Source organism: Pelophylax lessonae (assembly GCF_965119305.1).
Source record: "Pelophylax lessonae genome assembly, chromosome: 10".
NCBI lineage: Eukaryota > Metazoa > Chordata > Amphibia > Anura > Ranidae > Pelophylax > Pelophylax lessonae.
This window is the reverse complement of record NC_138777.1, coordinates 20964397-21036485: the sequence shown is the minus strand read 5'-3', so window position 1 is coordinate 21036485 and position 72089 is coordinate 20964397. Positions and strand designations below refer to the sequence as shown.

Sequence of the window (72089 nt, the reverse complement as noted above, 5' to 3'; positions counted from 1 at the left end):
AATGGGTTTAGCTTCACTAGCCTTAAACAAATATCCAGTGCAGGTATACCAGAGAATGGCAGCTTGCTTCTGATGCTTCTCATTCAGGAATCTGCTGTGTGACACATTTAAAAAAAAAAAAAAAGGGGGGGGGGGGCGGCGCTGATGTGAAACAGTCGCTCATCCCATTCACACTTAGCCATTCTTGTGTGTTGTGTTAAGGCAGCCAATTTATTTTGAATGAGCCGCCAATGCAGCACAACTGTTAAAGAAATGGACATGGAGTATTTTCTTCATTCAATGCATGGTAGTGTATTGCCTTGTGTTGTGAGTGTGCTGCAATGCATGTGCATCAGAGTTGCATTGCCTTACTGCATTAGGGTGCAATTCCACTCCAAATCCAGTCATCAAAAGCTTGTAGACTTCACCTCAGTAACATCTCTAAAATACGCCCTTTTTTAACAAATGAAACCACCAAGCTACTCATTCACTCCCTTGTTCTCTCTCGCCGTGACTATCGCAACTCCCTTCTCATTGGCTTACCTCTCTATAGGCTATCACTTCTTCAGTCTATCCTGAATGTTGCTGCTGGATTAACCCACCTTACCACCAACCGCTCAGTGTCTGCCTCCCCTCTCCGCCAATCCCTACACTGGCTCCCGATTGCCCAGCAAATTAAATTCAAAATACTAACCACAACATACAAAGCCATTCACAAGTCTGCCCCGAGCTACAGCACCAATCTTGTCTTCAAATATCACCCAAATGGTCCTCTCTGGACCTCCTACTCTCAAGCTCCCTTGTCTCCTCCTCCCATGTTCCTCTCCAGGATTTCTCCAGAGCCTCTCCCATCCTCTGGAACTCTCAATCTGTCCGGCTATCTCCTACTTTAGCTGGCTTCAGACAATCCCTGAAAACTCATCTCTTCAGGGAAGCCCATCATGACTCCAACTAATATTTTACCACTTCTATCAGCTAATTTCCCACAGTTACAACCTTTTGTACCACCTGCCCCAACCTATTAGATTGTAAGCTCTTCTGAGCAGAGCCCTCTTAATCCTCTTTTATCCTATTTTATTGTATTGTAACTGTATTGTCTCCCTTTTATATTGTAAAGGGCTGTCTAAAGTGTTGGCGCTACATAAATCCTGTATAATAATAATACAAATAATAATATTTCCAAATGAATTGCACTGCAGTGTGGTAAAACATGTATCATGTATTAGCACGTGTTGCAGTAATGCATACACTAACGCATATGTTACTGCAACCCACTACATCAAAGAGAAATAAACTGACTCTTATTGGGATGACTGTGCCAGCCATGAGTGAGGCCGAGTTCACACTATTGCGAATTGGAAGCAGGTCTCCCTGCATCCAATTCGCATGTCAGGAGAATGTGACTGGCTCTCTATGAAGCCGGTTCACATATCTCGGGAGCGGCTCCGGTGTGAATTGCACAGGAGTCCTGTCCGTTTTCCGGTGTATATTTCTGGTCCGAATTCAGCCAAAAATTCAAAAAGGAAATCGGATCTGGAACGGTGAGCAGGGATGCGCCGCTTCGTGCAGCAGTGTGAACCCAGCCTTAGAGTGGAGGTAAACTCCACCTGGGTGTATAATCCTAATACCATAGGTGTGAGCAGCCTATTGCATTAGGGTGTACACCCCAAAGCTTAAAAGCCCAAAGCTAATTTTAGAGGGTGTCTTGACTGAAAAAAGGTTTAACCTTTTTTCAGAAGGTCTAACATCTTACACTGGTCGAATTGGAGTAGCGGCATCCTGGATACTGTGTATCATTACAGAAGAAGCCAGAACTTTATTTGTTGGAAGTCACAGTATGGAGGATTATTCCCCCTGCTCCTAAAAATTTGTAGATAGTCCCCTGACTATAATTTTTTAAATCCCCTGTAGTGCATTTGCACATCTCTCCCAGCAAGGAGTGTTATCTCCAAGGGTTAGAAAGGCTGGATTCATCTCTTTTTCATGGATAGTGTAGGACCCACTGATAATGAGGTACTTTGACGCAGTAGTGGGCTTGAGCACGATATGGCCATATGGTGGGACCAAACCCCCATTTTTATTTATGGACTCTCTTCAGATTTGGTAGTAATTTCTTTTGCATTTGCGCGCTATTCTTTTTTAATATAATTTTTTAATCGCTGGGAGCCGCAGGCCGTGGGACTACTGTGCATGCGCCTAAATATATTTAACCACTTAAGGACCGCCGGCCGCAGATTGACTGCGGCAGGCAGCCCCTCCTGCGCGAACCAACGTAACTGTAGGTCAGTTGCGCGCCCGCAGCTAGGGGGAGAGCGTGCCCCGCCGGCAGCGCGCTCCCACCCCCACTTGGCAGTGGGGACTCCGATGCACGGGGCAGGCGGCTCTGATTGCTGCCAGGCACCCATGATCGTTCCCCACTGAGAGAGAACGGTCAGCTATTGTAAACACAGCTGACCGTTCTCTCTGGAATGATCACAGAGTGCCTGTGATCCTTCTATATAGGATCACACGTCTCTGTGATCATTTCAAAAGCCCAACCCCCATACAGTTAGAAACACTCCCCTAGGCTCACATTTAACCCCTTGATCACCCACTGTGTTAACCCCTTCCCTGCCAGTGTCATTATTACAGTAGCAGTGCATATTTTTAGCACTGATTACTGTAGTAATGTCACTGGTCCCCCCAAAAGTGTCAAAAATGTCAGTTAGGGGTCCGATCTGTCTGCCTCAATGTCACAGTCCCGCAAAAAATTGCAGATCGCCGCCATTACTAGTAAAAAAAAAAATAAATAAACATGACATAAATCTTTCCTGTAGTTAGTAGACGCGATAACTTTTGCGCAAACCAATCAAAATACGCTTATTGTGATTTTTTATACCAAAAACATGTAGCAGAAAACAAATTGGCCTAAAATTTAAAAAAAAAATTACATTTTTTTGGGAATGTTATATAGCAGAATGTGAATTTTTTTTTTTTTTCCAGAATTGTCGCTCTGTTTTTGTTTATAGAGCAAAAAAATAAAAATCGCACAGGTGATCAAACACCACCAAAAGAAAGCTCTATTTGTGGGAAAAAAAAGGACATCAATTTTACTTAGGTACAGTGTCGCACGACCACGCAATTGTCTGTTAAAGTAACGCAGTGCCGAATCACAAAAAATGGCCTGGTCTTTAGGAGGGCAAATCCTTACAGTCCAGAAGTGGTTAAAGAGTCCCTTTTCTGTTACCCAGCTCCCTGGTAAACTGACAGGGCCTGGGCCGACCACAGGAGGGACAGCTTTACTCACCTATTGGCTGCCTTGCACATTGGGTCCCAAGCTCCATAGATGCCGTGGTTTTCATACACTGCACTGATGATGACTAAAAAAACCTGAAACAGCTGTATGCAGTTTGGAAAAAAATGGACCTATAAGATTAGGCTGTATTTGTACTATACACCAGCTGTTCTGGATGTACATCTGGCTGATACAGCATAAAGCAGGGGTCTCAAACTGGCCGCCCTCCAACTGTTGCGGAACTACAAGTCCTATCATGCCTCTGCCTATAGGACTCATGCTTGTAACTGTCAACCTTGCAATGCCTCATAAGAATTGTAGTTCTGCAATAGCTGGAGGGCCACCAGTTTGAGAGCCCTGGCATAAAGGAATGATTTGCATGGCTCCACCCCCATCCTGAAAAAAGGAACAATTCTCTTATTTTTGGGACATATAATGGAATGAGACATGTGAATTCCTCCTGTTCTAAGAAGGCTTTACTGTGATATACTTTAACAGAAACAGCTTGCATCATGGGGGTTGGGATCACCTGGAGGACAGTATTAGGTTGATCGTTGAACCTCCCTTTGTGGTCAGGCTTGGCCGACTCTGAACAATGTTTCATTCAGAGCTGCCGCATCTTCACATACCGAACAATTATGCAGCACTCAGCTGCTGTGAGATCAAAGACAGAAGCCTTGGGCAAAGGTAAAGGTACTCTCCAGTCAAACATGACAATTGTGCATTTTAGATGACTTGGCCTCACAAGCTGAGCATGAGCTTGGTGTTCATCCTGCACAACCAAGAAAATCATACCAGACGAATCAACCGTCTAATTCAGGGATCCTCATACTACGGCCCTTCAACTGTTGTGGAACTCCACATCCCATGAGGCATTGTAAAACTCTGACATTCACAGACATGACTAGCCATGATGGGAATTGTAGTTCCTGAACACCTGGAGGGCCATAGTTTGAAGACCCCTGGTTTAACCACTTTACAACCGGAGGATTTTGCTGTCTTCCGTCCAGGCCACTTTTTGCGATTCGGCGCTGTGCGACTTCAACTGACAATTGCGCGGTCGTGCGACGCCGTACCCAAACGAAATTTACGTCCTTTTTCTCCCACAAACAGAGCTTTCTTTTGGTGGTATTTGATCACCTGTGCGATTTTTACTTTTTGCGCTATAAACAAAAAAAGAGCGTTTATTTTGAAAAAATAACAATATTTTCCACATTTTTTTATATGAAATTCCCCCCAAAAAAGATGTAAAAACCAATTTTTTTAAAAGTTTTTTGCCAATTTGTTTTATGCTACATATGTTTGGTAAAAAAAATCGCAATAAGCGTATTTTGATTGGTTTGCGCAAAAGTTATTGCGTTTACTAACAAAGGGAAAGATTTCTGTCATTTTTGGTGTTTTTTTTTTAACGCGTAATGGCGGCGATCTGCGATTTTTTTTGCGGGACTGCGACATTGCGGCGGACAGACCGGACCCCTGACTGACATTTTTGACACTTTTGGGGGTACCAGTGACATTACTGCAGTAATCAGTGCTATATATATGCACTGTTACTGTAAAAATGACACTGGCAGGGAAGGGGTTAATTTTATTGGAGAGGGAGGGGTTAATGTATGCCTGGTGCTTACTGACGTGTAGGGGGGGAGGTGACTATGTGATTCATGGACAGATCGGATGTCCAGCTATGCTGAACAGTCCGATCTGTCACTCCCTGTCACTATGGAGATCCGCCCGCTGTGTTTACACACAGCGGGCGGATCTCCAGACTCGATCCCCGACGATCGGGTAAGAGCAGCGGCGATCGCCGCTGCTCCTCCCCTGGCCCGACTCCCGCTGTGAATGAAAACAGCGGGAGCGAGCCTCCGGCGGCGCGCAAGCGCCGCCCAGAAGGGGAGGAGTCCAGTCACGTTAATACTACGTGACTGGACGGGAACGAGCCACTCTGCCGCAGTAGTATTCCCGTAAGCGGTAGTAAAGTGGTTAATATGTATAATGATGGGTCTGAGATTTCTGGTATAATTTATACAAAAGCAAGTCTCTGTGTGGCTGGAGGGCTCTGCTCCTTCTCCTATTTAACATGATATGGCCTTTAAATTATTTCTCTTACCCTTCCCACCTTGTTGCACTAATAAGCCAGATGTTCCCAGTAACCAACCACTGGAGATGATGACAGTGGTGAGCAGCAGTGGCCAATGGAGCTTGTGTTGGAGACTACAAGTGGATACACTGGATATACCAACCACTGTGCTGTCAACTAGCCAAGGTATTTTCACAGACAGTTTAGAATTTTTAGTGATGGCTGGTTTACAGTGCAGTGGATGGCATATCCTAGTCTCCAAAACAGGTTCTTTTGAAGGCTGCTGTCTGCCACTGCCATCAGCTCCAGTGGTTGGTTGCTAGAATAGTCTGGCATCAGTGCCACAAGGTGGGGAGGGTAAGAGAAATATAAGAGAGGCCACAAATTGCTAGAAGAGGGAACAGTGTCTGTGAAGATACAGACAGTTGGCAACCCTGGTCACCACCTCTATCTAGATAAGCTTTTGTCAAGCATTACCATGAAGGAAGCCATAAAATATTTTTTCAGATCTCACAGAACCCTCGATTAAATTATTTCTATAGCGCACAGTACAGTAATATGATTTCTAATTTGTAATAATGTTCTAAATATAGAGTGTGTATTTTGCCACCCACAGCGGAAACATTTTTACCACCTTCCCGACCCTATATGACAAAATGGTTTTCAGCAGTAATCATGAAATTGAACAAATAGTATTAATGGCCAGAAAAGAAATGCAGACAGTGGAACTTGTTGGGCCTCCATACATTAGTGGTCAGTTGAGAAGATCCTCTTTACATTGGTGGTAAGTGGAGAAAAGCTGGTGGCCAGTCGTGAAGTGCCCCATTACATTGGTGGTCAGAGAAGAAAGGCCCTGTTACATTGGTGGCCAGTGGAGAAGGGTCCCCATTGGGGGTTAGTGGTGAAGTGCCTCATTATATTGGTGGTCAGTGGAGAGTGACCTCCTTATATTGGTCCTCAGTAGAGAAATAGCCACTTACATTGGTGGTCATTGAAGAAAGGCTCCCCCAAATTGGTGATCCATGGTGTAGTACCCAATACATTGGCTATTTAGTGGTTAGGTACCCCATTGTATTTGTGGCCAGTGAGATAAGGGACCAAGACATTTTCAGTGAAAAAGTGTCACTTTAAATTAGTGATCAGTGGTGAAGGGCCCACTTACACTGGTGGTCAGTGTGGTGCCCCCTTACGTTGCTGATCTTTGGTGGAGTGTTTCCTAACATTGGTGGTAAATGGAGAAGTCTCCTATACATTTTTGATCAGTAAGACAAGGGCCCCCTTATATTGGTGGTCAGTAAAAGAAGGGCCTCTTTACACCTGTGGTCAATGAGGGAAGGTCCACTTACATTGGTGGCCAATGAGAGAAGGGCCTCAATCAGGTTCTTGAAGTTAGTGGTTCTTCTCATGGTTCTTCAGGCTATTTATTCTTTATTTTCACCTGGTAACCATCAGAATAACACACTTCCTGTCCCTGGGTTACACTTACTACACATTATCATTGGAAGGAGCCATGGCTGCCAACCAGGCTGGACTTCAATCATGTCTTCTCCTCATAATTATTACATGAGGAATGGGAGGATTAGTAGTAGTTTGTACTTGCTGAAACCATTCTTAGACTAAAAAAATAGAATTTTTGTAAGAAGTTACCGTAAAATTCTTTTCTCTGAGTCCTCTGACAGTCGCCGCCCACTCATACAATCTGCACGTCTGTGGATAAGGCCAATACCCAGACGTGCAGATTGTATGAGTGGGCGGCGACTGTCAGAGGACGTAAGAGAAAATAGAATTTTTGTAAGAACTTACCGTAAAATTATTTTCTCTGAGTCCTCTGACAGTCGCCGCCCACTCATACAATCTGCACGTCTGGGTATTGGCCTTATCCACAGACGTGCAGATTGTATGAGTGGGCGGCGACTGTCAGAGGCCGTAAGAGAAAAGGAAAACGAATGCAGCCATCACATCTAGGCACTGGTAAGCTGCAACATATTACAGTTTTGCTCTTGAGGTTGGTTATCCTTCAATGCCTGGGCACAGATTCACTGCAAAGGTTTTAAAATGCTCCAAACATTCTGTGCTAAAACTGTTTTGGAAGGAAATTCCACTTTAACAGGAGAAGGTGTATCTTTAAGACGTTTTTTCTGTGACTTATCTGCCGGTGACTGTATGCGCATTTTCCACAGTCCTGATATTTTTTAATTGTTCCCTCCACATAAATACACCCTTTAAATTAGAGCCAGTACATTACTTCCCCAAATCTCCCAAATGGCAGAGCAAACAGAAGTGGATGAATGGCCGGGCCGATAAGCCCGAAACAGACCGGTAACCGAACACGCTTTACATCTCTGTATAAACACCTCGAGGAAAGCACCTTGAGATAATGAGAAATGTAATTTAATTTACATGGCCACATAATGTTATCTTAACATTTATCCCAATCTTGGCAATGTTATTTCCGTTGTAATGCAGTCTATCTAATTTTGTAATCAGGTCTGGGAGAACAGCGGAAAGATTACATTCATAAAGTGAAAGGGGTGGTGCCACTGCCTGGCGCACAGAAGTCCATTTTGTCCTTTAAAATCTTTTATTTTATTATTTTATCTCGTCCAAATGTTACCCTGACAATATAAAATACACATTAATGCAGAACTCCAGCCAAAAATAACAAAATAAAAATGAATAGCCCATTAAAAGAACAAAACTAGCTTTTAAGTCATTATTCAATGCTTTCTCCTGAACAGGGCTTTTTTTCTAAGAAGAAAGGTGCAGGAACTCAAACACGACCCCCCCAAAACCCCCTCCCCAAACTGGTCAAAATTTCACTAACAGTACGAAGGTCTTAAAGGGGCATTAAATACCAGGAGTGCATTATGTACAGAGTGCAGAGTTTGGCAGGGTTACACACAGAGTGCAGAGTTCAGGGGTGTGCTACATGCAGAGTTTGGGAGTGTGCTACTTATACAATGCAGAGTTCAGGGGTGCGCTACACACAGAGTGCAGAGTTCAGGGGTGCGCTACACACAGAGTGCAGAGTTCAGGGGTGTGCTATGTGAAGAGTTCGGGAGTGTGCTACGTATACAATGCAGGGTTCAGGGGTGCGCTACACACAGAATGCAGAGTTCTGCAGGGTCACACACAGAGTGCAGAGTTCAGGGGTGTGCTACATGCAGAGTTCAGGAGTGTGCTATGTATACAGTGCAGGGTTCAGAGGTGCGCTACATGCAGAGTTGGGGAGTGTGCTATGTATACAGTGCAGGGTTCAGAGGTGCGCTACATGCAGAGTTGGGGAGTGTGCTATGTATGCAGTGAAGGGTTCAGAGGTGCGCTACATGCAGAGTTCGGGAGTGTGCTATGTATACAGTGCAGGGTTCAGAGGTGCGCTACATGCAGAGTTCGGGAGTGTGCTATGTATACAGTGCAGGGTTCAGAGGTGCGCTACATGCAGAGTTCGGGAGTGTGCTATGTATACAGTGCAGGGTTCAGTGGTGTACTACATGCAGAGTTCGGGAGTGTGCTATGTATACAGTACAGGGTTCAGGGGTGCGCTACACACAGAGTGCAGAGTTCGGAGAGTTACACACAGAGTGCAGAGTTCAGGAGTGTGCTGGTATGTATACAGTGCAGGGTTCAGGGGTGCGCTACACACAGAGTGCAGAGTTCAGACTTCTTCCACAGCTGCTTAGCTCGGCATCCCCCATCCACATCTCACTTTCCCCCCTCTTCTTCTCTAGTTCCTCCCCTCACACTGTAAATGGCTTCACCTCTTTCACTTGCAGGGAGATCATCCAGTGGGGGTGTCAGCATTTGCACTGCACCCCAGGCACCAGCATCTCCTTTGTCCCCATACTACACTTGGAAAACATAGGAAGGCAGACCTCTGTGTTTACAAGTGATAGTGATGAGCAGGGAGCAGAAGTACTGAGCCTAAGGTGGTGGAACTGAGCTCCACCAAGTTCTAGCTGAAACGAATCCCTGTTCCTAAAGTACGTTTGCTCTGAGATGTCCTCAGTTTGGTGGCCAGCATCATTCAACCCATCCCGGACGTGCCCCCAACCTGTGACAGGACAGTGAAAGGAGAAGCAGAACAGTGATAACTCATCTCTCCGTCATTCTACTCTTTCCTCCTACCAGCACGCATCTTGTTAGCACATAAACTAATTGGCTCCATGTGCTGCTTCTTTCTCTCACACGCCAGCCCTGCTGTAGGAGGATTGAAACCAGGTCTGTTGAAACCTGTGATATTTTATTGCTGTCTTTGTCCCCACTGGGTAGATTTGTATATTTGTCCCCTGTCTCTATTTGTCCTGGTCACCCCCGTCAAGGAGACAGAAGGTGATGGAAATACAAAATGTTACGGTTGTCACCAGAACAAAAGATAATGGTAAATGTTCTTGTGACAACTAAGAGGAAGTTTCCCCTCATTTTTTTATAGAATTGTTGGGGGATTGTAATAGGTCTTAGATCCAAGCAGCCTGCAGAGGGCTTGGCAGAGAACAGCACACGGGCAGGTACCTTTGCGGGTAATTCCAGATAACCATCTTCTCCCCATGTTCCCTGTGTTACTATTGCTGGTCCCTAGACTCTGCCGCCATATAGGGATATACGTTTTATGGTATACTGATGATCCTCCATATGTTCTATTCAATCCTTTCTGCAGGGGTTGTTTGGGCTGTGGCTTGACCACCATCTTTCTCTTGGGGACTACCTACTAATTTCTTCCTGTCAGGGCTTTTTTTCTCAGAGAATAGGTACAGGAACTGTCACCTTCTGAGTCACCCTTTGTCTTTGCCCCCTACCCATCTTTGAGCAGGGTCCCTAGGTTTCACCCCCTACCCACCTTCTAGTAGAGCCCCTTTTCGAGAATGCAGAACAAAGTATCATTTGTGCTACTAAGTATTTTGTATGGAATTTGATAGACCCCCTCCAGCAACAATAGACCCCCTCCAGCAACAATAGACCCTCCTACAGCAATAGACCCCCCCCCACAAAAAATACCACCCTAGAAACAATAGACCCCCCAACAACAGATCTCCCAGTAGCTAGCATCAATAGACCCTCCAACAGCCAGCAACAATAGATAGACCCCCCAACAACAGATCTCCCAGTAGCTAGCATCAATAGACCCTCCAACAGCCAGCAACAATAAACCTCTCCCAGCAACAATTTACCCCCTAGAAAAATAAGACCCCCCACCAGCCACAATAGACATACCTGGCAACAGTAGACTCCTACACAAAGATAGATCCCCACCAGTGACAATAGATCCCCCAGCAGCCAGCATCAATAGACCTTCAAGCACACCCCAGCACTCCTTGCTATAAAATACATTCAGTGCTAGAGGTGTCGGAACTGCGTTCCCCCGCGTTCCCACTGAAAAAAAGCCCTGCTTCCTGTGATGTCCTATTTCTCCAAGAGATATCCAATTATAAGTCTGTATGACATGTACTATTAAATGTATTTATGACGGTTAAATTTTTTTCCACGTATGGCCATGTTACAGCTGTTTTGAGGTTACTCGCTAATGCAGATTATTCTATAAATAGCATTGAAGTGCTGATGAAGCAGATTAATTCCATGAAACGCGTTGACTGTCCCTTATTAACTATGCAACAGAATATAAAAAATTAGATATGATCTATAGCATAGCTCTCAAGCCTCGAGCCATGGCCTACCTACTCCTGGGCCTCAACCTAGATGCAGATCCCATAACCTACCCTTGCCTACCAGCTCCCTTAGTGGCCCCGAACCATCCCATAGTGATCTGCACTGCACCTTAACCTCCCACATGGATCCCAAGCCCCCTGGGAGCCCTCATCCCCACAGTGCTTCCCCAACCCCCTTCAGTGCACACTATCTTACCGCAGAGCCTTCAACTCCCCATAGCTCCTCCACGCTCTAACAGTGTCCCACATTGCCCCCCCCAGTCACCACCTATCTCCCACAGTGGCCCTCCAAAGCACCCAGCCTTCTGGACAAACCCCCACCCCCCTCCAGAGATGCCATATCCCACAGTTGCTTCCTCCAGCTTTGTTATCCCTTACAACAGGGCTCAAAATTTCAAGTCCTGAGCTACTAGCCAGGCCTTAAGAGTTACTCGCCACTTGTTGCCCCACCCAAACCCTACCCTGCTCCGCCCCTAAACACGCCCTTATAAAATATCTCATAAAATTACACTGTTAAATATTTTTATTCAGAATTAAGTTACAAAAATAAATATTAACAACAACAACAACTTTAACAGTATCAATGTTAGCACACCTCCAAACTCCCCTCTCGAGCACACCTAGGCATCCAATCCTCCCCCCCTCCCAATGCAGTGCATTTATGCTTTCAATATTTCGCCAATCCATCATAAATATGCCTCCAATTCCACCCCCCAATCCACCATACCTATGCCTCCAATCCCACCCCCTCCCCCCTAATCCATCATACCTATGCCTCCAATTCCACCCACCTCCTCCCCAATATATCATACCTATGTCTCCAATTCCACCCCCCACGCCAATCAATGATTATACCTATGCCTCCAATTCCACCCCCGTCCAGCAAATGTATCATACTTAATTATGCCTCCATTTTGACCCCTCCCGCCAAATCTATCATACACATGGCTCCATTTTCATCCCTCCCACCAAATCCATAATACCTATGCCTCCATTTCCACCCCCTCCTCCCCAATCTATCATACCTATGCCTCCAATTCCACCCCTCCTCCCTTCCAACTATCATACAGTATGATAGATTGGGGGGCGGAATTGGGGGCATAGGTATGATGGATTTGGCAGGAGGGGGGTGGAATTGGAGGCATATATGTATGATAGTTTGGGGGAGGGGTGGAATTGGAGGCATAGGATCGATAGATTGGAGAGGGGGGGCAGAATTGGAGACATAGGTAAAATTTATTGGGGGGGGGGGTGGAATTGGAGGCAAAGGTATGATTCAGATCTTTGCCTCCAACTAACTCCCCCCCCCCAATCCAGCACATATATGTCCTCAGTCCCCCCACTCCCCCTTCTTCCTCACAGCACACTTCTTTATATATTTTACCAATGCCTCCACTGTAAATTAACAGAAACTCTTTCTGGGTCTGACATGCAATTTAAAAAGGAAAGAAAAAAAATAGTCGTTTAAAGCCTGATTGAACATCTTATACCTAATGTACTGAGGGTGCATATACAGTAATTTTCTTCAATATACCCTGCACCACTTAAATACACTGCTTTAAGTTTATTTATGTATATACACCTTGACAGCATTACAGTGCAAGAGGATTCCATTGGGCTTTAAGATGTTGAAAACTTGGTCCAGTTAGCCATTGTGGTATTTAACTATTGTTGAAATTACCTACCCTAGAAGATCTATACTTACATCTTTCCCCATGTAGTAGCCAACATCAGCAATGTCCACATTAGCTTGTTTCACTGAAGAATTCTGCTTTAGATCTATGTAGATAAAGTTGTCATCATGTCCACCGTTCTCCTGCAGCCAAGGAGGGGGGTGGGGGGGCTTGTCAGGCATCAGTGCACAGTGTGGACTGAGAAGGTTTGAGCCCGCCCACCAGAGGCATGCACCGCCCACCTCCTTGATTATGCAAGAAGAGGGAGGTGGAGAGGGTGGTCACAGGCATCCCTTGAAGCTGCGAGCCTGTGCGGGGCGGGGACATGCTTCAGGAGGTAAGTGGAAGGCAGGAGTCTTTTGTGGGGGGCGAGCATGTGTATCAGGTGGAGGGGTGGAGTGGGTAGGTCCCAGGGGCCCAGTAAGTGTAATGCGAGCCTGTGAGGGGCAGGGACATGTATCGGGTGGGAGTGGAGTGGGGAGGTCCCAGGCGCTCAGTTAAAGCGGAGTTCCGGGCACAAAATCGGTATTTTTTTTTTTGTGCCCTTCCGCTAGCTACACATAACCTGAAAAGGAATTGGATAGTTATTTTTTTTTTTTATGTACACTCACCTTGTAATCGAAGATCGTAAATACTCACCTCAGGGTACTTCCTCCTCCAGCGCCGAGGCTCACCCCGTCACTTCCTGCCTCGCGATGATTCCTGGGAGCTGAACGTCATCGCTCCCAGGAATCAATGCGATGGCACCGGCCCCGCACGTCACTTCCGGGCGACTCCGCATTCCCCTGCTAAACAGCTTCTGCGCATTCTGGGAGAAGAAGACACCGAAGAGGACCGCGCCGGCTTCAGCTGCCCACAAGAAAGATGGAAACGCTGTGGAAGAAATTTTCAAAGTAAGTATTTCTTCTTGCAGGTAAGTGCGAACCGGGACAGATCAGAGGCTAGCCATTGTGGAATGTGCTAGCCCTGACTGTCCCGGGGGTATGTTCATCAAAAAATTAGATCTGTGCCCGGAACTCCGCTTTAACTGAGTGCAATGCTCACGCTGCAAGCCTGTGAGGGGCGGGGACATTCAGCAGGCGGAGAGGGGCGGTCCCAGGTGCAGGAGGGGGAGAGGAGCTGTACACAGAGAATGCAGACACTGGGCTTTCACTACACTCCCCATACAGCACAGCCCTATTTCTTACTCGCCGTCCTCATAATCCTACTCGCAAAATGCTAGCAGGCGAGTGGAATTTTTGAGGGCTGCCTTACAAGACCACCAATTCGGAGACTCTTAACTCCATCCAGAACCCCCCAATCTCCCTACAGTGACACCCAAACCCATTCAGAGCCTTCCAGAGTTTCAATCCATTCTTTTATTGTGTTAGTGTAAACTACTTTTTTTTTATTTATTTTTTTTTTACTTTTGGGGCATAGAGGTTTTGGAAGAGTTTACCGGGCCTTGGTCACAATCGGGTTGAGAACCCCTGGCCTATTGGATGATGGTATTTGAACATACTAAATGAATTGGCTGTATCTTCTTTTTAACCATTTAAGATACAATGTGTAAAATGTGCTTTTATCCCTTTATAAATAATTATGTCCTTTTTGTGATTTAAATTGTTTTATTTTGTACCATATTTGTAGTGAATTTACTTGTCTTACCCATTCTTTAGCCCGTGGCACGTAGGTGAGGGTGGCGTCACCATCGTTCTGGCAAGATCCCAGGGAAAGGCTGAATAGGCCAAATTTCGCAAGAAGAGGATCCTACATTATGCTTGAGTATCTTTTCATGAGATTTGGACAACTCAGCATTTCCTGGGATCCTGCACTACTGAACCTGGGGGAAAGGTAAAAATAATAACTAACTTTGTTTTTTGACATTTCTTTTTTAATTTAATTTTAATGCATCATTTTATCAAGAGAGAGTCTTCAGTAAATTATTTACTGAAGACCCTCTCTTGATAAAATGATGCATTCAAATGATATATATATATATATATATATATATACACAGTGTATATATATATATATATATATATATATACGTAGACCATGCCTGTAGTTTAACCACTTGCCAACTGGGCCAATTATGACAATTCTTACATACATGTAAAAATCTAAATTGTTTTGCTAGAAAATTATTTAGAACCTCCAAACATTATGTATATATTTTAAGCAGAGACCCTATAGAATAAAATGATGGGTTTTTCAATTTTTTATGCCACACGGTATTTGCTCAGCATTTTTTAAAGGTGATTTTCTGGAAAACAAAATACACTTTAATGAATTTTATTGCATACAAACAGAATATAATACCCAATTTTTCAGTAAAATGTAAAAGATGATGTTACAGGGAGGTCTGGTGCTTGAATTAGTGCCCTCACTCTGACGTTTGTGAGGATACCTTATTTGTAGTGCGATCACGATTTACATATGCGCATGGAACTTACGTATGCGCGTGGAACTTACGTATGCATTTGCATTTGCGCACAAGCACGGGGGGAACTGGGGTGCTCTGAAATTTATTTTTATTATTTTTATTAAAACTATTTTGTTACACTGTGTCTTTTTTTTTTTTTGTAGTAACTTTATTGCTATCACATAGGATGAACAGCATCGCTTGCGACAGCATGGACTGTGACAGGTCCTCTTTATGGATCGATCTGGGGTCGATCGGACCCCAAACCACTCCTCTGGCCTCCAATGCAGCCGATCAGATGCAGTTTGGTCGGATCAGCTGCTTTGCTGGCTGCTAACGGCCGCTAAACAGAGAGGCTGAACAGTAAGTGACAAAATACTTGTTGCTCCGGGTTTTGGGGGTCACAGAAAGAGAGAAGCAAAGTCAAGGTGCAGTGCAGGCATTGCCACAGGCTGGAGTGCTCCTGGGCTCCGTGATTGGATGTGATAGCCCAGGAAAGGTGGCAGTGGCGGCGGGAGGGGGGACCCCCTACCACTGCCCGCAGAAGTGTTTGAGTGGCTGTTCATCATCCTGGTATAACCCCCTGCAAACCGAGGACCTCATATCACAGCCTACGGGTGGTAAGTGGTTAAGGAATATCTTTGACCCCCTCCCCAAATATATTCCAGCTTACCATTTAAAAAAAATATATATATATTGTATTCTCCTGCCAGTAACACACTTCCTGTCCTAGGATGCAAAAACTCACTATCAGGACAACAGAAATGGGAAAGGACTACAAGACTCCACCAATCTGTCCATAACAAAGACACCCCCTGACTGCCATAGAAGACATACATGTCACACTAGAAGAGGACCCACCATTGGTGTCAGTGGGAGTATTAGTGCCCCCATTATTGTGTCAGTGGGAGGAATAATGCCCCATCATTGGTGTCAGTGGGAGAAATAGTGCCCCATCATTGGTGTCAGTGGGAGAAATCGTGCCCCATCATTGGTATCAGTGGGCGGAATAGTGCCCCATCATTGGTGTCAGTGGGAGAAATCGTGCCCCATCATTGGTATCAGTGGGCGGAATAGTGCCCCATCATTGGTGTCAGTAGGAGGAATAGTGCCCCATCATTGGTATCAGTGGGAGGAATAGTGCCCCATCATTGGTGTCAGTGGGAGCAATAGTGTCACATCATTGGAATCAGTGGGAGGAAATGTGCCCCATCATTGGTTTCAGTTGGAGGAATAGTGCCCCATCATTGGTGTCAGTGGGAGCAATAGTGCCCCATCATTGGTGTCAGTGGGAACAATAGTGCCCCATCATTGGTGTCAGTGGGAGGAATAGTGTGATCCATCGATGTTGTCAGTGTGAGGAATAGTGCCCCATCATTGGTGTCAGTGGAAGGAATAGTGCCCCATCATTGCTGTCAGTATGAGGAATAGTGCCCCATCATTGGTATTAGTGGGAGGAATAGTGCCCCATCATTGGTGTCAGTGGGAGGAATAGTGCCCCATCATTGGTATCAGTGGGAGGAATAGTGCCCCATCATTGGTGTCAGTGGGAGGAATAGTGCCCCATCATTGGTGTCAGTGGAAGAAATAGTGCCCCATCATTGGTGTTAGTATGAGGAATAGTGCCCCATCATTGGTGTCAGTGGGAGGAATAGTGCCCCATCATTGGTGTCAGTAGGAGGAATAGTGCCCCATCATTGGTGTCAGTGGGAGGAATAGTGCCCCATCATTGGTGTCAGTGGAAGAAATAGTGCCCCATCATTGGTGTTAGTATGAGGAATAGTGCCCCATCATTGGTGTCAGTAGGAGGAATAGTGCCCCATCATTGGTGTCAGTGGAAGAAATAGTGCCCCATCATTGGTGTTAGTATGAGGAATAGTGCCCCATCATTGGTGTCAGTAGGAGGAATAAAGCTTCATCATTGATATCATCAGTGGGAGTAATAGAGCTCCATCAATGGTATCAATGTCCCATTGTTGCTAATTTCATAGAGAATAATACCCCAAGAGCTGCATAAAAGCAAGCAAAAGGACACATTCGGCCCCCATGTAACAGTTTTATAGATCACTGCTCTATACCATCTTTCTAGAAACACGTCCAATTGATTGGGATGTTTCGGTTTGTTAACAGCCCATTATTTTCAACATGCTTCTTTGATGCAACGCATGACATGACGTCTGTTGAAGCGTGTATGTTAATGCATCACCATAGTATAAATGGGCCCTGTATCGAATAAACTAAAAGCACACGCCACAAATAAATACAAAAAAAATAGATTTGAATTAAATTATGCCTAATCAACTCAACCAGTAATTTCCTGCAAATTAAATTTTTGCCGCAATCCCTCGGCCCATCCCTCATTCTATATACTTTTCCCACCGAGCCCATATAAGTCCATATTTTGGTCAGATCTCCAGATGTGAAATGCAGACGCCGTGCGTGGATGAAGAATGTCAACATGCAAAAAAAACTTCTGCAGAAATAAAATGATCTGTGTGGGAAGAATGAGTCATCCCCCCCCCCCCCCCATCAGGATGAAAGTGAAAATCCCCAAAAAGGTAATTAGCGGGGGTATCAATATTTATTACTGTCTGCGTTTTATTGCTGTGACATAGTCTAAAATCCCCATGATGTAATGGCTAACGCAACTGACTATCCGCCATCGCAAAAAAGTCAACCCAGCCATTTCCCAGCTATACCGAAAACCCGACAGGATCTACAGGATAACTGCGGGGCCATGCTTGGACTTATAGTTTTACGTCATCAGTAGATACAAAATGGTGCTTAACCCTTTCACTGCCGGTGCGTTTTTTTTGGGTTTTTTTGGATGTGTTTAACCACTTTAGGACCGGAGGATTTTCCTGCTTTACGTCCAGGCCACTTTTTGCAATTCGGCACTGTGCGAATTTAACTGACAATTGCGCGGCCATGCAACGCCGTACCCAAACAAAATTTACGTCCTTTTTTTCCCACAAACAGAGCTTTTTTTTGGTGGTATTTGATCACCTCTGCGCTTTTCATTTTTAGCGATATTAATAAAAAAAAGCGACAATTTTGAAAAAATAACAATATTTTTCTACTTTGACAGTTAAAAAATATCCAATATATTAAATTTTTGTCATATATTTAGGCCAAAATGTATTTAGCTACATGTCTTTGACAAAAAAATTCTCAATGAGGGTATTTTTAACCGCTTTAAGACCGGAAGATTTTACTCCATTCCTGACCAGGCCATAGTTTGCTATTCGGCACTGCGTTATTTTAACGGACAATTGCGCGGTTGTGCAATGCTGTAACCAAATTAAATTGATGTCCTTTTTTCCCCCACAAATAGAGCTTTCTTTTGGTGGTATTTGATCACCTCTGCGATTTTTACTTTTTGCGCTATAAACAAAAAAAGAGAGACAATTTTGAAAAAATAACAACATTTTTCAATTTTTTTTATATGAAATCCCCCCCCCCCCCCCAAAAAAAAAAAATGTAAAAATCTAAATTTTTTAACATTTTAGGCCAATTTGTTTTCTGCTACATATTTTTGGTAAAAAAAATCGCAATAAGCGTATTTTGATTGGTTTGCGCAAAAGTTATCGCAGCTACTAACTACGGGAAATTTATGTCATTTTTTTATTGTTTTTTTTTTAACTAGTAATGGCGGCGATCTGCGATTTTTTTTGCGACATTGCAGCGGACAGATCGGACCCTTGACTGACATTTTTGACACTTTTGGGGGTACCAGTGACATTACTATAGTAATCAGTGCTATAAATATGCACTGTTTCTGTAAAAATGACACTGGCAGGGAAGGGGTTAATTTTTATTGGTGATCAAGGGGTTAATGTATGCCTGGTGCTTACTGATGTGTGTGGGGGGAGGGGACTGAGTGACACAGGGACAGATCGTAGGTTCAGCTATGCTGAACCCTGCAATCTGTCCCTGCCTGTCACTTAGGAGATCCGCCCGCTTTGTTTACACAAGCGGGCGGATCTCCACACTCGATCCCCGACGATCGGGGAAGAGCGGCGGTGATCACCGCCGATCCTCCCCTGGCCCGACTCCCGCTGTGACTGAATACAGGGGTAGCGAGCCTCCGGCGGCGCGCGCGCGCCGCCCACAAGGGTGAGGAGTCCAGCGTAGACCTACGTCGCTGGACGATAACTAACCACTTTGCCGCAGTACGCTCCATGTGAGCGGTCGGCAAGTGGTTAAAAAAACATTTTAGGCCTGAAGATTAGGTAAAACCTCAAACATTCTATATTTTCTTATATCAGAGATCCTGGAGAGTAAAATATGTTTTTTTTTATGTCACACACGGGAATTAACACAATGGATTATTAGGTGTATAATTTCAGTAAAAAATACTCTAGAAATAAAAGATGCACTGTAAATGCTCACTATACTTTTCAGCAGGGACGGTTTTGAATTTTGATCCATGCATGGGCAGGCTGGTTGTACACAAGCCGATCTAATGAAAAAAAATAACTGGTGCATGGCCAGCATTAACCAATTCCTACCCGACCGACGGCGGAGCGGTGCATCGATTGTTCAGGGACGCCGTCATATGATGGCGCACCAGAAATGCCTCCCTCGCGCGCCCTGATTACACAAAAGTGAAATAAAAAGCCAATCAATGCCCACCATCAGTGCCCACCGTGCCCACCATCAGTGCCCATAGTGCTGGCAGTCAGTGCCTGCTCATCTAGGCACTGATGGGCACTGACTGGCAGCACTATGGGCACTGATTGTGGGCACTGATGGTGCTGCCCATCAGTGTCCATCAGTGCCACCCGTCAGTGCTCATCAGTGCCGCCCGTCAGTGCCCATCAGTGCCGCTCGTCAGTGCCCATCAGTACCACCTCTCAGTGCCCATCAGTGCCGCTTCTCAGTGCTCATCAGTGCCGCCTCTCAGTGCCACCTATCAGTGCCCATCAGTGCAGCAAATTAATACCTCCTCATCAGTGCCCTGATTATACAAAAGTGAAATAAAGTGCCAATCAATGCCCACCATCAGTGCCCACCAGTGCCCACCAGCAATGTCCAAAATCAGTGCCCATAGTGCTGCCAGTCAGTGCCCATCAGTGCCTGCTCATCTAGGCACTGATGGGAACTGACTGGCAGCACTATGGGCACTGGTTGTGGGAACTGATGGTGCTGCCCATCAGTGTCCATCAGTGCCGCCCGTCAGTGCTTATCAGTGGCGCCCGTTAGTGCCCATCAGTGCCGCTCGTCAGTGCCCATCAGTACCACCTCTCAGTGCCCATCAGTGCCACCTCTAAGTGCCCATCAGTGCCGCCTATCAGTGCCACCTATCAGTGCCCATCAGTGCAGCATATTAGTACCTCCTCATCAGTGCCCATAAATGCCACCTCATCAGTGCTCATCAGTGCCGCCTATCAGTGCCCATCAGTGCCGCCTTTATCAGCGCACATCAGTGAAGGAGAAAAATTATTTATTTTCAAAATTTACTCACAGAAAATAAGAAAAACTTTTTTTTTTTTTTCAAAATTTTGTGTCTATTTTATTTTCTAAGAAATAAAAAACCCAGCAGTGATTAAATACCACCGAAAGAAAGCTCTATTTGTGTGCAAAAAAATGATAAAAATTTCATATGGATACAGTGTAGCATGACCGCGCAATTGTCATTCAAATTGTGAAAGCGCTGAAAGCTGAAAATTGGTCTTGGCAGGAAGGGGGTAAAAGTGCCCGGTATTGAAGTGGTTAAAATAGCTAATATACTACCTGTGATTTCTATTAATATTAGCTTCCTGCAATGGTCCTGTGTGAATGAATAGATCTCACCTTCTAATATTAATCTGGCAGAGAGGTGAGAAGAATCATTGAACAATTCACAGTTTAATTAACCTTGATTACAGACAACAATGCAGAGCACAGCCCGCTGAAGTCTTTCTAGTTTAATGACACCATTAATGGAGGGAGGGTGCGCGGATCCTCCGCCCTGGAACGGTGTGGGAACCCGAAGGCGATGGCTGCGGATGAGATTGCTGAGGCTGCTCCTGGGAATCAGACACATAAAACACCTGACCTTTTTTTTATTGTCCTTATGAAGCCGAATCAGGGCCGGTGTTAAAGGTAATTGATGGCCTTAATAATCACTTACCTGCCGAGCCGCTGTTGCTGATTTACTAAGAGGTCAGATGTAAAGATTAACCGACCGAGGAGTTTAAGTGATTTTCCACTTTGGGGGGGCAAGAGAAGCCCTCCTGGAATCTCAACGAAGCGATTTAATATATGACCGAGCGCGCTATGGGGCTCGTTCGCTCTAAAGCAGTGAGGTAATGCGTGTGTTATCGCATGGTGATATGCACTACTGCATTGCTGTTCTATTCATTATAAATGGCATGCTGCAATGCAATAAGGCGACATACCTGCATTGTAACACATCACAACGCACAGTACAAAAAAAGGGCTGCGCCCAATTTACGGCACATTGGGGTGCATTGGTCACCCATTCAATTTAATAGGCTGCCTAACGCAATGCGATTACCTTGCAACGTAATGATCGTCAATGCACTTGTGTTCACAAGCCCTAAAAATAATCTATTTTATAGTTTTGGATAAATTAGGGACTTGATCCGGCCCTTTGCTTGCCAATTCCTGGCCCTAGGGGGCACTATCCCTCCCACTTAATGGGACATTATACCTGCCACTGACACCAATGATGGGGAACTATTTCTCCCACTGATACCAATGATGGTACACTATTCCCCCCACTGACACCAATGATGGGGCACTATTCCTCCCACTGATACCAATGATGGGGCACTATTCCTCCCACTGATACCAATGATGGGGCACTATTCCTGCCACTGATACCAATGATGGAACACTATTCCCCCCACTGACACCAATGATGGGGCACTATTCCCCCCACTGACACCAATGATGGGGCACTATTCCCCCCACTGACACCAATGATGGGGCACCATTACTCCCACTGATACCAATGATGGGGCACTATTCCTCCCACTGATACCAATGATGGGGCACTATTACTCCCACTGATACCAATGATAGGACACTATTCCCCCCACTGACACCAATGATGGGGCACTATTCCCCCCACTGACACCAATGATGGGGCACCATTCCTCCCACTGATACCAATGATGGGGCACTATTCATCCCACTGACACCAATGATGGGGCACTATTCCTCCCACTGATACCAATGATGGGGCACTATTACTCCCACTGATACCAATGATAGGACACTATTCCCCCCACTGACACCAATGATGGGGCACTATTCCCCCCACTGACACCAATGATGGGGCACCATTCCTCCCACTGATACCAATGATGGGGCACTATTCATCCCACTGACACCAATGATGGGGCACTATTCCTCCCACTGATACCAATGATGGGGCACTATTCCTTCCACTGATACCAATAATGGGGCACTATTCCTCCCACTGGCACCAATGATGGGGCATTATTACTGCCATTGATACCAATGATGGGGCATTATTACTGCCACTGACACCAATGATGGGGCACAATTCCTCTCACTGCCAAGGCACTACTCCTCCCATTGTCTCTCCCCTGAGTTAACTTCTTCCCTGCACCCTAGCACAAATCTTCTACCCCCTCAAATTTCCCCTCCAAGCACAAATCCCCCCCCCCCCCACTCCAAAGCCCCCTCCCAGAACAAATTCTCCCCCAATTCCCCCTCCTAGCACAAATACCCCCATTCATTCCTACTAGCACAAATTCCACCCACTAAAAACAAAACGTCCCCTCCTAGCACAAATTTCCTCCCCCCTTTCATGGCCATCTTACCGAATGGGCATGCTGGGCAGTTGCCCGGGGACCCCACTTGCTGCGAGGGCCCCACCTGCCCGGTGACCCAGCCCCAGCCAAGCATTAGTCCCGATTCCCGTGTGCATCCCGCTGCCGAACTTAGCAGGTGGCAATGCCTGTTGGCCCTGCGCTGCTGTCAGGCCACTTGGGCCGGAGAGGGGGAGCCAACAACTGCAGGAATGCCTGTTCACCTCCATGGGAACAGGCACACACAGGACAGTCGAGTCTGACTCCTGTCCTTGTGTGTGTTCACCCGGACCCAGCCGCCGAACTTGGAAGCTGTCAATAGCCTGGCACTGCCGTACCAATAAATATCGCCTTATCAATAATTTGCATTTTTATTCTCGTGGGTAATTGTGTAGGTGGGGGCCCAGTGCACTGCATTGCCCGGGGGGGCCCTTTAATGCTCTTAAGATGGCACTGCCCCCTTTACCATATAACCTCTCCTAGCACAAACCCCCCCCCCCAAATTCCCCCTCCTAGCTCAAACCCCCTTCCCCCCTCCCAACACAAATCCCCCCAAATCACCACTCCTAGCACACCCCCCAAATTTCCTATCCCCTGCCGTCCACCAAATCCCCCCTTCCAAAACAAATCTCCCTCCCCCAATCTCCTTGCGGCTAACCCCCTACCCCCCCCCCCCTCACATGATACCACAGTGCCCAGGGCAGCCTACCCTCCTGCCCACCCCTTGTCCCAGCCCTGAATAACATATATAAAATACAATAAAAGCACATATAATTTTATGGGAAGATATGAAATGAAATGAATGGCCTGGTGACGGTCACTTTAAGTAAGGGTGCCTACTGCACCCCTGATGGCCATCCCTCCAGGCGTATCAAATTGCCTAATGTAAGGCTATGAATGGGGAAGTGGGGGAAGTGACAGAATGTATCAAAGTCATTATTCAGCCAAGGTCAGTCATTGTTTGAGCATTCCTGTCCTTATCTATTGCCCATTCAGCCGTGAGTCACCTGCCGGAGAGAAGCACGGTGGCTGCTGCATTCCGTATATGGGAACGGCTTCACAGGTATACAGGTATAATACACTCACCGGCCACTTTATTAGGTACACCTGTTCAATTGCTTGGTAACATAAATTGCTAATCAGCCAATCACATGGCAGCAACTCAATGCATTTAGGCGTCTAGATGTGGTGAAGACGACTTGCTGAAGTTCAAACCGAGCATCAGAATGGGGAAGAAAGGGGATTTAGGTGACTTTGAATGTGGCATGGTTGTTGGTGGCAGACGGGCTGGTCTGACTATTTCAAAAACTGCTGATCTACTGGGATTTCCACACACAACCATCTCTCGGGTTTACAGAGAATGGTGGGAAAAAGAGAAAATATCCAGTGAGCGGCAGTTGTGTGGAGGAAAATGTCTTGTTGATGTCAGAGGAGAATGGGTGTTCTATCAGAACAGTGGCGGCTGGTGCTCCATGGGACGGGGGACGGACGGACCACACCATACCCCCCTCCCGGACCACACCAGCTCGCATACTAAACTGCGAGCCCGAATCATTGAAAATCGCCCAGCGATTCCTGTGACTTGCAATGGCACCCCAAATGCGGTGCGATTTTGCCGCGATTGTTGCCTGGCGAATCTCAATAAAATCGCGGAACAACTGTCGCCCAAAATACGTTTTTTGGGCAACTGGCGTCCCGTGATTCTGTTTGCGCAATTTTACCGCGATTTGTCGGGCGACAATCGTGGCAAAATCGCGCTGCGTTTGGGGTGCCATTGCAAGTCACGGGAATCACAGAGGCATGATTTGCAATAATTTGTATAAATTAAAAAAAAACATATATATATATATATATATATATATATATATTATATATATACCGTATATACTCAAGTATTTTCAGCATGTTTTTTCATGCTGGAAATGCCCCCCTCGGCTTATACCTGGGTCACTGGCTTCACTGTGTTCTTAAAAATGGCGCCGCTCGGCGCCGACGTGTCACTGCGCATGAGCGGCATGCGTGGGAATAGCCGAACGTGATCGGGTTTTCCCGAGCATCGGCGGCGCATTTGTGGTGACGTAGTATTGGCGCCGGGCGGCGCGATTTTTAAATCGAAAGCGGCTCACCGACATTCTCCTGTACCAAGCCCGCAGTACTGCATCTCCTGTGCCATGCCTATACCTACTGTGCCATGCCTATACCTACTGTGCCATGCCTATACCTACTGTGCCATGCCTGTACATACTGTGCAATGCCTGTACATACTGTGCCATGCCTGTACCATCACCTGTGCTATGCCTATACCATCTCCTGTACCATGACCTGTGCCATGCCTGTACCATCACCTGTGCTATGCCTATACCATCACCTGTGCCATGCCTATACCATCTCCTGTACCATCACCTGTGCCATGCCTATACCATCTCCTGTACCATGACCTGTGCCATGCCTGTACCATCACCTGTGCTATGCCTATACCATCACCTGTGCCATGCCTGTACCATCACCTGTGCTATGCCTGTACCATCACCTGTGCTATGCCTATACCATCACCTGTGCCATGCCTATACCATCACCTGTGCCATGCCTATACCATCTCCTGTACCATGACCTGTGCCTTGCCTGTACCATGACCTGTGCCATGCCTATACCATCACCTGTGCCCTGACCCTGTGCCATGCCCTTACCATGACCTGTGCAATGCCTATACTATGACCTGCGCCATCTCCTGTACCATGCCCGCAGCCCCTGTTTTGTGTCTCGTGGTGGTCCAGTTGGGTCCAGTAGCTGCTGCATTTCCCTCCCTAGGCTTATACTCGGGTCGGCTTATACTCGAGTATATACGGTATATACATACACATATATATATATATATATTTATAAATAATTTTATGAGTATAAATAAAAAAATATTAAAAATAATATTGAATATAACATGACTATAAATATGAAAAAAAGTAAATTAAAAATACTGAATGTAATAAACATAAATTTAAAAATGTTTTTAAAAAATTGAATATAATATACATTTTTTGGGTGACAGATGCCCATAGGGCAGGCTGCCCGCTATGCGATACGCAAAATCGCGTTGTCAAAATGGCTTAGCGGGAACGCTCATTCCTGCTAGGCAATAATGTAAACGGACGCACTGCCCCCTGATGTGAAGCGCTTCATCGATGATATTGGAAAGTCGTTTTTATGCGCTGTGATCCTGCGCTGTAGCGGACATAAAACGCGGCGGTGATATGGGCCCCATAGAACGCCTGTACTTGCGCTTTCCTTTCTCGCACACTCGCTGTCATTTCTCTGCTTGGGAAAGGGAACTAAAGGGTGTGGAGGAACTCTTGGCTTCCAGCCAACGACTTTTTTTTTTTTCTGGTGAACGCCTAGAATATTGAGAATGAAATTTTCTGGGCGTATTTTTGAAGTTTCCAGCGCAGATCGGATTTCATCTGGGAGCCCGGCGAAGCGTGGGAGGAACTTTTATTTACAGAAGGGAAACAAATTCCAGAGCTGGGACATGTCCTTACATGTGCACGGCCCTGTGTCCCCCGTACAGGCGGCCTCAAAGGGCCCCATTGTTTGCCTGCTGCTGCTGCAGACGCAACGGGGGAGACGTTTTTGCGAAATGGCGTCAACGTTACACGGGGAATCGCAACGGAGGATGGCGTCATCCCGCTTCTTGTATATATGTTTTATGAACATGTCTCAGCTGCATGACCCACCAGCAGATGATGCATTAAAAAAGAACTGCATGCCATTAATCATTACTGGGGAAAATGCTAGCCACCTGGCTGTCTAGACCTGTACTGTGTTTAAAGCCCAACTCTGACCAACACTGTTGGTTTATATCTGACCTCCGACCTTCCCTCCAATCTTGCACAGTTGCCCCAGCTCCTCTACTGGACTGAAATGGCTCCCCCCCCCCCCGATTTTGCCGCACACTGTGAGCTTCTCACAATGTGCATACATGACCGAAAGTATTGGTACACGTACTCGCCAATAAATAAAAATGTGTATCTGTGCATCCCTAAATAAAGTGCATCTAACATACATGTGCAATATTAACCACTTAAGCCCCGGAAGATTTTACCCCCTTCCTGACCAGGGCCTATTTTGCGATTCGCGCACTGTGTGACTTTAACGGACAATTGTGCGGCCGTGCGACGCTGTACCTAAACAAATTTGACGTCCTTTTTTTCCCACAAACAGAGCTTTCTTTTGGTGGTATTTGATCACCTGTGCGATTTTTTGATCATGCGCTATAAACAAAAAAAGAGCGACAATTTTGCAAAAATAACAATATTTTTCACATTTTTTTATATGAAATTCCCCCAAAAAAATGTAAAAAATCAAAATTTTTTAACATTTTCGGCCAATTTGTTTTATGCTACATATGTTTGGAAAAAAAAAATCGCAAAAAGCGTATTTTGATTGGTTTGCGCAAAAGTTATCGCATTTACTAACAAAGGGAAAGATTTTTGTCATTTTTTTTTTTTTTTTTTTAACGAGTAATGGCGGCGATCTGCGATTTTTTTTGCGGGACTGTGACATTGCAGCGGACAGATCGGACCCTTGACTGACATTTTTGACACTTTTGGGGTTACCAGTGACATTACTGCAGTAATCAGTGCTATACATATGCACTGTTACTGTAAAAATGACACTGGCAGTGAAGGAGTTAACTTTATTGGAGAGGGAGGGGTTAAGTGTGTCCTAGGGGCGTGTTTCTAACTGTGATTGGCTGTGGCTACTGGTGTAAGAACAGAGATCAACGGTCCTACATAGTAGAACCGTCTGATCTCCATTCTTACACAGGGAAGAATGACAGGCGGCTTTGTTTACATGAGCCGCTTGCCTTTCTTCCGGTGTAACGGACGATCGCGAGTGACCGGCGGACATCGGGTCCCCTGGGCACACGCGCGGGGGGGGGTCTGTGACCGTGCGGGAGCGGGAGCACGCCTCTGGCGGCGCGCGCTCGCTCCCCAGACCCTCACAGGCTAGCGACGTAGTACTACGTCGCTTTGCCTGTGAGGGGCTGACCGCCGCAGTAAATAGTCGTGCGGCGGTCGGCAATTGGTTAAACAATTCCAGAGAGCCCATAAGGCTCCATTCACACCTGAGCGTATCATTTTCAGGTGTTTTTCGGGTTTTTTGCAGGTGTTTGGAGAGAGGCGTTGAAATCTAACAAAAACGCCTGTAATCTGCCAAAAAAGAAGCTCATGTATTTTTTTTGAGCTTCAGGCGTTTTGCTTCAGGCGACAAAACGCTCATATGTGAACAGAGGCCATTGAAATGAATGGGATTTTCCTTATTGGGCGTTTTGAGACTTCAGAGATGAGCGTTTTACGAGCTGAAAAACGCACAGGGCCTAAAACCGAAATTCAATATAAATAAAAGCCCAAAATAGTCCATAATTTGTGAAGAAGTAAAGTAAGAGAAGCACCTGTGAGCTATTAATATCCACTTCTGGACCGGAAGGATTTGCCCCCCTTAATGACCAGGCCATTTTTTGCGTTAATTTAACTGACAATTGCGCGGTCGTGCGGCGCTGTACCCAAATAAAATTGATGACCTTTTTTTCCCACAAATAGAGCTTTCTTTTGGTGATATTTGATCACCTGTGCGATTTTTAATTTTTTGCTCTATAAACAAAAAAAGAGCGACAATTCTGAAAAAAAAAAAAAACAATATTTTTCACTTTCTGCTATATAACTTTCTCAATAAAAAATGTAAAAATCTAATGTTTTCATCCTTTTAGGCCAATTTGTATTCTGCTACATATTTTTGGTAAAAGAAATCCCAATAAGCGTATTTTGATTGATTTGAGCAAAAGTTATCGCGTCTACAAACTAGGGGAAATATTTATGTCATTTTTCTTTATTTATTTTTACTAGTAATGTCGGCGATCAGCGATTTTTAGCGGGACTGCGACATTGCGGCGGACAGATCGGACACCTGTCATTTTTGACACTTTTGGGGGGACCAGTGACATTACTACAGTAATCAGGGCTAAAAATATGCACTGTTACTTAACTAATGACACCGGCAGGGAAGGGGTTAACACTAGGGGCACGCAAAGGGTTAAATGTGTCCCTAGGGGGTGCTTTCTAACTGTGTGGGGGAATGGCTTATGAAATAAACACAGAGACCTATGCTCCTAAATAGCAGGAACACAGGATCCCTGTGTTCATTGCTGACAGAACAGCAGTCTGCTGTGTTTTTACAACGGCAGACCGCTATTCTCTCTCCACGGGGAGCGATCACCGGTGCCCGACGGCAATCACGGCTGCCAGGCCCGCAAATTGGCTTCCCCTCCTGTGGCGTAGTGAGTGCGCCCCCACTCGCGGTCTCGCGAAGTGATGTACAGGTGCGTTGTTTCGCGGGAACGAGCCGACCTTCCGCAGTATATGTTCGGCGCCTGGTTGGCAAGTGGTTAATTATCTTGTATATATTTTTATATCTATGATAATTATATAGCCATTTATACCTGTATATATGATATACTATAATCAAATCTAATTGCTACAGGTTTAAATGACTATACATTCATGCCTGTAGCAATTAGATCTGATTATAGTAATGAGAACAATAAAAATGGCTTCTTCTTTTTTTTTTTTTTTAAATGGCTTCTTACTGGTTTCTGTGGGTTGTTGCACTTTGCACATTCCCCAAATAAAGTGTACCAATGTGTGCATACACTATAATTATTGTATATAACATAGTATACTGTATAAAACATGATTCCCTTATATTATGCTGCATCTATTTTATATACTAAAGCCCCGTACACACGTACCGAATGTCGGCCAAACGATCGGCCGTCTTTTGTCCGTTGCTGTCCTGTCGGTTGAAAAGTGCTAAAGACTGCACACGAATTTTGTCGGCCAACAACAGCCGACTGCAGAAGTGATGTCATGTGATGGTTAACTTTCCGTGTGTTTTTTCTTTTCTGAGCATGCCCAGTCTTGCTCATCTGCTGTTAGTCGGCCGAATTCTGTACTGACTGGCGAACAATCGGCCGTTCTAGTGACGGACAACAAAAATTTTATAGCCTGCACACCCGATTCTGTTCGGCCGAAAAGTCGCAGTCGGTTGTCGGAAGCATCATACTAACAAGCCGACAATCGGCCGATCGGTCGGCGGCCGAATATTTACGGTCGACAATCACTACGTGTGTACGGGCATTAAGTCATTAAAATGTGCCTTCATTTATTATATTCTGTTATATTCTTATGTTATCTTGCTTCCCAGTTCTGATGAAGAGTATTGAGACCAGGGTTGCCACCTGTCCAGGATTCACCTGGACAGTCCGGGTCAGGGGCGTAACTACAGGGGTTGCAGGGGTTGCAATTGCAACCGGGCCCCATGCTCCAGGGCCTGTGTGGCTCCCCTGTACACCTGGATAGGAGGGGCAGCGGGGGCAGCATGTAGAGAAATCACTGTCCTCCTTTTCCTGTAGCTGCAGGAGGAAAATGGAGGAGATTGGTTCCTCTGTATGCTGTCCCCGCCACCCCTCCTATCCAGTTCACTTGTGTTCTGCTGTCTCTGGGCCCCTGTGTGCTCCACTGCCCCCCCCCCCCCCCCCCCCACTGAGCTCTCTCCTTTAACCACTTTACCGCTAAGTACTGTAAAACACCAAAAATGACAAAAATCTTTCCCTTTGTTAGTAAACGCAATAACTTTTGCGCAAACCAATCAAAATACGCTTATTGCGATTTTTTTTTACCAAACATAGGTAGCAGAAAACAAATTGGCCAAAAATGTAAAAAAAAATTGGTTTTTACATTTTTTTGGGGGGAATTTCATATAAAAAAATGTGAAAAATATTGTTATTTTCTCAAAATAAACGCTCTTTTTTTGTTTATAGCGCAAAATCTAAAAATCGCACAGGTGATCAAATACCACCAAAAGAAATCTCTGTTTGTGGGAAAAAAAGGGCGTAAATTTTGTTTGGGTACGGCGTCGCACGACCGCGCAATTGTCAGTTAAAGTCGCACAGCGCCGAATCGCAAAAAGTGGCCCAGACGTAAGACAGCAAAATGCTCTAGTGGTAAAGTGGTTCAATATTGAGTTGGCCCACCATTTGCAGCTATAACAGCTTCAACTCTTCTGGGAAGGCCGTCCACAAGGTTTAGGAGTGTGTCTATGGGAATGTTTGACCATTCTTCCAGAAGCGCATTTGTGAGGTCAGGCACTGATGTTGGATAAGAAGGCCTGGCTCGCAGTTTCCACTCTAATTCATCCCAAAGGTGTTCTATCGGATTGAGGTCAGGACTCTGTGCAGGCCAGTCAAGTTCCTGCACCCCAAACTCACTCATCCATGTCTTTATGGATCTTGGTTTGTGCACCTGACCTTAACCCCATAGAACACCTTTGGGATGAATTAGAGTGGAGACTGGAAGCCAGGCCTTCTCGTTCAACATCAGTGCCTAACCTCATGAATTCGCTTCTGGAAGAATGGTCAAACATTCCCATAGACACACTCCTAAACCTTGTGGACAGCCTTCCCAGAAGAGTTGAAGCTGTTATAGCTGTAAAGGGGGGGCCGACTCAATATTGAACCCTATGAATAAGACTGGGAAGCCTTTAACGTTCTTGTGCAATTAAAGTCAGGTGTCCCAATACTTTTGACAATATAGTGTATCTGTGGCACTGCCATTGTCTTAACACTTTTTAGACAACTTCAGGGCCCCCAACGATGCCCCAACTGAGAGTTGCTTTGGGTCCATCCAAAGGCTCGTCATCCTTTGTGTTTTGGGTCTGGGGCTCTACCAACAAACAGAACAGGGAAGTCTCAGTGAGGAAGATTTACTAAAACTGGAGCACTGAGAATCTGGTGCAGCACTGCATGGCGACTATTCAGCTTCAGCTGGTTCAATTAAGCTTTGACAATAAAACCTGGAAGCTGATTGGTTTCGACCGATATCGTTTTTTTGTTGCCGATACTGATATTTTGGCCATTGCATATCGGTATCGGCCGATATGGGCCGATATTTTCGTACATTTACATTTTTTTTAATCACTTGACAGGTACTCTTGTGGAGGGATCTGGGGGGTCTAAAAGACCCCAAACCCCTCCTCCGCACTTAAAAGCATTCAAAACGCCAAGTTTGGCTGTTTTGAATAATTTTTTTTAATCTGGCGCCGAGTACCCGGAAGAGATGTCATGATATCACTTCCGGGTTTTTGCATGGAGACCCGATCAGAGCCAAATGTGGCTTTGATCGGGTCTTCGGCGGCCGTGCAGGCTGGTTTCCTGGGTCTCCCGGTGGGACGGGAGACCCAGGAGAGCCGCGGGAAGGCGGCGGGAGGGGGGACGTCCCCTCCCGCTCCTTGTAATGACAGCTAAGCAGCTGAGCAGCCGCATCGGTTGTCATTACAAGACATCCAACTGTCGGCTATGGACGCCGGTACCGGGGTGAGGCCTCTAGCTGCAGGCATCACTCCGGTACAGCACTTTCCGAAATATCCGTAATATCGGCCACCTTGGTGGCCGATTTGGATATATCGGGGAAAGTGCATATCGGCCCTCGATATATCGGCTTTGCCGATAATTGGTCGATCCCTAGCTCCTATGTGGTGCTGCACCAGATTTTGCACACTCCAGAGTTAGTAAATCCTCCCAATGTAATGGTAGGAAGACCTGTAATGGTAGGGACTAACCTGGCATCACTCCACCCAAAACGTGGGTACAGCTCCTCTTTCAACATGGTATATACCAGGGATCCTCAAACTACGGCCCTCCAGCTGTTGCGGAACTACACATCCCATGAGGCATTGTAAAACTCTGACATTCATAGATATGACTAGGCGTGATGGGAATTGTAGTTCCTGAACAACTGGAGGGGCATAGTTTGAAGGCATATACTGGTATATACTGTACATAATGGTTGCAGATCTCACACTGAGGATGGGTGGAAAAAAGATTGACCCAGGTCTGCACAAATTGTACGATGATCGCCCTCACATTGACATTTACTAATGGAAAATCTGAATGACCATTTACCGGCAAGAAAAAAACTTTCCAGTAAAACCGCTCCATATTGCTCAATGGAAAACCCCTACAAGTTCCAGTAGTCACCGGGGATCTTTGAACCCTTCACATGGGTGGACGTCACCCAGGTATTTGTATTGTCCTACAACAGAAGAGAAGAAATGAAAATAAAAGGAAAAGTCTTTACTGAAACCAAAAAGGTGCGTGCATACTCCATGCAAGTCTGCAATAAAAACACAATGAGGTTGATTTACTAAAACTGGAGAGTGCAAAATCTGGTGAAGATCTGCAAATAAACCAATCAGCTTCCAGGTTTTATTGTCAAAGCTTAACCACTTGCCGACCGCAAGCAGTACATATAGAGTGGCAGGTCGGCTCTGTTCTGTGAAACGACATACCTGTACGTCACTTCGCGGGGGCGCGTGCGCGCGTTTACAATGGCAGACCGCTGTTCTGTCCGCAATGAACACAAGAATCCTGTGTTCCTCTTATTTAGGAACACAGGTCTCTGTGTTATGGCAGCAAGCCCCCCACAGTTAGAAAGCACCCCCCCCCCCCACAGGTAGAAAGCACCCCCTAAGGACACATTTAACCCTTTGATCGCCCCTGGTGTTAACCTCTCCCCTGCCAGTGTCATTAGTACAGTGACAGTGCATATTTTTTCTAGCACTAATTACTTTAGTAATGTCACTGGTACCCCCAAAAGTGTCAAAAATGTCAGTTAGGGGTCAGATTTGTCCGCCGCAATGTCGCAGTCCCGCTAAAAATCGCAGATCCCCGCTATTACTAGTAATAAAAAATAAAAAATAAAATAAAATAAAAAATAACATAAATCTTTCCCCTAGTTTATACATGCAATACCTTTTGCGCAAACCAATCAATACACACTAATTGGCATTTTTTTTTTTTTTTTTTTACCAGAAATATGTAGCAGAATACAAATTGGCCTAAAATGATGAAGAAATTAGATTTTTTCAATTTTTATTTTGGATATGTTTTATAAAAAAGTAAATTAATAAAGTTAATAGATTTGCAAAGATTTCAAACAAACTTCTTTCATGCTGTCATAATGGGGTAATGTTTGTAGAACTGTGAGAAAAATAACAAATTTAGAGTCGGTTCACATAGGGGCGATCCGACTTGCCGGGGCGACCTGTGAAGTCGCGGTGCACAGCTCGCACCGCGACCTCGGAGCGACATGCACGGACTTCATATCTTTGAAATCAATGCAGGTCGCTCCAGGTCGCCCCAAAGTAGTACAGGACCCTTTTTCTAAGTCGGAGCGACTTATGTTGCTCCTATTAGAACGGGTCCTGTGCTAATCTATGGCAGGCGACCCACGGCGACTTGTCAGGCAACCAGGTCGCCTGACAAGTCGCACCAGTGTGAATCGGCTCTTAATCCATTTTGGAATAAGGCTGTAACATAACAAAAAGTGGAAAAAGTCAAGCACTGTAAATACTTTCCAGATGCACTGTAGCAGAATACATATTGGCCTAAATTTATGAAGAAATTATATTTTTTACATTTTTTTTTTTATTGGATATGTTTTCTAGCAGAAAGTAAATTAGTATTTGATTTTTAATTTTTTTTTTTTTTTTGGGAATATTATATAGCAGAAAGTAAAAAATATTGTTTTTTTTTTTTTTTCAGAATCGTCACAGAGGTGATTAAATAGCACCAAAAGAAAGCTCTATTTGTGGGGAAAAAAAGGACATCAATTTTATTTGGGTACAGTGTCGCAATTGTCAGTTAAAGTAACACAGTGCCGAATCGCAAAAAATGGCCTGGTCATTAAGGGGGAAAATCTTCGGGTCCAGAAGTGGTTAATTGAACAAGCTGAAGTTAGAAGCTGATTGGCTACCATCAGTGCTTTAAGTGGGCTGGTATGCACTGGTACTCAGCACCGCCACTTCAAAATATGGCTCTTGAGCATAACGCCACCTCTCTGTGCGCCTTAGCGTACCAGTACACTCATTTTGGACATCTGCGCCCTCAATTGCCTCCCCAAGAATATTTCCCACTCCAGAGCCATACCAGTCACCACCAGTGAGTCCCCCTGCTCTGGAGTCCTAGCCCAGGGGGGGGTGCTCTGTGGGGACCCTGATGTGGGGTGGGGGGGAGGGCGACAAAATTTATAGGCTATAATAGAGTACTGGCACCTCTTTTGGGCCACTTAAAGCACTGGCTACCATGCACAGCTGTACTGGACTTTTCACTCTACAATTTTAGTAAATCAACCCCAATGTTACCATAGAGAGGGTGTAGGAGGCAATGGCCCCCAAAATAAATAATAAGCCCCCACATGACTTTCATATACTTTCCCTATTTGTTCTATAGAGGGTGTGAAACTTCTTGTAGTATTAGGCTGGGTTCACACTATTGCAAATTGGATGTGGATTCCCCCACATCCAATTTGCATATCAGGAGATTGTTACCGGCTCTCAATGGTGCGAATTGCACAGTCCTGTGCGTCTTCTGGTCCGTCTCGGACCTGAAACAGTGAACAACAGGGACGCACCGGACCCCTGCTGTGAGCCGCTCCATGCGGCAGTGTGAACCCAGCCTGAATCTCTCTATCTCTATAGCACATGATACTTTGTTTCTATAAGAGTGTATCTACTTGTGTAAGGGTCCTTTCACACGGCGCTCCGTATGTCCGCAAATCATCCTATTTTTTTGCGGATGATTTGCGGACATAATGTAAGTCAATGGCATTGCGGATGTCAGCGGAATACCATCCGCTGACATCCGATTTTCTTCCTTTCAGTTCTGTTCCGTTTTTTTGGAATGGAACAGAACCCTAATTTTCCTCCGTTCAAAAAACGGAAAGGAAGCAAAATCGGATGTCAGCAGTGTCATCCGCAATGCCCATAGACTTACATTATGTCCGTATATCATCCGCAAACGGATGGGATGATATGCGGACATACGGAGCGGATGTCATCGCAATGCGGTCCGCTCCGTGTGCATTGTGTTATGGCAGAAATGGGCTGCCCAATGCCTGTTGAGTGAGAAATGTGCAAAAAAAAACAAACATGCATTTTGAATATGCTGGGTGTAAATGGAGAGTAAATGTAAAAGTGCCCTATGGTTATAGACGAGAGCACGGGATGTGCCTGGGCACACCCTAATCACCCCATGTACATTAGCATTATCACTCTGTCCCAACCTATGGCCCAGGACTGGAGCCCTGGGGACAGCTGAAATACTGTATGCTGCTCAACACAGAATGGCAGTGGGGAGCCGGGCACTGGAAGCCTCTCCATGTACCAGCACCCGGCACAAGAAGGAAGAGTTCACAACTGGGCAGAGTTATCTCCACCGCAGTACAAGCAAAGTCCCAGCCAGGAGAGAGGGGTGTGGGAGTCTGTGATCATGTACTGTAAGTGATCACAATGGGGGAGAGAGCTGTGATTCAGTTACCATTACCACCAGTGCCAATACAAGGTCATGTGTGTAAAGGCAGGCGTCCCTATAATTAAAAATATATAGTATATATAAATAAATAAATATATATATACACACACACATGCACATGCATGTGTGTTTGAGCTTTCAGGTGCACACCCTAATGCAAAACCTAAGCCTACAGGGTCTCTAAAAACAACAACAAATCTCTGCATATGTGTTCCTACATGCTAAAACTTGCATGTAAAAAAGGCACGATGGTCCCAGAATTCTCGCCAGGGACAAATACGGAGATAAGGACCTTTTTTTCACTTTCCGAATTTGCACATTTGCTACAGATCACAGAGTATAAAAACCAGAGAGTCAGCATAATTGCCAAGCAGCTAGCATCATTCTGAAGGAGATCTGCAAAGGTGACCCCTATGACAGATTCACTTTAGGTAAACAAGCTTCCACCGTTGAAACACAAAGGTTATCTATCAGTGATCGGCATTTGATCAGAATGAAGAGAATTGTCCCAGAGATATCCATGCAATGTATCAGTAACTATCATGTAGCCACTTTGCTCCGGTTTGGGTCTGCTTGTGTTGGCATGTGTGTCTGGGAGTGTCCCGGGAACAATAGCATGCAGGACATTCCTCGTGTACCTGATCTGCCGCTGCCTGCTGCTCCCGATAAATACACCTCCACACAAAACAACTGTGGCTGCATGTCTGATCTTGAACAGATCATTATTAGAAGAAAGCATCAGCCAAACGGGTAAATTTAGCATGAAAACACGCACAGTCTACACCTTCGCCTTGTTCAGGCACGGCGGGCTGTTTTTTTTGGTTCCTTGATCTATTATTTTAGTTCTGCTGTGCGCAGTGGTGTATTTTGGTTTTGTGCTGCCCTAGGCAAGACTAAATTTGGGCGCCCCCCCTCCACCCCCTTTTTGCCCCACCCCTTTTTTAAGGGATGTGACTCCCTCCAAAATTGAAGGACTACAAGTCCCAGCATGAACCCCTGAGATCTCACGAGAGGTGGGGTGGGTGAGGGTGAGAGAGGGGGTGAGAGGGTGGATTAGAGAGGGGGATGAGAGAGAGAGGGGGGATGAGAGAGAGGGGGGATGAGAGAGGGGGGGTGAGAGAGAGAGAGGGGGGATAAGAGAGAGGGGGGATAAGAGAGAGGGGGATGCGAGAGGGGGGTGAGAGAGAGAGAGGGAGGATTGAGAGGGGGGAGAGAGAGAGAGGGGGGGATGAGAGAGGCGGCTCTAGCAACCAATGGCCAAAGGAGTCTCAGGTGGAGGGGGGCGGCTTTTTTGCTGCCCCCCTGCAAAGTGCCGCCTTAGGCCTGGGCCTTGTTGGCCTAGGCCACAAAACTGCACTGGCTGTGCGTCCTACCCCAGGGTAATAGAAACAGGACCTGGGCTGCATGATACGCAGGCATGGCCTAAAGGCTCACATGGAAGCTGCAAAGAAAGAAAAAATTGCAGATGAGCTTGTACCTGCCAAGTCTTCTAAAGATGGAAATTCCCTTTTAGCAAGGCCAGCAAAAATCCAGACAATTCAGACTGACAAAATCAGAGGTCACAACAATGAGCTGATCCAGAAAAATAGACAGTTGAGGTTGTATGTAAAAGATGAACTTTGGTTAGGGTGAGGATTGGTGTTAGGGTGAGGTAAAACAGAAGGCTGAATGAGGGCTATTGTTAAGGTAAAGGCTAGTGTTAGAGTTAACAGAAGGAATACAGCAGCCATTCTCTACCAGGGTTCCATGAAAGCCTATGGGCAGGGCCGGCCTTTGGGGTGTGAGAGCTGTGCGGCCGCACAGGGCGCCATGGGCAACAGGGGCGCCGTGCTGCCATCACAGCTCGCAGATGATCAGGCCGCACAGTGGGAGGTAAGCGGCGACCGCGGCCTGGAGGTTCAGTGTGGGGGTCTCTGATGTAAGGGGGCTCTGTGTGGGGGGGTTTCTGATGTAAGGGGCGCTCTGTGTGGGGGTCTCTGATGTAAGGGGGGCTCTGTGTGGGGAGTCTCTGATGTAAGGGGGGGCTCTGTGGGGGTCTCTAATGTAAGGGGGTCTTTGATGTAAGGGGGGGGCTCTGTGGGGATCTCTAATGTAAAGGGGTATTTGATGTAAGGGGGCTCTGTGAGGGGTCTCTAATGTAAGGGGGGGCTAAGTTATTAGTGATCATAAAAAAGAAAAGTCAAAAAAAGTGCAAAAAAGTGCAAGAAAATGTGCGGGGGGGGGGGTCACCTGTGCGGTGGGGGGGGGGGCGCCACAGGATTAGCTCGCACAGGGCGCCTGAACACCTAAGGCCGGCCCTGCCTATGGGTCCTCCATGGGTGGCTAGGGGTTTCTTGAGCTGTAGTTAACTGACCTCCCATCTGATGTTGCCTGCAGAAGTCCAGATCCAATGCCACCTGCCAGAGCCAACAGCATGACTGGAAGGGTGTCATTCTGGCTACTCTTGTAAGGTCGCCATTCTTCCCAGTTTCCACCACCAATGTAAAGGACATTTTTCCAATGACCTCTGATAGACTAACCTTACCAGGAATTCCCTGAGACCTGAGAAATAATTTGAGGGTTCCTCTGGAGTAAAAACTTTAAGAAAGGCTGGATTTATGTGGGGGTTATTGTTAGGGTGAAGGCTATTAGGTTGAAAGAAAGATTACAGCAGCCATTCTCTACCAGGGTTCCATGGAAGCCTATGGGTCCTCCATGGATGGCTAGGGGTTCCTTGAGCTGTGGCTTACTGACCTCCCATCTGATGATGCCCGTATAGTTCAAGGTCCAACACCACTTGGCAGAACTAGTGGTATGATGGCAAGTGTGTCATTCTGGCTAGCCCTGTAAGAGGGGCATTCTTACCACTTAGCACCACCAAGGAAAGGGGCATTTTCCCAATGACCCCTGATGGACTAACTTTACCAGGGGTTCCCTGAGACCCGAAAAAGATGCCCATGGTTCCTCTGGAGTAAAAACATTGGGGAAAGGCTGGATTAGAGTGAGGGCTATTGTTAGGGTAAGTGCTAGGGTAAGGATTAGTGGTAAGGTGAAGGTTAGTGTTAGGGTTGGCAATAGGGTGAGAGTGAGGGCTTTTGTTAGGATGAGGGTTAGTTTTAGAATATGGAGTAGGGTTAAGGTAAAGATTACTGGTAGGGCGAGGGTTAGTGTTAAGGTCAGAAGAAGTGTTAGGGTGAGGGCTATTGTTAGAGTGAAGGTTAGTTTTAGGGTGAGGCTTAGTGTTAGGCTAAACAACAGTGTTAGAGTGAGGGCTACTGTTAAGATGCGGGTTAGTGTTAGGGTGCGGACTAGTGTTAAGATGAGTTAGTGTTAGGATTACCAGAAGGGTTAGAGTGAGTGGTTGGGGTTAGGGTAAGGAAGAGTAGAGTCCATGTAAGGGTTAGGAATGGGCTGAGCACACGAACAAAAGGGGTGTGCGGCGGGAAGTTCGCCCGCCACCAACTGCACCATAATGCACTTCGCTCTCGCAGTGCATTGATTGCTGATGATTGGCCAAAGCATGCACCTTACCTGTATGCTTTGGCCAATCACAGCACAATCTACGATAAGAAAAACTTTGTTTTTTCTTTATTTGCTATTTTTTTTTCCCACGAAAGTGGAGTTACGGAGTTTAAGGCGTCAGCATACCAAGACATTTTGGATAATTTCATGCTCCCAACTTTGTGGGAACAGTTTGGGAATGGCTCCTTCCTGTTCCAATTTGACTGCGCACCAGTGCACAAAACAAGCTCCATAAAGACATGGATGTTTGGGAAGGAGGAACTTGACTGGCCTGCACAGAGTCCTGACCTCAACCCGATGGAACACCTTTGGGATGAATTAGAGCAGAGACTCCAACATCAGCGTCTGTAAGAATGGTCAAACATTCCCATAGACACACTCCTAAACCTTGTGGACAGCCTTCCCAGAAGAGTTGAAGCTGTTATAGCTGCAAAGGGTGGGCCAACTCAATATTGAACCCTACGGACTAAGACTGGGATGCCATTAAAGTTCATGTGCAAGTAAAGACAAGTGTCCCATTACTTCTGACAATATTGTGTATTTGTGGCACTGCCATTGTCTCCACACTTCAGGGCCCCCAAAGATGCCCCAACTGAGAGTTGCTTCGGGTCCAAAAACTCATCGTCCTTTCTGTTTTGGGTCCAGGGCTCTACCAACAAACAGAACAGGGAAGATTTACTAAAACAGAATCTGGTGCAGCTCCGCATGGTGACTAATCAGCTTCAGCTTGGTTAATTAAGCTTTGACAGTAAAACCTGGAAGCTGATTGGTGCTGCACCAGATTTTGCACACTCCAGAGTTAGTAAATCCTCCCAATGTAATGGTAGGAAGACCTGTAATGGTAGGGACTAACCTGGCATCACTCCACCCAAAACGTGGGTCCAGCTCCTCTTTGAACATGGTATATACTGTACATAATGGTTGGAGATCTCACACTGAGGATGACAGGTGGAAAAAAGATTGACCCAGGTCTGCGCAAATTGTACGATGATCGCCCTCAGATTGATCGCCACCCACACACACATTGACATTTACTAATGGAAAATCTGAATGACCATTTACCAGCAAGAAAAAAACTTTCCAGTAAAACCGCTCCATATTGCTCAATGGAAAACCCCTACAAGTTCCAGTAGTCACCGGGGATCTTTGAATCCTCCTCATGGGTGGACATCACCCAGGTATCTGTATTGTCCTACAACAGAAGAGAAGAAATTAAAATAAAAGGAAAAGTCTTTACTGAAACCAAAAGGTGTGTGCACACTCCATGCAAGTCTGTAAAAAAACCCAACGAGGTTGATTTACTAAAACTGGAGAGTACAAAATCTGGTGCAGATCTGCATAGAAACCAACCAGCTTCCAGGATTTATTGCTATATAACCTTTTTTTAATAATAGAAAATAGGATTTGTACAAACGTCATGATGAAATTGCAGAGTGCCATGGTCCTCCAAGATAGAACTAAAGCTGGAGCGTGCAAAATCAGTCTCACTTCTGCATAGAAACCAATCAGCTTCCAGGTTTTATTGCCAAAGCTTAACCTTCCTAGCGGTATTCCCGAGCGTGACTCGGGGTTAGATTTTAGAGCCAAAAGCGGTAACCCCGAGCCACACTTGGGGTACCGCTAGGAAGATCGCTGGATCCTGGTAGAGGTTTTACTTACCTTTTCTCCGGGATCCAGCGAAGACTGCGGGCGGTATGCGGCGGCGGAGCTTCCTCCCGATCGTCTGCGAGCCCCGGCTTCCGTCTCCGGTGACGTGACGTTCGCAGGGGGGTGGAACCGGCGGCAAATTCAAATGTAAAACACACTGATACCATTCAAAATAAAAAAAAAATCACATTACATTACCCCCCAGTGCCCTTTCCTGCAGTTTTACTGTACTTTTTATGTATGTATATATATATACGTAATTCTTGTGAATGAGCAGCCCAAACCAACTGTATACATTATATATATATATATATAATAAATGTATACAGTTGGTTTGGGCTGCTCATTCACAAGAATTACATGCAAAATAATGGTACAGCTTTCAGCACCTAAAATCCAAAAGAATCATACCGCCAGGGAGGTTAATTGATCAAGCTGAGGTTAGAAGCTGATTGGTTTCTCTGCAGAATACTGATTTGCACTCCAGCTTTCGTAAATAAACCCCAATGTGTCTTCCAAGACGCCACTTGCTCTATGCCTGTCTGTAGACTGGTACGATCCTGCTTATCATACACTTGCAATGGAGTTGACATATCATTTTCATAAAGTGGCAATTTGCTTTGTTTTGTATTTAGATGAGTTACATTCCATTGTATTTTTTTCTTTTTCAGACTTTTTTTTTATTCAGTATCGAGAATACATGTAGAAAGTTATTGTTAACTTTGTCCCCACAATAGCTTGTCACTAAAATACCTTGTAAAGCAAGGGAAGCCACCTTTCCCTGCCGGTTATAGCAACAGGGAGAACCTGCTGGAACCGTCCAAAGCCAGTCCTGTACCAGAAGGACACATGGAGGTGTCAGGATGCAGGAAGAGACCAAACATTGTGCTATCCTCCAGGCTTCATCTAACAACATAGCAACCCGTTCCTAAAAACCAAACAGTTAAAAGGTCAGAACATCACAAATTGATATTTAAGTGTTTGATGGGTTCTAGAGTAGGGTGACCAGACGTCCCCGGTTTCCGGGGACAGTCCCCAGACTGAGAACACTGTCCCCGGACCACATCTGTCCCTGGATTTGTCCCCGCTTTGCAGGGCCAATCTTGACCTGGGTGGGCAGTTTCCTGGTGGGCGGGGGCCGAATTGGTGTGAGTTCCAGCTCTGTGCACTGTGACTGTGTGCTGCTTGTAAAATGTAGCGCCGTAACCGCCACTCCTCCTCCGCATTTCTCAGCGGGATCCCACCCCGGGAACAGTGACATGACCGCCCTCTTCTTCTAGCATCCCGGCCCTCTCCTCCTATGTCTGCTTCCTCCTCCCATCTCTCTCGGGGGGAGCGGTAATACATAGGTGTAGCACTGCCTCCTAAAGGACTGCTGGAATGTACACCTTGGGATCCCCTGGGTTACCGATAGCAACTGCAGAATGCACAATTTAACTCTTTACTCTTTGGCTCGATCAATGTACAGTCTAGGGGATGTAGTTGTTTTTGTGGTTTAATTTAAATTAGGGATGGGAGATAAGAAGAGTGGGATACTCCAACATGAACTATTCACAGTAGATGAGGACTCCTGTCTTAAGATGCAGCCACTTAGATGAATTTAGGATTAAGTCTCTGTGTAGATGACTTGTTAGGATGAATTATCTTCAGGATACACACCTAGTACCCCCTTTCACTCCACCTGCTGACACCCGTACTCTGACTATTCTACACTGGGGTGGCCCCCCTCAGGTCAGGCCCCTAGACACGATCCCCTTTACTCACAATACAGTTTTTCGAGCGGCTCCAGTGTCTCTACCCCTCCAGTCAGCTCTCATGGACCTCCGGGTTCAGCTCCTTCCTTCTGGTCCCCAGGCTGACTGCCTGTGTCCGCGTGCTACTCCTACAGAGGAGGAGACAGCAGCCACCCTCCCTCCAGGACTCTGCTCACCAGCGAAATACCCCGCAGGACATGTGCTCCTGGCTTTTATATCACACCCTTTAATGCACCGAGACAATCAGTCTGTGCCAATCACTGGAGCTGTATCAAAGCCTGTGTACCCATTGGTCAGATTTCCCCCACTGTCCAATATGCCTCCCTATTGGACCAGTGTGAAACACTTCCTAGATCAGATTAATCACACACTGGGCACCATGAGCAGACCTAACTCACAGATCCTGCTCTCTGGTAAGCAGCAAGCAATATAGATTTGCCTGCTGCTCCTCTAATAGCCAGACAGAGCCAAAACTATACTCTCTCTCTAGCACCTACCTAGGAGGGTGCTACATAGGGGAAAGGACAAAGCACAGTGTTTCTCCCTCCCCCTCCCTTCTAGATGATGTGCTGCAAGGAATTATTGGCAATGTAGTCCAGAGGGGTGGGATTGCCTTTAATGAAATGAGCTACAGAGTGAGTGTAATGGCCTAATGCCAGGAGGAGGTGAGTTTATTAATTAATATTTTGCAAAAAGGTCATTTTTCTCCACTGATGGGTACTGATAGGCTGCAATGATGGGCACTGATGAGGTGGCACTGATAGGCTGCACTGATGGGCACTGATGAGGTGGCACTGATGGGCACTGATAGGCTGCACTGATGACTTGGCACTGATAGGCTGCACTGATGAGGCAGCACTGATGAGGGGGCGCTGATGGGCACTGATAGGCTGCACCGATGGGCACTTATTAGGTGGCACTGTTGAGCACTGATAGGCTTCACTGATGGTCACTAATAAGGTGGCACTGAAGGGCACTTATGAGGTGGCCCTGATGGGCACTGATGGGCTGGATTGATGGGCACTGATGAGGTGGCACTGATAGGCTGCACTAATGGGCACTGATGAGGTGGAACTGATAGGCTGCACTCATGGGTACTGATGAGGTGGCACTGATGGGCACTAATGAGGTGGCACTGATGGGCACTCTGTGAGGCTGCACTGATAGGCTGCACATATGGGCACTGATGAGGTGGCACTGATGGGCACTAATGAGAAGGCCCTGATGGGCACTGATAGGCTGGACTGATGGTCTCTCACTATTCCTTCACTAAATTTCTGGGTCTACACACTTAATGTGTCCATTATGAGGGGTTTCCACCTACTCTGCACTAAGTGCCCAGATCTGCACACCTGCTGGGCCTATTAGGAGGTATTCCTGCCATCTCTGCACTGAATTCCTGGGTCTGTACACCTGCTTTGCTCATTATGAGGGGTTCCCACCATCCCTTGACTGAGTTTCTGGGTCTGCAGACCTGCTGTGGCCATTATGAGTGGTTTTCACCATCTCTATGCTGAGTTCCCGGGTCTGGCATCTGCTCTGTCCATTATGAGTGGCTTCCACCATCTCTACGCTAAGTTCCTGGGTCTGGCACCTGCTCTGTCCAATATGAGTGGCTTCCACCATCTCTAGGGTGAGTTCCAAGGTCTGGCAACTGCTCTCTCCGTTAGGAGTGGCTTCCAATATTCCTGTGCTGAATTCACAGGTCTGCATACCTGCTGTGCCCATTATGAGGATTCCCACTATCCCTGGGCTGACTTACCAGCACTTTACACAAACTGTGCGCATTAAGAGGTATTCCCACCATCCCTGTGCTAAATTCCCAGGTCTGTACACCTGCTGTGCCCATTATGAGGGGTTCTCACTATCCCTTGGCTGAGTTTATGGGTCTGCACACCTGCTGGTCCCATTATGAGTTGTGTCCACCATCTCTTAGCTGAGTTCCCAGGTCTGGCATCTTCTCTGTTCTTTATGAGTGGTTCCACCATCTCTACACTGAGTTTCGGGGTCTGGCATCTGCTCTGTCCATTATGAGTGGCTTCCACTATCCCTGTGCTGAATTCACAGGTCTGCACACCTGCTGTGCCCATTATGAGTATCCCGCCATCCCTGGGCTGAATTATCGGCACTTTACACAAGCTGTACCCATTAAGAGGGGTTCCTATCATCTCTGTGCTGAGTTCCCAGGTCTGTACACCTTCTGTGCCCATTATGAGGAGTCCCCCACCATCCTTTGGCTGAGTTCCCAGTTCTGTACATCTGCAGGGGTCCGCTTGGGGTTGATTTACTAAAACTGGAGTGTCTAAAACCTGGTGCAGCTCTGCATAGAAAGCAATGAGCTTCCAACTTTTATTGTCAAAGTTTATTTGAACAAGCTGAAGTTAGAATCTGATTGGCTACTATTCATAACTGAACCAGATTCTAAATGTTTTCCAGTTCTAGTAAATCTCTCCCATTGTATTCAATTTTATACATCTGTCATATTGGAAGTATAATCATTCAAGGTCCTGCTATGAGAAACTATTGTGCACAATGAGCTCAGATACATGTTAGAAATTATAGTATGGACTACTGACAAGCTTTTGCCCACTATCACCCTCCAGTACTAGTGGAGGTAGGCCAGCATGCCACTATCAGCCTCCAGTACTAGTGGAGGTAGGCCAGCATGCAACTATCACCTTCCAGTACAGGTGGAGGTAGCCCAGCATGCCACTATCACCCTCCAGTACTAGTGGAACCAAGCAAGCATGCCACTATTACTCTCCATTACTAGTGGAGGTAGCCCAGCATGCCACCATCACTCTCCAGTACTAGTGGAGCGAGGCCAGCATGCCGTTATCACCTTCCAATACTAGTGGAGCGAGGCCAGCATGCCACTATCACTCTCCAGTACTAGTGGAGCAAGGCCAGCATGCAACTATCACTCTCCAGTACTAGTGGAGCAAGGCTAGCATGCCACTATCACCTACCAGTACTAATGGAGCGAGGCCAGCATGCCACTATCACCTTCCAGTACTAGTGGAGCGAGGCCAGCATGCCACTATCACCTTCCAGTACTAGTGGAGCGAGGCCAGCATGCCACTATCACTCTCCAGTACTAGTGGAGCGAGGCCAGCATGCCACTATCACTCTCCAGTACTAGTGGAGCAAGGCCAGCATGCCACTATCACCTTCCAGTACTAGTGGAGCGAGGCCAGCATGCTACTATCACTCTCCAGTACTAGTGGAGCGAGGCCAGCATGCCACTATCACTCTCCAGTACTAGTGGAGCAAGGCTAGCATGCCACTATCACCTACCAGTACTAATGGAGCGAGGCCAGCATGCCACTATCACCTTCCAGTACTAGTGGAGCGAGGCCAGCATGCCACTATCACTCTCCAGTACTAGTGGAGCGAGGCCAGCATGCCACTATCACTCTCCAGTACTAGTGGAGCGAGGCCAGCATGCCACTATCACCTTCCAGTACTAGTGGAGCGAGGCCAGCATGCTACTATCACTCTCCAGTACTAGTGGAGCGAGGCCAGCATGCCACTATCACTCTCCAGTACTAGTGGAGCAAGGCTAGCATGCCACTATCACCTACCAGTACTAATGGAGCGAGGCCAGCATGCCACTATCACCTTCCAGTACTAGTGGAGCGAGGCCAGCATGCCACTATCACCTTCCAGTACTAGTGGAGCGAGGCCAGCATGCCACTATCACTCTCCAGTACTAGTGGAGCGAGGCCAGCATGCCACTATCACCTTCCAGTACTAGTGGAGCGAGGCCAGCATGCCACTATCACTCTCCAGTACTAGTGGAGCGAGGCCAGCATGCCACTATCACCTTGATCAATATGCAGCTTGTGTTCAAAGGGTGCATGCCCCAGCATGTCTGGACAACCTCCTCAATGTTACACATGTCATACAGACCATACATGTAGAGGTGAGATTTTATGATTTTACAATCTATTCAATAAAGCAATCAAAACTCTTAATCACCTCAAGTAGAATGATGTACTTTGACCAAAGGAAAGCTTCAAAGTTGATTAGAAGGAAGATAAGCATAGCAGAAAACGTTATCAATATTAAGGTAACCGAGCTGCAGTCTTGCATCAAATGATCGTATGTGACCGATGATGCTCACCATTTTCCTATTTTATTTTTAAGTAATTTAAAGCTAATACTTTATTTATTAACAAAAACATCAAAACCTACAATCTTATTCACACTTTAAAGGTAACACACAAAATAGGCAAGTGACTTCATGCACTTCTGGTTGTTGTAACATAAAGGGGTCAATCACCACAGGTTTTTTATTGGAAATCAAGGACACTTTACAGCAGGGGTCTTTAAACTATGGCCCTCCAGTTGCTCAGGAACTACAATTACCATCATGCCTAGTCATGTCTGTGACTCTCAGAGTTTTACAATGCCTCATGGGATGTGTAGTTCTGCAACCGCTGGAGGTCCGTAGTTTGAGGTTTCCTGCTTTACAGGTACGTCTGAAGTTTAGAAAAACAAAAACAGAGGGCGCACCAGCCTTGAGAATTACCGTTATAAACACTTTTATTAAAGAAATAAAACAGATGTGTACTCACACACAGCATATGATATTAATTCATCAATCTTAATAGAGTCCCGCATCGCCTGGTCAACCTCACCAAACCCAACATGGGGAAGACACTTCAAATGGATGACGCATTTCAAGAGTAGGTCCCCGCTTCCTCAGAGGGGACCTACCCTTGAAATTCATCAGCCATTTATGGTGTCTTCCCTATGTTGGGATTGGTAAGGTGCACCAGGCAATGTGATACTGTGGAGATTGATGAGCTTGATATTACATGTTGTATGTGAGTACATATCTGTTTTATTTCTTCAATAAAAGGATTTCAAACGGTAATTCTCGAGGCTGGTGCGTCCTCTGTTTTTGTTTTTCTAGTGTTCCTTTTGGGCTTCCCCAGTTCTAAGGGGGCTGCAATAGCTTGCTTAGATTTAGGCTGTTGAAGATATAAGGTTCATCAATGCCAGAACATCCACCATGAGCTCAGGAGGTTGTTTGTTTGCTTGTCGAAAGTTTAACCACTTGCCGACTGCGCTATAGCCTGAAAGATGGCTACAGTGCGGTCGTCCAGTTCTGGGAGGGCATCTATTGACGTCCTCCCAGAACCCCGCTTGTCTATTGACTTCCTCCCAGAACCCCGCCTTTCTATTGACCTCCTCCCAGAACCCCGCCTGTCTATTGACGTCCTCCCAGAACCCCGCCTTTCTATTGACCTCCTCCCAACCCCCCCCCCCCCTTCCCCCCTGCGTGTCCCCGGGGCATGCAATCAGGTGCACTCTGTGATCGAGGTAAAGGGCCAATCACAGCAGGCCTTTACCACAGCCCATCCCATGTAAACAAATGCCGGTTATCGGCATTTCCTTTCCTCATCTCTGCCACTGTGTGAGGAAAGGAAAGCCAATAATCAGCTCTCTTGTGATAGCAGACATTCAGACATTTAAATTGATATATAGGGCACTTATCATTGGTGCCCTGATTATCAGTGGAGCCCCATCAGTGCCAATCAGTGTCCATCAGTTTATCATATCACTGCCAATCAATGCAGCATTTCAGTGCCCATCAGAGCCGCCTCATCAGTGCCCATCAGTGCAGCTTATCAGTGCCCACCAGAGCCGCCTCATCACTGCCCATCAGTGCAGCTTATCAGTGCCCATCAGAGCTGCCTGATCAGTGCCCATCAGTGCAGCTTATCAGTGCCCATCAGAGCCGCCTCATCAGTGCCCATCAGTGCAGCTTATCAGTGCCCATCAGTGCTGCCTGATCAGTGCCCATCAGTGCAGCTTATCAGTGCCCACCAGAGCCGCCTCATCAGTGCCCATCAGTGCAGCTTATCAGTGCCCATCAGAGCTGCCTGATCAGTGCCCATCAGTGCAGCTTATCAGTGCCCATCAGAGCTGCCTGATCAGTGCCCATCAGTGCAGCTTATCAGTGCCCATCAGAGTCGCCTCATCAGTGCCCATCAGTGCAGCTTATCAGTGCCCATCAGAGCCGCCTGATCAGTGCCCATCAGAGCTGCCTCATCAGTGCCCATCAGAGCTGCCTCATCAGTGCCCATCAGTGCAACCTCATCAGCGCACATCAGTGAAGAAGAAACATTACTTATTTGTAACATTTTATAACAGAAACAAAGAAAAAGGACATTTTTTTTCAAACGTTTTGATCTCTTCTTCGTTTATCAAAAAATAAAAAACCCAGTGGTGATTTAATACCACTAAAGGAAAGCTCAAAAAAATTACAAAAATTGAGTACAGTGTTGCATGACTGCGCAATTGTCATTAAAAGTGCGACAGCGCCGAAAGCTGAAAATTAACCTGGGCAAGAAGGGGGTAAAAGTGCCCAGTATATAAGAAGTTAACAGGCATTGTTTACATCGCAGTCCTCTTGTCCAGTGTGTAGTTTTCCCAAATTTTTTACATTTCTCTTTATTAGGTTCAGGTAACATGAATGCATTCACATGCATTCTGGTGGGAAATAAAAGCATCATGCTGTTAATTAAACGCACAAAAAGGCACTATAGTGTTAACTAAGCTCTTTGAAATACATTCATTTTTCTTGTTTATGCGTTTGTACTGCATTTAAACCGTATATGGGGTGTTAACAACCCCTAAATGATTGATTTCGTTTTTTGTATCAGATCCATTGTATGGGCAGCCATAGACCAGCAATCCTCATTATTTGGGTACCCTAATCCTGCAGCAGAAGGTTTCAGTTTCCTAAGGCGTTCGCCTCAGCTGGGTCGGATGCTTGTGGTGGGCCATTTGTCAGAAAGCCTTTAGGATCAGGAATTAGAGAGAGGATCTCCTTTCCCCTGCCTGGTTTCATTTATGAATGAAGCTGAAGCTAATGTTTAGCAGCCTGTGGGTGTGACAGTGCGTGAGTGCAATCCCAGACACTGAAGGAGACCAGTGACTAAGCACTGGGAGGAACTGCATTCCTGTACTCGTCACTGGAGGGTTTGGAAGGAGTGGCGTGAGAAGCGACATAAATTGTAAAGCAATCTCCTCATTCCTCTCATTCACACACCTAGCTGCAGAGGCAAGCACAGCAGCCCTCAAGCTTTCCAAGACTTGCAACCTTGTCCCCAGGACTGCTCCAAGCCACTAAGCTCCCAATACCAACAGTGGACCAGTGCCCAAGCGATTGCCCCCAACCAGCAGCCCAACAGAGAATGAAAATGCAGGTCTCCGATGTGATCATGGAAGGCGAGCTGGAGAAAAGGAGCGACAACCTCCTCCAGTTTTGGAGAAAAAAGCTCTGCGTCTTGACCAAAGACAGCCTTAGCATGTTCGCCGATGGGCAGAAGAGGAGCAAGTGCAAGGAGCTCAAGTTCCAGTCCATCAAGAAGCTGGATTGTGTGGAGAGGACGGGCAAATACATCTACTTCACCATCGTCACCATGGACAACAAGGAGATAGATTTCCGCTGCCCCGATGAAAGCAGTTGGAACGCGGCCATCACCATGGCTCTGATCGACTTCCAGAACAAGAAAGCCCTTCAATCGTTCAGGGAGCGACAGAACAGTGAGAGGAGGGTGGCTCCATGCAAGTGATCCAATGATCCTTAAGAATCAACCCTATGGAACAGGTGAGAATCGGTTAACTGCCAGTCCTTACCATGAGCAAATGCCTCCTCTATCTTTCCATCTGCCTATCCTGGTCCATATTGTCCACCATGTATAGGAAAACCTTGTTTCTCCAAATAACTCCAAATTGAACATGGCAATGAAACCCATATTGTTCCATCTAATGCCTATCAAGGTCCATCTGGCCTTCTACAGATAGGCAACCTTTGACTCTCTAAATAATATTAAGGTCCAAACCACAATCCAACCTTTACCTCTCCATCTGCTACCAGTCATATTTCCTATTAGTAAGTGGACAGCCTTAGTTTTCCCAAAAATGTCCAATTTCCAATACACTCTACCAAGTCACATTTAACCTCAGCTCCCAATACAAACGGTGGACCAGTGCCCAAGCGATTGCCCCCAACCAGCAGCCCAACAGAGAATGAAAATGCAGGTCTCCGATGTGATCATGGAGGGGGAGCTGGAGACCAGTCAGCCTTAGTTTTCCCAAAAATGTCCAATTTTCAATACACTCTACCAAGTCACATTTAACCTCATAGCATGGTAGCAACCGGTGTCCCTGAGTCACTTGCGGAACTACATGTCCAGGCATGCCTAGTTGGGACATAAAGTAGCACTATAAATGGAGAGTCAATGGTCGAATCGAGCTCTATAATTTAAAATATTAAAAGCTGTTTCAGTTGCCCCTACAATTTCTCTGTAGTTGATATTCCATATATTAATCGGGGAATCCAATAAATTAGCAGAAAGCTGAAGTTTGTTAAGACATGTCTTTACAGCCAAGCCCAAGCCTCCGGTTGCTTAACCCTTCAAACTTTAACTTTCTTATATTTCAATTTGAGCAGCCTTTAATTTTTTCAGTTACCTGTCGTACCCAAATTTTGGTAAACCAAAGATTTGCAAATTTGTACATAATTTGAAAAAATTAGCAAATTTTTACGTAATTGATTTTTATTTTTTCGTTGATTTTAAATTGTTATAACCTTTTTTATAACAAAAAAAAAAATTTCATTATTTAGAGCTGTATTTTTGATGCAAAAATGTTTTTTAGACACAGTAAGAGAGACTTATATTCTGCTTTGCATGCCATGTGATTTTTATGCCGCGTCAGGGACTTGAGGAAGTACCGGTAACAAAAAGGATCTCACAGCACGCACATGCTACAGGAACAAAAGCCGGCAGCGTGCCTAGTTCATTATGGACTCAGGAAGGGTCGCTTGCCTTTCAAACTTTAATTCAAGAATTCTATGCATGTTGAAAGTGATTTTCAATCTTAAAAGATAGATCCCTATGAATATTTTAAAACGTTACAAAATGATGTACTAAATTAGAGAATTATATGCATATTTATGGGATTTTAGCAGCACTGAACAAATATTTATTCCCTTCTATTTTATTTAGTTTGTTTTATTTGTAAACAAAAAATAAATAAAAAATAAGCGTCTTTTTAAATATACTATAATTTTTTTGTTTTTATTTATATTTTTAAAGAGTTATAAAGTGCATTTTCAATAATAATAAATACATTAATATATTAATAATATATTATATTATATATTAAAAATATATATAATAATAATAATAATAATAATAATAATAATAATAATAATAATAATAATAATAATATATAATAATAATAATACATTTTCAAAGAGTAAACTTTGCTAAGCAAAAAAAAAAAAAATAAAAAATAAAAAAAGCCGGACAATTTTTTGCCCTTTCATGTTAATTAAAACGGAAACATGTCATAACTAAACCCTGATTTACCTGATACCGTTTGATAATGTCAAGAAGAAAATTGGAATTTAATTTCTAAAGGGTACTAATTAGAGAAAAGGCTTTTAAATAATAAGAGAAAATTGTTATACATCTGTGTAGAATTTTGAAAATTAAATATTATGAAATTTCTGTATTACAGAATTTTTTTTAATTGGACATTTTAATTTAATCATTATACTTTTTTTTTTACCCTCATAGGGCCCATGATTGATGGACCAAATGCACGCGGTTGCTGGGAGAGGCTCATGAGACAGGAAGTGACTGCCTTACAAGGACAAAGCAAGTTGAATGAGAATTGTTTGAGCTCCGCACACTGGAGTTTTGTCCAAAGAGCTGACAATTGATGAACAGAGAAGATGGATTATCCTCGCGATTAGTGTTATTTATTTATCCGCGGGAAAAAAAGCAATACGCAATATGAACCGGACTGAACCGGGATAATTTATTCCAAAGTTCTTTATATATTTGTATTTATTACAACGTGCCTTCCTTCTTAATATATATATTTTTGTTGTCGAGACCAGTAATTTCTGATTCAATTTAATTTGAAATGTTAACTTATTTTATTAAAATTTTTTATAAAAAAATATTTTATTTTCATTTGTTACATCTATAGAGTTTCGTAATAGGTCAGTAAATGCTGGAACTAATTTATAATAACTTGGGGGGAAGTATGTTACCCAAAGCAACCAGATTGTCGAAAAAAATTATGGAGGAATCTGGCTTCTATGGACAACATATTTTACTTTGCACCAATCGTTTTAAAGAACGAAGACCACTAATATGTCTTTTGGAATTAAAAGGTAAAAGGGTATTTTTACTTAAGTCATCGTTGGTGTCATTGGGGAGGAATAGTGCCCCATCATTGGTGTCATTGGGGAGGAATAGTGCCCCATCGTTGGTGTCATTGGGAGGAATAGTGCCCCATCATTGGTGTCAGTGGGAGGAATTGTGCCCCATCATTGGGGTCATTAGGGAGAAATTGTGCCTCATCATTGGTGTCCATGGGAGGAATAGTGCCCCATCATAGGGATCATTGGGGAGGAATAGCGCCACTTCATTGGGGTCATTGGGGAGGAATTGTGCCTCATCGTTGGTGTCACTGGGAGGAATTGTGCCCTATAATTGGTGTCATTGGGAGGAATAGTGCCCCATCATTGCTGTTATTGGGGAGGAATAGTGCCCCATCATTGCTGTCATTGGGGAGGAATAGTGCCCCATCATTGGTGTCATTCGGAAGGAATAGTGTCCCATCGTTGGTGTCATTGGGGAGGAATAGTGCCTCATCATTGGTGTCATTGGGGAGGAATAGTGCCCCATCGTTGGTGTCATTGGGGAGGAATAGTGCCCCATCATTGGTGTCATTGGGAGGAATAGTGCCCCATCACTGGTGTCATTGGGAGGAATTGTGCCCCATCATTGGTGTCATTGGGAGGAATAGTGCCCCATCATTGGTGTCATTGGGGAGGAAAAGTGCCCTATCGTTGGTGTCATTGGGAAGAATAGTGCCCCATCGTTGGTGTCATTGGGGAGGAATAGTGCCCCATCGTTGGTGTCATTGGGAGGAATATTGCCCCATCATTGCTGTCATTGAGGAGGAATAGTGCCCCATCATTGGTGTCATTGGGGAGGAATAGTGCCCCATCATTGCTGTCATTGGGGAGGAATAGTGCCCCATCGTTGGTGTCATTGGGAGGAATAGTGCCCCATCGTTGGTGTCATTGGGAGGAATAGTGCCCCATCTTTGGTGTCATTGGGAGGAATAGTGCCCCATCATTGGTGTCATTGGGAGGAATAGTGCCCCATCATTGGTGTCATTGGGCCTCATTGTTGGTGTCATTGGGAGGAATTGTGCCCTATATTTTGTGTCATTGGGAGGAAATGTGTCTCATCATTGGTGTCATTGGGGAGGAATAGTGCCTCATTGTTGGTGTCATTGTGAGGAAAAGTGTCCCTTCACTGGTGTCAGTAGGGGGAATTATGCCCCATCGTTGGTATCAGTGGATAAAACAGTGCCCCAAGGGACAGATAAAAGCAAGAAAAGGGCCGCATCTGGCCACTGGTTTAGAATAAGGAAAGGTAAGAAGCTCTGCCAGGTTTTTATCACTGACTGTTATTTTGTTAAAAGATTTCCCCTTACTTTCACTAGAGTTGTGTCACCCAAGCAGGAAGTGAGGGACTACCTTTAGTCCGGGTTCACACATATGCGATGTCAGACATTGCATGTGATTCGGGCGCACTGCTCTGCAAATCACATGCGATGTCTGTGCGTTTCGAATACAGCCATACATATTGTATGGCTGAATTTGCATCGCATTCAGAACAAAGTCGCACAGGACCCTTTTTTTGGTCCGCACCAAAATCGGATCGCATGGGTTGTTCACACCTATGCGATCAGACTCATGTCCAAACTGACAGTTCGCACTGCGATATGCGAAATGATCTGGGGATGTCATTAACTTTGTATTGACACATGCCAGCGATTCGCATATGGCAGTGTGAACTGCCTGCGTGTTGAGTGCGATGCGGGAACCCAGCGGATTCGCAGGGTTCCCGCATTGCATATGTATGAACCGTCCCTTAAAGGGGACACAGAGAGCAATAAAAAGCTGCCAGGTGCTCTGGCCTTCCCCTACCTTTTTAAATAATATTTTTAACGCAGTTTTTCTTTTCTTCTCACTTCCAGCTCTTGTAATATGTTGTCCCCGGCACAGCAAGTGAGGAAAAATCTTCCCAATGGGGTCACAGACAGTGATTAAAAAAATTGGCAGATCTACCCTTCCCAACGTATTAAAAAAAAAAGTTTAGGCTGGAGATACACAGCCATCCAGATCTTTTCTTGCAATCAGTTTTGGCCAGTAATCCAGTGGCTTCCAAATGGCCATTGGCTGCCATACTCTTTCTTATCATCCAATCATGCAAAAGTAAGGCAGCCCATACATGTATCTTTTTTTTTTTTTTTTTTTTTTCAATCAGGGGGTTGAATGAAAAAAAAAGATCCAATTCCCCCATCCACACATTGGATGTAGATGGGGGACTTCTCCCGTTGTGCTAATGGTGGAGTGCCCTCCCTGCTGTCAGAATACAACGATCACTGCTGCTGGCTATAGCCATGGCACCGATCCATCAGGAAAAGCCAGACAGGCTGGTAGATCAGTAGATTGACTTCTATTGAACCAGGGTGCCCATACATGGATCAAAATGTATCTGGTCCTCGCTGAACCGGCCAGATTCCGATCTATGCATGTTCAGTACTGCTGTTATATTCCTGTACTTGTGTGTCTTTGGCAGCAGCTAGAAAATGTAGAGAAGGTAGAAATAGAATGGATATACAGTATTGCACCCCTCACATTTTTGTAAACATTTTATTCTATCTTTTCATGTGACAACACTGAAGAAATGACACTTTGCTACAATGTAAAGTAGTGAGTGTACAGCTTGTATAACAGTGTAAATTTGCTGTCCCCTGAAAATAACTCAACACACAGCCATTAATGTCTAAACTGCTGGCAACAAAAGTGAGTACACCCCTAAGTGACAATATCCAAATTGGGCCCAAAGTGTCAATATTTTGTGTGGCCACCATTATTTTCCAGCACTGCCTTAACCCTCTTGGGCATGGAGTTCACCAGAGCTTCACAGGTTGCCACTGGACTCCTTCCACTCCTCCATGACGACATCACAGAGCTGGCGGATGTTAGAGACCTTGCACTCCTCCACCTTCCGTCTGAGGATGCCCCACAGATGCTCAATAAGGTTTAGGTCCGGAGACATGCTTGGCCAGTCCGTCACTTTTACCCTCAGCTTCTTTAGCAAGGCAGTGGTCATCTTTGAGGTGTGTTTGGGGTCGTTATGTTGGAATACTGCCCTTGCCCCCATGTTGATGAAGACAAGGGCCTCTTCCCGACAACTCTGTCCAGTGGTTGTGGGGGTCTGCGGGCAGGGAGGGGCTTATCGGAATCTGGAAGCCCCCTTTAACAAGGGGGCCCCCCAGACCCCGGACCCCCTCCCTATGTGACTGTGTATGGGGTACATTGTACCCCTACCCATTCATCCCATAAAAGGCAGTGTATATAAATAATGACAGGAGACGTTTTGAAAAGTTTATTAAAGATTAAATATTCCGATAAGCCCCCTGCCCACAGACCCCCACAACCACCGGCCAGGGTTGTCGGGAAGAGGCCCTTGTTCTCATCAACATGGGGGCAAGGTCCTTAGGGGTGGGGGGTGCAGAGCCCACCCCCCCATGTTGAGGGCATGTGGCCTGGTATGGTTCAGGCCCCTTTTCCTGGCCTGCCGGGCAGCATGCTCGGATAAGGGTTTGGTATGGATTTTGGGGGGCTCCCCTCAAAATCCATACCAGACCCAAAAGACCTGGTTTGGAACCTGGGGGGGACCCCCACGCCATTTTTTTTTCCATTTTGGCGTCGAGTTCCCCCTCAAGATTCTGAGAGCACAAATCGCACCGTAAGTCGGATCATCCTGATCCGACTTGCGATGTGCATGTGCCTTCCATTCAAATCAATAGGCTCCCATAGGGAACCATTGATTTTGAATGGAGGCAGAAAAAAACGCTACTAAAAGCGACGTGGCCAAACATGCAATAACGCCGCCAATGGAAAAAGCTACTAAAAGCACGTTTTTACAGCTGCTTTTTTCTGGTGTTAGAAGTGGCTCTTCAGCTCGTTTTTTCTGATGCCCTGTGTGCATGGGGCCTTACAATCCTTATAAAATACAGCAATGGATTTGTGTTATCATAAACACATATTTTCTATGTTTAAATTGCCCCTCTAACCCCCCAATGGGGCCCTCTTCCACCCCCAGGCCCTATAAGAGTCACTTGGGCCTGCTAGAATGGCCAGGTTTAAGTATGCAGGGATAGTTTCAGTGCTGGCCGGGATGACCAGTCGGCATTACATCTACAATATACCAACTGTAAAGGGAGATCTGTGACCAGCAAGCAGTCTCCTCCTTATATCTGATGTCAGCTCTCCTTGATTAGAAATGTCACGGGGGGTCAGGATCACATGATTGGAAATGTATCAGGGGGTTAGGATAACATGATTTGAAAGGTCACAGGGGGTCAGGATCAAAATTGAAAATGTCACGGGGGGGCTCAGGATCACATGATTGGAAATGTCACGGGGGGGGCTCAGGATCACATGATTGGAAATGTCACAGGGGGGTCAGGATCACATGATTGGAAATGTCACGGGGGGGGGGGGGGTCAGGATCACATGATTGGAAATGTCACAGGGGGTCAGGATCACATGATTGGAAATGTCACGGGGGGGGGGGGGGGTCAGGATCACATGATTGGAAATGTCACAGGGGGGTCAGGATCACATGATTGGAAATGTCGCAGGGGGTCAGGATCACATGTTTGGAAATGTCCCAATGGGTACAGAGTTCGTGTCAACAGCATTTACAATCCTTGTAAAATGGGGCCCTCTTTTACCCCCAGGCCCTATAAGAGTCACTTTGGCCTGCTAGAATGGCCAGGTTTAAGTATGCAGAGATAGTTTCAGTGCCGGCCGGGATGACCAGTCAGCATTACATCTACAGTACCAACTGTAAAGGGAGATCTGTGACCAGCCAGGAGTCTCCTTCTTATATCTAATGTCAGCTCTCCTTGATAGCAAATGTCACGGGGGGGGGGGGGGGTCAGGATCACATGATTGCAAATGTCACAGGGGGGGCGGGGTCAGGATCACATGATTGGAAATGTCACAGGGGTCAAGTTGCATGATTGGAAATGTCAGGGGGGTCAGGATCACATGATTGGAAATGTCACAGGGGGTCAGGATCACATGATTGGAAAGGTCACAGGGGGTTAGGATCACGATTGAAAATGTCACAGGGGGGTCGGGATAACATGATTTTAAATATCACAGGGGGTCAGAATCACATGATTAGAAATGTTGTGGGGGGGGGGCAGGATCACATTATTAAAAATGTCACAGGGGGGTCAGGATCACATGATAGGAAATGTCCCAATGGTTACAGAGTCCGTGTCAACAACATTTACAATCATTATAAAATAGAGCGATGGATTTGTGTTATCATAAACACATATTTTCTATGTTTAAATTGCCCCTCCAACCCCCCAATGGGGCCCTCTTCCACCCCCAGGCCCTAAAAGAGTCACTTTGGCCGCTCTGGCTATTGTTCCAGATAAATTATAATCAAGTTGGAATTTTGCACTCAGTCAATATTTAGACATTTCTGGTTAGACAAGTTTAATAAATGGCTTTCTTTACCCCCCCCCCCTCCCCCCCCCATTGTGGGGGTCATTCCAGGAGTCCTCTGTTAATCAGTGCTTTCCCCGACTTCCTGTGATCTTTGCCCCATTCAGCTCCATGACCTTTCCCATCATTGAAGTCCGGTTTGATCTTGCTATGCGGTTTCATCATCTAAACTGAACACAGATAATAACGGCGGGGAGGGCACGCCGCCGCTCTGTAGGAATAACAGGTCAGCCACTGGCATTTATAAAGCTGTGTACACCAGTGGAACTTTTCATTTTAACCACTTCTGGACCGGAAGGATTTGCCCCCTTAATGACCAGGCCATTTTATGCAATTCGGCACTGTGTTACTTTAACGGACAATTGCGCGGTCGTGCGAAGCTGTACCTAAATAAATTTGACGTCCTTTTTTTCCCACAAACAGAGCTTTGGTGGTATTTGATCACCTCTGCGATTTTTTTTTTTGTGCTATTAAAAAAAAATAGTGACAATTCAGAAGAAAAAACACAATATTTTTCACTTTTTGCTATATAACATTTCCAATAGAAAACAAAAATCTAATTTTTTCATCCTTTTAGGCCAATTTGTATTTTGCTACATATTTTTGTTAAAAAAAATCCCAATAAGCGTATTTTGATTGGTTTGCGCAAAAATTATCGCATCTACAAACTAGGGGAAAGATTTTTGTCATTTTTTTGGCGGCGATCAGAGATTTTTAGCGGGACTGCGACATTGCGGCAGACAGATCGGACCCCTAAGGGCTCTTTCACACAGTCGGTCCGATCAGATCCGCCTGTCAGTTTTTTAGGCGGATCTGATCGGATCCTCCATGCAGCTGTATGGGGCAGCGGATGTCAGCGGAGACATCTCCGCCAACACCCGCTGCCATCCGTATCCGATCCTGTCCGTGAAATCCGGAAGGACGGAAACCCTATTTTTCCATCCTTTCAGGGATCGGATCGGATGAGAGCGGACAGGCGAGAGCAGCGGGAGCTGTGACACCTCCCTCTCAGCACTGCAAGCAGAGACGGAGTTGTCATCCGCCGGCTCAGCGGGGATCGGCGGATCGATCCCCGCTGAGCAGCACGGATCCGCCTACGGAGTGGGACCGTGTGAAAGAGCCCCAACTGATATTTTTGACACTTTTGGGAGGGACCAGTGACATTACTACAGTAATCAGTGCTAAAAATATGCACTGTCTCTGTAATAATGACACTGGCAGGGAAGGGGCTAACCTAGGGGTGATCAAAGGGAGAAGTGTGAGCCTAGGGGGTGCTTTCTAACTGTAGGGGGGATGAGCTTGTAGTATCAACACAGAGACCTGTGATCCTAAATAGGAGGACACAGGAGCTCTGTGTCGATAGATGAGTTTACAACAGCAGACCGCCGTTCTCTCTTCACGGGGAGCGCTCGCGGGTTCCCTGGTGGCAATTGCGGCCGCCGGCCCCACGCCTTGGCTTCCCTGCTGGTGAATGGGCGCGGGCATCCACAGGATCCCTTTTTGCGAACCACCGTACAAGTACGGCAATTCATGGGAACCTGCCGCCGTATAACTGCTGTGGCTGGTCGGCAAGAGATTAAGAACGCTCGCTTGATTTCCTTTTTGCTAGTCGGATTAACATTAGTTTTCACCCACAGTGATGAGACAATTTAAACGTTTTTACGAATGAAGAGATTTCTAAGACCCCGTTCACACTGGGGCGACCTGTCAGGCGACAGTCGCCTGACAGGTCGCCGTAGGTCGCCTGCCATAGAGTAGCTGTGGACCCGTTCTAATAGGAGCGACACAAGTCGCTCCGACTTAGAAAAAGGGTCCGGAGCTTCTTTGGGGCGACCTGGAGCGACCTGCATTGACTTCAATGATATGAAGTCCGTGCCGGCCGCTCCGAGGTCGCGGTGCGAGCTGCGCACCGCGAACTGTGAGGTCGCCCCAGCAAGTAGCGTCGCCCCAGTTTTTTGTTCGGTAAAGTGCATTTATTCCAAAATCAAATGTTAAAAGCAAACAACATTTTGAAAATCGGCAAAACTAGAACTTTCAGGGCCACGGTGCAAAACACCATGAAGGCCCCCCCCCTCCCCCGACTGCCGAGGCCTTTACAACGGTCCCGGGGTCCTTTACTCTGGTCCTGGTGCCCTTTTCACTGACCCCAGGGGCCCTTTATAAGCTCCGGGTTCACACTGCCACATATAAAGTCACATGACAAGTCAAAACACATTCACTTCAATGGATGCTGTCTTAATCAATGCAAGTTGCAACAACAAAAAAAGGTTCCTGCGCTACTTTTCTACGACTTTGGTGCAATTTGAGTGCCACAGACTGCAATGCTAAATCACAAAAGTCGCAGACAGCCTTGGCACCTGTGGCTGTCTGAATACAGTGTTGCTGCCGAATATACAGTCTCTCACAAAAGTGAGTACACCCCTCACATTTTTGTAAATATTTTATTCTATCTTTTCATGTGACAACACTGAAGAAATGACACTTTGCTACAATGTAAAGTAGTGAGTGTACAGCTTGTATAACAGTGTCAATTTGCTGTCCCCTCAAAATAACTCAACACACAGCCATTAACCACTTAAGCCCCGGAGGATTTTCCTGCTAAACAACCAGGGGGTATTTTGCGATTCGGCACTGCGTGACTTTAACAGACAATTGCGCGGTCATGCGACGCTGTATCTAAACAAATTTGGCGTCCTTTTTTTCCCACAAACAGAGCTTTCTTTTGGTGGTATTTGATCACCCGTGCGATTTTTACTTTTTGCGCTATAAACAAAAAAAGAGCGTACATTTTGCAAAAATAACAATATTTTTCACATTTTTTTATATGAAATTCCCCAAAAAAAAATGTAAAAATCAAAATTTTTTAAAATTTTCGGCCAATTTGTTTTATGCTACCTATGTTTGGTAAAAAAAAACGCAAAAAGCGTATTTTGATTGGTTTGCGCAAAAGTTATCGCGTTTACTAACAAAGGGAAAGATTTCTGTCATTTTTGGTGTTTTTTTTTTTAACGTGTAATGGCGGCGATCTGCGATTTTTTTTGCGGTACTGCGACATTGGGGCGGACAGATCGGACCCTTGACTGACATTTTTGACACTTTTGGGGTTACCAGTGGCATTTCTACAGTAATCAGTGCTATATATATATGCACTGTTACTGTAAAAATACACTGGTAGTGAAGGGGTTAACTTTATTTGGGAGGGAGGGGCTGTGTGTGTCCCTAGGGGCGTGCTTTCTACTGTGATTGGCTGTGGTTTGAGCTGTAAGGACACTGATCAACGGATCTACATACTAGATCCGAGTGATCAGTGTCTTTACAGCGAGGAGAATGACAGGTGGCTTGTTTACACAAGCTGCCTGACTTTCTCCCTCTCCCCCGCCGATTGCCGAGTGACCGGCGGACATCGGGTCCGCTGGTCACACGCGCGGGGGCGTCCGTGACCGCGCGGGAGCGCGCCTCCGCGGGCGCGCGCTCGCTCCCCAGAGCCTCACAGGCGAGCGACGTAGACCTACGTCACTCTGCCTGTGAGGGGCTGACTGCCGCAGTAAATATACTGTGAGCAGTCGGCAAGCGGTTAATGTCTAAACTGCTGGCAACAAAAGTGAGTACACCCTAAGTGACATTGTCCAAATTGGGCCAACTTTTGTGAGATACTGTACGACACAATGTAGCGTGTAAAGAAAGTGGAAGGCTGGTGAAGAGTATGCAAAAGTTGAAGATAAAATCTCTGCAATGATGTCATAATGATAAGCCTGCTACAAAGGTTGAATGGCGAGGGGAATTCCATGCTTGCTTTATATTACATACAGAGAATGTAAGGCTGGGCTCATGCCTTTTCTCTATGCATTGTTATGATTTTTTTATGAACCTCTTTAACGCAGATTTTTAATGTGTTTTTATGCTTTCTTCGCTACTTTGTTAGGTTTGTTAGCCAATGAAATGTTGAGGTTGCTATAAGATGAGCTGGTTAATATAAAATGGAAACCTACTAAAACTGCCATTGAAACCAAAAATACTTGATGACTCACCTGCACAATGTTGCCCAACCCACAGCAATGCAGTGCACAGGTGAAAAGTAGCACAATTGAACATAACGGCAAAGCTGAGCAAATGAATGGACTCATATTGTAACATGCGTGTTAAATCGCTAAAGTGTGAATAGAGCCTTAAAGCGTTATTAAACCTAAAACGGTAATACTATATATTGCAGCTTACCAATCATTCGATGTGGTGGCTGCATTAGTTTTCCTTTTTTATTTTTTTTTTCCCCTCTGTTTTCACCTGGTGATCCGGCCAGTAACACACCTTCTGTATTAGGGCACCCCCACTCTGGATGAAGGAGCACAGGGAGCACCTTTAGGCTCGGGTCACACTATTGCGATGCGGGAAGGCTGCGAATTCGCAGCCTTTTCCCGCATCGCACACGCACCCCCGGCAGTTCACACTGCCATATGCGATACGCTGGGGGTGTCAATGTAATCTTAACGACACCCCCAGTTTGATCGCATATCGCAGTGCGATCGTGCAGTTCGCACAGGATGGGATCGCACAAGTGTGAACCGCTGTGCGATCCGATCCTGATGCGGCTGCAAAAATGCCTCCTGTGCGTGTTTGCACCGGGTGCGATGCGAATTTAGCCATACAAACTGTATGGCTAAACTCGCACCGCACAGCTGATCGCATGTAATGTCGGAGCAGTGCGCTCCGACATTACATGCGAACCCGGCACTCGCATTAGTGTGAACCGGGTCTGAGACAGCAGCATTGTCTGGGGGAGGGGAGTGTTAAAGGAATTGTAAAAGGCAGAAGGATTTTTATCTTAATGCATTATATACATTAATAAAAAAAAGCCTTCTGTGAGAAGCAGCCTCCCCAGCACCCCTAAACCACTTAAGCCCCGGAAGATTTTACCCCCTTCCTGACCAGGGCCTATTTTGCGATTCGGCACTGCGTAAATTTAACGGACAATTGTGCGGTCGTGCGACGCTGTACCTAAACGAATTTGACATCCTTTTTTCCCCACAAACAGAGCTTTCTTTTGGTGGTATTTGATCACCTGTGCGATTTTTTGATCATGCGCTATAAACAAAAGAAAAGCGTCAATTTTGCAAAAATAACAATATTTTTCACATTTTTTTTATATGAAATTCCCCCCAAAAAAATGTAAAAATCAAAATTTTTAACATTTTCGGCCAATTTGTTTTATGCTACATATGTTTGGTAAAAAAAATTGCAAAAAGCGTATTTTGATTGGTTTGCGCAAAAGTTATCGCGTTTACTAACTAAGGGAAAGATTTTTGTCATTTTTGTTGTTTTTTTTTAACGAGTAATGGCGGCGATCTGCGATTTTTTTTGCGGGACTGCGACATTGCAGCGGACAGATCGGACCCTTTTTTTTTTTTTTTTTGACACTTTTGGGGTTACCAGTGACATTACTACAGTAATTAGTGCTATAAATATGCACTGTTACTGTAAAAATGACACTGGCAGTGAAGGAGTTAACTGTATTGGAGAGGGAGGGGTTAAGTGTGTCCTAGGGGCGTGATTCTAACTGTGATTGGCTGTGGCTACTAGTGTAAGAACAGAGATCAACGGTCCTACATAGTAGAACCGTGTGATCTCCATTCTTACACAGGGAAGAGTGACAGGCGACTTTGTTTACATCAGCCGCCTGCCTTTCTTCCGGTGTAACGGACGAACCCGATGTCCGCCGGGCACACGCGCGCAAGGGGGGGGGGGTCCGTGACCGAGCGGGCAAGGGACGTAGCCCTACGTCGCTTTGCCTGTGAGTGGCTGACCGCCACAGTAAATAGTCGTGCGGCGGTCGGCAAGCGGTTAATACTTACTTGATCCCCATCTTTGTCCAACGTTGTCCACGATGAAGGGGGGACACCCTGAAACGCGTAAGCGGTTCTTTGAAAGTCCACATTCTACCACGGCCTGCGTCAGCAGAGGATGCTCAGTGGAAACGCTTGGTGGTCCTTTATTGCTCATGTTTGCCCGTGTTTCACATTTGCTTTGTGAGTATAATGTGTATGTCTTTTTATTTTAATAAATTGTTTTAAAGATGATGCGCTAGGCTGGTGCGCCCTCTGTCCATTCCTTTTCCACTCAGAACAGGCCTTGCCATGGTCGACCAAAGAAGTTGAGTGCACGTGCTCAGCGTCATATCCAGAGGTTGTCTTTGGGAAATGGACGTATGAGTGCTGCCAGCATTGCTGCAGAGGTTGAAGGGGTGGGGGGTCGGCCTGTCAGTGCTCAGACCATACGCCGCACATTGCATCAATTTCATCCCAGAAGGAAGTCTCTTCTCAAGATGATTCACAAGAAAGCCTGCAAACAGTTTGATGAAGACAAGCAGAGTAAGGACATGGATTTCTGGCACCATGTCCTGTAGTCTGATGAGATCAAGGTAAACTTATTTGGTTCAGATGGTGTCAACTGTGTGTGAGGAGTACAAAGACAAGTGTGTGTTGCCTACAGTCAAGCATGGTGGTGGGAGTGTCATGGTCTGGGGCTGCATGAGTGCTGCCGGCACTGGGGAGCTACAGTTCATTGAGGGAACCATGAATGCCAACATGTACTGTGACATACTGAAACAGAGCATGATTCTCTCCTTCGTAGACTGGGCCGCAGGGCAGTATTCCAACATGATAACGACCCCAAACACACCTCCAAGATGACCACTGCCTTGCTAAAGAAGCTGAGGGTAAAGGTGATGGACTGGCCAAGCATGTCTCCAGACCTAAACCCTATTGAGCATCTGTGGGACATCCTCAAACAGAAGGGGGAGGAGCACAAGGTCTCTAACATCCACCAGCTCTGTGATGTCATCATGGAGGAGTGGAAGAGGACTCCAGTGACAACCTGTGAAGCTCTGGTGAACTCCATGCCCAAGAGGGTTAAGGCAGTGCTGGAAAATAATGGTGGCCACACAAAATATTGACACTTTGGGCCCAATTTGGACATTTTCACTTAGGGGTGTACTCACTTTTGTTGCCAGTGGTTTAGACATCAATGGCTGTGTGTTGAGTTATTTTGAGGGAACAGCAAATTTACACTGTTATACAAGCTGTACACTCACTACTTTACATTGTAGCAAAGTGTCATTTCTTCAGTGTTGTCACATGAAAAGGTATAATAAAATATTTACAAAAAATGTGAGGGATGTACTCACTTTTGTGAGATACTGTATATGCATCTTTTTTTTTTTTCTAATAAGAAAGCCCAACATGGTATGCCAACTATGTGTCATAAATGTACAGAGTAATAATAAATGTTTATAAATAAAATTATTTGTTTCCAAATAATGACAGACTAAATATAAAACATCAATCTATAAACATAACAATACAGTTCATTCAATTTAGGAAAATTGCACTCAATGAAGTCGTTGCACAGGAAAGAACGGACATGCCAGTTTTATAGCAGACAAACTGCTAGCAGGCTTAACAAACATGTAAAAGTCTTATTACCCCATAAACATTCCTTAAAATAAACCTCATGTCATGTGACATGTTTGCTGCCTGGCTGTCATGTTGGAGCCGTGACTTTACAAGACAGGTCAGTAAATCAGAATGTTTAGAAACCAGAGATAGCCAAGAGGTCAGCAATGGCAGCCTTCCTATTTCTCATAGTATAGTAGAAACCCCAGCTGCCATTCCTAACCCTGCCCATCTAGGGCCAGCCTATGCATCCCAGTGCAATCAGTATCCTAGCTAAATACCTGCTGAGATACAATGAGGTATAAGCTAGGGATCGACCGATATCGTTTTTTCATTGCCGATACCGATATTTTGGTCATCGCATATCAGTATCGGCCAATATGGGCCGATATTTTCAGACATTTAAAAAAATTTATTTTTTACTTGACAGGTACTCTTGTGGAGAAATCTGGGGGTATGAAAGACCCCAAACCTCTCCTCTGCACTTAAAAGCATTCAAAACGCCAAGTTTGGCTGTTTTGAATGCTGTCATTTTTATTTGGCGCCAATACCCGAAAGTGATGGAGACCCAATTTAGAGTCAAATGCGGCTTTGATCGGGTCTTTGGCGGCCGTGCAGGCTGGTTGCCCGGGTCTCCCTGAGGGACCCGGGCTGGCCGCGGAAGGCGGCGGGAGGGAGGGGGACGTCCCCTCTGGCTCCTTGTATTGACAGCCAAGCGGCTTCTCAGCCGCATCGATTGTCATTACAAGACAGCCGACCATCAGCTATAGAGATGTTTTCATCTTCAATGAGTCCTTCTAGGCCTGTGCTAACCCACACACCTGTATTGAGATAAGAAGGATAGTAGCCACATCAGCCATACCCAAGGCCGTCTTTAGTATTGATTGGACCCTGGGCAAATATTTCTTGGGCCCTACCAAATGCACTAATCAACTATTTGTGGGCAGTGGGGGCTCAAGGGGCAGCTGCTTTGGGCCCCACAACAATGGCTGGGCCCAGGGCAGCTGCCCCTTTTGCCCTGTGTTAAAGACGGCCCAGGCCATATCGTATTCAAGAAACAGGTATGCCTTTCTGAAGTCTGCAGTTGATTACCAACTACACAATGAAACAAAAATTGTCTATCATTAATGTTTTATTTATTTATCTATTTAAAAAAAACACAGCATTGGCCATTTATCTGCATTGCTTTACACAAGACATTGTACAATATACATCAGTCCCTTCCCCTAATGCCATCACTTTCTAACACAAAAACGCCTTAAGGACCGGAAGGTTTTACCCCCCCTAATGACCAGGCTATTTTTTGCGATACGGCACTGTGTTATTTTAACTGACAATTTCGCAATCGTGCGACGCTGTACCCAAACAAAATTGATGTCCTTTTTTCCCCACCATCAGAGCTTTCTTTTGGTGGTATTTGATCACCTCTGTTGTTTTTATTTACTGCGCTATAAACAAAAAAAGAGTGACAATTCTGAAAAAAAAATATATATATTTTTTACATTCTGCTATAAAACATTTCCAATAATAAAAAAAAATCTATTTTTTTCATCAGTTTAGGCCAATATGTATTCTGCCACATATTTTTGGTAAAAAAAAAATCCCAATAAGTGTATATTGATTGGTTTGCGCAAAAGCTATTGTGTCTACAAACTAGGGGAAAGATTTACGTCTTTATTATTTATTTTTTACTAGTAATGGCGGCGATCTGCGGCTTAAAGCGGGACTGCAATATTGCAGTAGACAGATCGGACACCTAACTGACAGTTTTGAAGGGACCAGTGACACTAATATAGTAATCAGTGCTAAAAATTTGTAGATTATTTATTTATTATTTATTTCAGGTACTTATATAGCGCTGTCAATTTACACAGCGCTTTACATATACATTGTACTTACACATCAGTCCCTGCCCTCAAGGAGCGTACAATCTAAGGTCCCTAACTCACATTCATATATACATAGTAGGGCCAATTTTTTTTTTTTTTATACAGGATCCAATTAACCTACCAGCATGTCTTTTGGAGTTACTGTACTAATGACACTGGCAGGGAAGGGGTTAACACAAGGGGCAATCAAAGGGTTAAGTGTGCTCCTAGGGAATGCTTTCTAACTGTGTGGGGGGATACTCACTAAATAGGAGGAACACAGGATCCCTGTGTTCATCTCTGACAGAACAGTGGTCTGCCTTGTTTACATCGGCAGAGCACCGTTCTGTTCGGTGGACATCGCGTCCGCCGGACCCGTTGACGCACCGCAATCGGTGCGTGTGCGCACCTCCGGCGGTGCACGCGTGCCCCCGCTATCTGTTACACGAAGGGGCATACAGGTATGTCGTTTCGCGTACTAGAGCAGACCTGCCGCAGTAAAACTACGGTGGCTAGTTGGCAAGAAAGAAAGGTTATATTTTTGGACAAAACAATATACTTTAAAGAAGGTTGACAGGGTAGGTAGTCAATTTTTGGTGAGAAAACGAAACTCCAAGCACTCCCCTGAACTTATTTTTGTGACAATAAAAGAGAACTCCGGTTAAATTACTAAACAAGCACCTCTGAAGCAGATAGGACAACCATTCTCAACCGGGGTTCCTCTGGTACTGGATTTCTCAACCAGGGTTCCTCTAGTGCAGGGTTTCCCAACCAGGGTTCCTCTAGTGCAGGGTTTCCCAACCAGGGTTCCTCTAGTGCAGGGTTTCCCAACCAGGGTTCCTCTAGCGCTGGGTTTCCCAACCAGGGTTCCTCTAGCGCAGGGTTTCCCAACCAAGGTTCCTTTATTGCAGGGTTTCTCAGTCAGGGTTCCTCTAGAGCAGGGGTCTTCAAACTATGGCCCTCCAGCTGTTCAGGAACTACAATTCCCATCATGCCTAGTCATGTCTGTGACTGACAGAGTTTTACAATGCCTCATGGAATGTGTAGTTCCGCGACAGCGGGAGGGCCGTAGTTTGAGGATCCCTGCTCTAGAGGTTGCTAGGGGTTCCTTGAGCAATTTCTTCCTCTCAGATAAGTTCCCACCAACACCATTACAGCTGTAAGGGGGTAATTATTCCCAATGACCACAAGTGTAAGAAGCATTCTTCCTACTGACCATTACACTAATGTATCATGAGCTGTACATATAGTCGTTTTTTAGCAGGCGTTCCCTGAGACTGGAAAGTTATTTGAGCGGTTCTTCTGTGCTGAAAAGTTTGAGGCAGGCTGCTTTAGAGGCTGCTAGGGGGTTCCTTCACCTCTGGCTGATTGACTTCCCATCAGATGCTAGGTCTGCAAGGGTGGCATTCTGCCTACTGCTATAGGGAACATTCTTCTCACTGACCACCAATATAATGGACAATCTTCCCACTGACCACTATTCTATGGAGCATTCCTCCCACTGACCACCAATGTAAGAAAGATTCTTCCCACTGACACAAATATGAGGTTCGTTCTTCCCACTGACCTCCAATGTAAGAAAGATTCTTCCCACTGACACAAATATGAGGTTCGTTCTTCCCACTGACCACCAATGTAAGGAACATTATTACCACTGACCACCAATGTAAGGAGCATTCTTCCCACTGACCACAAATGTAAGGAACATTCTTCCCACTGACCACCAATATAAGGGACATTCTTCCCACTGACCACCAATGTAAGGAACATTCTTCCCACTGACCAATATAAGAAACATTCTTACAATTGACCACCAATGTAAATACATTCATCTCACTGACCACTAATCTATGGAGCATTCTTCCTACTGACCACCAATGTAAGGAGCATTCTTCCCACCAAGACCATATGAATGCATTTAAGCAGAGGGTTCCTGAGACCTGTAAATTATTTTATGGGTTCCTCTGGGGAAAAAGGTTAGAATGTCCCCAAATAACAGGAGAGAAAATAAATGGTAAGCTGATCATACTTTATTGCAGGTTATGGATCTTAACGTAAACCCGTGATTTGTCCACACTGGGAAAAAAACATGTTCAGATAACTGTCAGCCCCCCAGGGTTCCTATACTTACCTTTACTTCCCCACCATCCTTTCATCTACGAGAGTGAAGGAAGAAAGCCCTGTGTAGGTACCAAATCAATCTAGATCAGGCTTTCTTAACCTTTTCAACATGGAGGAACCCCTTAAAATAACATTCCTGTCTCAGGGAACCCCTGATAAAAATGACTATATCTAGAACTCATAATGCATTATTGTGACCATCATTGGGAAGAATTACCCACTTACAGATAGCTAAAATGATCAAAGGTATCAATCGGAACCTAAATGAGTTGTAGAAATTGCTCATTGCTCAAGGAACCCCTAGCAACCTCTGGAGGAGCCCTAGGGTTCCATGGAACCCTGGTTGAGAAACCCTGATCTAGATGAAGTTACATGCTTCCCCATATTAGTAAGTAATTGGTTCATCTCTTCGCTCCAGTTAAAAACAGATTGGCAGGGAGCAAAGAGAGGGTGAGTATAGGCAGCATTGTGCTAACAAGAAGCTGTTGACAGAAATAGAAAGACGAGTGAGAGAGAAAATCTCATCAGTCTGCTGCTTCTCCTTTTACTGTCCAGTCACAGGTTGGGAGAGGGACAAGATCTGTGAGATTGGTAAATCCCAGGATCAGATCGACAGAAACACAAATCCTTTGAGGCCATCCAAGGTCCAAGCAAAAAGTGCACTTACCCTTAATTACTACAAAAAAACATTGTAGCCCTGATAAAGGGGGATTGTCCGAACACCGAAACCCATTGGAAATTTTTTTTTTATCATTTTACAAAATATTGCTTTGGACTCTGACCATTGGGTTGGCGCTTCCTTTGTATAGTTGGACTTTTCTTAAGAGCCTCCCTCCCCCCTACTTTTGGGTTTTTACTGGTATTTTAGAGAAGCCTAATAAAAGCAAGTTTAATCATTAAAATGATCACTGGCAACACTACATACCAATAGTAGAACATATAATGTCTTATAGAACTCTTTCCTGTTACAATGTACTTCATTATGATCTGACACTTTATTGCCTGATGACTAAATAGTTAAACAATGAACTTTCCTACCACTGCCCAATGCTGCCCCATTACACAAATAGTTATTCTGGATTTTACTATCTGATCTTTCTTGTCTTACCCTGAATTGCTGCTTGTAAAAGCAATGAGTGGGTGTTCTGTCTACGATAACGTTTGCCAGTAAGTTTACTGGTAGTAAATTATTAGACTAACCATGGCTGACAGTCACATTGCACATGGAACGTGGAGTGCAATGCCAGCAGATTGAGTTAAAATTGTAAGTACCGCTGTGTTTTTCTCTGAAATCTGGAATTTCTGGGTGCCTGCTGGTCATCCGGACATCTTATATAACAAAAAGAGAGAAATAATGGTCCTGGGAGCTCTGCGTCATAAGACAGAAGAACGAGGTACCCCCCTTTAATTATATGGGGGGGGGGGGGTGTAAGCAAAATTCAAGTGTCATAAAAAATAATAAAACAAAAAAGAAAAGACAAACACACCCTAATGAGTTGATCATTTTAAAAATAGTGTGCTATTTGGTCTAGTGGAAATTGGATGGATATAAGCAGCCAGCACAACAGAAGACAGTCTGGAACAATATAAACACCTAAAAAGAAAAAAGAAAAACTGTAAAGCAAATGTGACAATCACCGATAGTCCATAGTGAATGAAGAAATGTGAGTCTTCCAAATCCAAAATCCAAATCTGGGTGCCCCAGATGATATCTCATTAGACGAAACGTGTCGGGTCTGCTCCATCTTTGCCATTGCGTTCCATGATTGTTACAGGATCATTTTCGATGAAAGGCCTGATTTTATCTACTATACTGTAAGTGTTTTT

The 72089-nt window shown here is 45.5% G+C and overlaps 1 protein-coding gene across 1 annotated transcript; it reads left to right on the top strand.

Annotated features, from left to right (window-relative positions):
• Positions 1 to 50283: 50283 nt before the first annotated feature.
• Positions 50284 to 52968, top strand: PHLDA2 (pleckstrin homology like domain family A member 2). The gene is made up of 2 exons (XM_082270796.1): positions 50284 to 50800; positions 52779 to 52968. Exon 1 carries the CDS (start codon positions 50385 to 50387, stop codon positions 50763 to 50765), a length of 381 nt encoding a protein of 126 aa, XP_082126922.1. The 5' UTR covers positions 50284 to 50384; the 3' UTR covers positions 50766 to 50800; positions 52779 to 52968.
• Positions 52969 to 72089: the final 19121 nt, after the last annotated feature.

What these genes read in the sequence shown, in the direction of transcription:
- PHLDA2 (XM_082270796.1), top strand. Translation starts at nt 50,385, where the DNA reads ATGAAAATGCAGGTCTCCGATGTGATCATGGAAGGCGAGCTGGAGAAA.